The sequence below is a fragment of the Pistacia vera genome, unplaced genomic scaffold (genome assembly GCF_008641045.1).
Source record: "Pistacia vera cultivar Batoury unplaced genomic scaffold, PisVer_v2 Contig147, whole genome shotgun sequence".
NCBI classification, from domain to species: Eukaryota; Viridiplantae; Streptophyta; class Magnoliopsida; order Sapindales; family Anacardiaceae; genus Pistacia; species Pistacia vera.
The window spans coordinates 233,140-293,454 of NW_022195543.1; the positions used below are offsets into that span (position 1 = coordinate 233,140).

General features: G+C 33.1%; 4 protein-coding genes and 1 pseudogene across 4 annotated transcripts; 1 reads left to right on the top strand and 4 right to left on the bottom strand.

Annotated features, from left to right (window-relative positions):
* Positions 1 to 12,070: 12,070 nt before the first annotated feature.
* LOC116124036 lies at positions 12,071 to 18,395 on the bottom strand. Its single transcript, XM_031409750.1, has 7 exons — positions 17,387 to 18,395; positions 15,225 to 15,279; positions 15,029 to 15,175; positions 14,464 to 14,587; positions 13,618 to 14,316; positions 13,042 to 13,275; positions 12,071 to 12,124 (listed from the first exon to the last, which is right to left on the bottom strand). The coding sequence occupies exons 1-7, from the start codon at positions 18,393 to 18,395 to the stop codon at positions 12,071 to 12,073; spliced, it is 2,322 nt and encodes a 773-aa protein (XP_031265610.1).
* Positions 18,396 to 21,825: 3,430 nt separating this feature from the next.
* On the top strand, positions 21,826 to 29,361 carry LOC116124037 (ABC transporter G family member 33-like). Its single transcript, XM_031409751.1, has 17 exons — positions 21,826 to 21,975; positions 22,992 to 23,077; positions 23,215 to 23,299; positions 23,572 to 23,645; positions 23,835 to 23,925; positions 24,040 to 24,093; positions 24,201 to 24,291; positions 24,472 to 24,773; positions 24,891 to 25,172; positions 25,251 to 25,355; positions 25,503 to 25,563; positions 26,601 to 26,741; positions 27,117 to 27,307; positions 27,772 to 28,065; positions 28,527 to 28,701; positions 28,818 to 28,950; positions 29,130 to 29,361. Exons 1-17 carry the CDS (start codon positions 21,826 to 21,828, stop codon positions 29,359 to 29,361), a joined length of 2,547 nt encoding a protein of 848 aa, XP_031265611.1.
* A 5,027-nt stretch (positions 29,362 to 34,388) lies between these two features.
* LOC116123998 lies at positions 34,389 to 40,493 on the bottom strand (annotated as a pseudogene).
* A 6,432-nt stretch (positions 40,494 to 46,925) lies between these two features.
* On the bottom strand, positions 46,926 to 47,634 carry LOC116123995 (ethylene-responsive transcription factor ERF039-like). The gene has a single exon (XM_031409713.1). It carries the CDS (start codon positions 47,612 to 47,614, stop codon positions 46,928 to 46,930), a length of 687 nt encoding a protein of 228 aa, XP_031265573.1. The 5' UTR covers positions 47,615 to 47,634; the 3' UTR covers positions 46,926 to 46,927.
* A 3,095-nt stretch (positions 47,635 to 50,729) lies between these two features.
* Positions 50,730 to 51,287, bottom strand: LOC116124038 (secreted RxLR effector protein 161-like). Its single transcript, XM_031409753.1, has one exon. The coding sequence runs from the start codon at positions 51,285 to 51,287 to the stop codon at positions 50,730 to 50,732; it is 558 nt and encodes a 185-aa protein (XP_031265613.1).
* Positions 51,288 to 60,315: the final 9,028 nt, after the last annotated feature.

The following is a 60,315-nucleotide window of genomic DNA, read 5'->3' on the forward strand; positions in this document are numbered from 1 at the left end:
CTTTCTCATGAGGAGAAGTGTCCACTTACACATTTGAGGTCAATGTAATGAGTGTTTTTATAAGTTGTCTTGACACATTGGGACCATTCTTTAATTCATATCTTAAAATGTGATATGATTGATATAAATGCTCTTAGGTCGATTTGGTCTTGAAAGCTAAGGTTATTTTGTCCTTTAGCTAATCTATTATTATTAGAACTCGGGTCTAAGTTAGTATTATCATACTTAAAATTAAAGGTTTTGACACCTTGGCTATTCCATGAAACTATAGGGAGATAATCTTGTTGTTATTGCCCTGAGTATAACAAATGAACATTTGGAATTACACCACAGTAACCAACAAATGATTATGAGCAGTCAATTCGTCTCTTTATTTTTTTCATCGTTACAATAAATAAAAATGAGTATTATGCTAAGTGTATTGTCGATAAAGGTTACCAAATTTTAACACCTAAAACTTAATTATAGGAGGATTTCTATCATTTTAGAAACCTCAAAAGGATTTTGTTATTATACCATACCTCAGGAGGATTATTGTCATTAACTCTAATATAAACCAAAAGTTATTCATAAATTGTAATAGTATACGTAGTTGTATTCCAATCTTTTAATTGTGCTTGCTATTGAAAACCTCAAACAAAAATGCTTCTTGTTTGTTTAGTACAACATAGCTCAAGACTAACTAAGAAAATTGAGAGGAGAAGAGTGTTCAAAGAGAATGGTACTATTGATTTCTCAATTTTGGCTTGTACAAAAAGGCAAGGGGTCATTCCCTTTTATAATGCTCACGGGAGGTTTTCATCTATCACCTGCCACAACAAATATTTATCTAACATCGCCATGATAAATGAGCCATTTTTATAAGTTTGATTTAGATACAGGGCCTAATATTTGGGCTAAATACGTGGGCTAATATATATGGGCTAGAAATAAGATGTTAGGCTAGTAATATATGTGGGTCTAAGTGATTTAACCCAAAAGACTTGAGCCCAAATAAGTTTATCATTCAATCAGTTGCCTTGGACCAAAGGGAATAGCCATATTGCCAAATTATTATCCTCTCAAAATATTGGGAATAGCCATATTGCCAAACTATCTGCCTTTGTAGTAGAACTACACCCTATTTTCAGATGCAATACAAAAGGTTTTCCCTTAGCTTCTTTTTTCATAAACTGAGTTCTTTCAAAAAAGTATATACCATAAAAACGTTGTGTTCAACTTGATAATTACTGTGGCTATTAGTATAAAGTGGGGTTCTTATATATATCTTCAACGATGTTTATTATTTGCAAAATAAAGCTGAAATATTATCTTAGTTAAGCTAGCATTTTAATACTTTGTGGTGCCTTCAAGATCATAGCAATGTGGTTTAAGGCTTGCAATAATTTTTGTAGGATTTGCTCACGTTTTAGCTTTAATTCCTATTACTGATACAAAGAGAAAATAGGTGGAAAAAGAAATGAAATACTATGTCTCAGTAATGTGTTCCGCTAGTTATATTTCGGTTATATCACCTGACATTAATAGCTGTTATGTTCTGTTTGTAGGGTTTGTTACTTCTTCTTTGTGCATTGTGTGAACTAGATGTTTTGAAGGTTCGTGTTGGAAAGCTGTCGCCATATGAAATAGAAACACTCAGAAGCATCAGAGATTTTCTTGGTGTTACATCTGACATTAGGTCATATCCATCAACAAGAACAGTTATACTTAGATGTGTGGGATGTGGGTATAAGAACCTAGCTAGAAAGGTTTCATGATTATTTTGCATTAGCAGAAGATGTTATTGATTTTATAGAGCAGATGGTATGCTTCTTGCCGTGGAAAATTATTTCCAACAGCCCTAGATGCTTCAACTGATGAGATTACGATGCTTCTTATGCCCCGTTGACTTAAAATTTTGATGTGATCATGTCGGCAGAGTAATGAAGTAAAGAGTGGTGCTTTACAATTACATAGTAATATTTTCATCTGAAAATTGATTTTTATGGGACAGGTACGCAATTTGATACCCAACCAATTAGCAAAGAGGCAAATGCAGTTCCAATATAAGCTCCCACCGGCCCCAGTTTAGCCTCTCTCCATCTCCAAGCCTCTTCAGATATTCTAGAATCACTATTTGAAGAACAATGGTAATCCCAAAGATCCCCAAAACAACTTGTTCTTGTGAACTCCCTCAAAGACGTTTTTCTTTTTCCTGCTTCCTTGCATTGAATAGATTAAAGACTTGGCAAAGCACAAATATATTGACGACCAAATTGTCATTCTCGTTCATATGTATATGAAATATGGATTTACCATATATTTGTAAGATTAAGAGGACTATCTGGTAAGACCATCCCACCTGTTAATTAAGATAAGACAGTACAGAAAATACTGTCAAACATTAAAGTGAAACAAATACAACTGGAACAAAAATGTCCAACAATCTGAACTGAAAGTAAGAAGTTAAATTCACCTTTCGTTGGATAATTCTTAGACTTTTCTTCAAGTTTACCATTATTGGAATCTTGACTTCCTTGAATCTTGGCCAATTTTTCTTGCGAAATCCTTGCACAAGATGATCCAGGAACTGCATTTGCATCCAGCTAGGTGAACAAACCAGAGTAGCATTTATTCTTCTTATGTTAATATATGACAACCAGATGAACTTATGCTTTAAGAAACTTAAGGCCAAGATAAAGCAAATGATGAAACGTAAAGCGATGCCAAACAAGGCACCCAATGCTATCCAGAAATAATATTCATCAAAGTTTAATCCACGGCTTTCAAGTATTTGTGTCCCTATGTTAGTGTTTGTGGGCAGCTTCCACAATAACATTAGGAAGCACACAAAGGATATGAGTTACTTTCTCTAGATTTTAACATAGATAAAAGTACCATTTAGCTGTCAACATAAGAAATAGTTAAAAGAACTAATAGTTTCATTAGCTCACAAGATTGTTGCACAATTTTCTTGATTAGAGGAACCAAAAAGTGTTCCTATGAGAGCTCACCTTTTGCCACCAAGAAGCAAGAAATTTATTTACAGAAAGGCCTATCTCTCCAAATGAAAGAGGGGAAGCCCAAAAACACCACTTCAACCACCCAGGCAGGGTGGCTAGAACCAATAACAAAAGCATAACGTTACCTTTTAGATGATGATTCTGAAATCAAATTGGAGTAGGTCCAAGTAGCCTCACGATATGTGATAACAAAACCACCAAAAATTAGGATCACTACTACTGCAAAACCACCAGCTGTCATAACAGCACCCACCACTTGGCATTAATAATTGACCTGCGTCCAGGAGATAAAAGTTATTTCATCTAGTAGAAATTGATTATTCTGTGCATTTAGGTGATGGCATTAAATGTTCATGGTTTTTTCTCAAGGAAAAGGAGAGGTAGACTGTAGAGTTAATTAATTATACTTTATTATTCAATAAAAAATCTGACCACTTGGGCATCAATAATTGACCTGCATCCAGTAAATAAAAAGTTATTTTATCCAGTAGGAATTGATTATTCTCTATATTTAGGTAGTTGCATTAAATGTTCATGATTTTTTCTCAAAGAAAAAGGACGGGTAGACTGTACAGTTGATTAATTATACTTTACTATTAAAAAAAAAAAAAATGTGAGAATAGATTGATTGTACACTTGGAGGAAACATTAAAGGAGGAAGAGAAGGAAAGATGATGAAGCCATTTAAGTTATAATAATATTATATTCAAAACCTTCTCTTATAGCTTTGATATAGAATTCATAATTAGTTAATTTATAATTAATTAATAAGATTTATATAAAATTTATATAATATTCATTATAAATTAAGAAATTGGAACCGATCGGTTTCGATTCTCAATTTTGGGAATCGACCAATTGCGGTTCCTCCAAAAATTCTAAGATACCCGGACCAATCATCCTAGTTGCTATTATACCAAAACTCTTAATTTCTTTTATTTTTCCCTTAAATTGTTATGTAAGAGTGAGATTCTTTAAATAATATTTTTAATATAAAATTAAAAAATATAACTGATTTTTACGAGGATCGGGGACAAGACGGCGATGGGATAGCAAACCCCATCAAGTCCAAAAGTAATTCGGGGATGATTTTCCATGCCCCTCAAATCTAATTGTAAATATAGAAAAATAAAAAATGATGGATACAAGTATGAAGAATTTGTTTTTGTTTTTTAATTTTTTATTGGGAATTAATAAATGAGATTAATTATTTAAGAAACTGATTACTTTATATATATATATATATATATATATATATTAAAGGTTTTGACACCCTTGACTATTCCAATAAATTACAGGGAGACAATTTTGTTGTTTATTATCTTGAGTATAACAAAATAAACATTTGAAATTACACCACATTAACTAGCAGATGATGATGAGCAACCAATTTGTCTCTTTATTTTTTCATTGTTACAATAACGAGTAGTGTGCTAAGTATATCATTGGTAAATATTACCAAATTATTATTTTACTGTGTATTTTAACATTTAAAACTTAACTATAGGGAAATTTCTGTTATTTTGAAAACCTTATGAGGATTTTGTTATTATATCATACCTCATGGGGGTTATTGTCATTAACTCTAATATAAACCAAAAAGTGATTTATAAATTGTATTCTAATCTTTCAATTGTGCTTGCTGCTTGCTATTGGAAACCTCAAACAAAGATGCTTCTTCTTTGTTTAGTACAACATAGCTCAAGACTAAGTAAGAAAATTGAGAGGAGAAGAGTGTTCAAAGAGAATGGTACTATTGATTTCTCAATTTTGGTTTGTACAAAAAGGCAAGGGGCCGTTCCCTTTTATAATGCTCATGGGTGTTTTTTTTTACACTCCAATTCCCAACATCCAAATACCAATTACCTCATTTAATTTCATCTATCACCTTCCACAACAAATATTTATCTAACATTCCCCAATAAATGAGATATTTTTATAATTTTAATCTAGATTCAAGACCTAATATTTGGGCCAAATAAGTGGGCTAGAAATAAGATGTTAGGCCTGTGGGTCTGAGTGATTAACCCAGAATGACTAGAGCACAAATAAGTTTATCATTCAATCATTGCCTTGTAAATAGGCAGCAACGCAAGACTCCATTCAGTTGGACAAGCAATAATAAATATGTACAAATTTTAAATAATAATTAAAGAAATAAATATACACACAAGGCTGGTGCTACACACTTTTATTATTAATGACTTACAACTAACTTTGTTATTTAAACTCTTTAAGATATAATAGTAGGTGAAAAACTTTGTTGTTTCTACAGAGTCAATATGAGGTCTCCTTGCCTTCCACTCATGAGCTGCTTGAAGAAGAGTCAGTGACAGCACAAATATACCATCTGCAGGTTTTTGCAACCTAAATGAAGTTAGAATTACATTGAGGTATTTGAAAATGCAATCATAAATTCCTCGTCTCAACGATCCCTTCTAACATAATGTTATAATTACAGTATAATTAAATCAAAAGATATATAGTTAGGCACCACTCTAGATGGATATAACACTTGCAAGCAAAAAAGCCTGAACTCAGCAGTGCAATCATAGGGAGAGTATCCCCGCCGACAACCACATTGTACACCTTGCTTAAATTTATGACATAAATTACAGAGTCATAAACATAGGAGATTTTAAAGCAAAATTAATTATTGCTTTAAGATTTAGTCATTTTAGGTCATGTGAAACTAAATAAATGAATCTCTCTTTCTTCTAAAAATCAAAGCAAATTATCAAAAACAGAGAACACTTACAAACTATTAGTCTCAGTTAAAGAAAATCACCTCCTCCGCATAAGTGGTTTGATTAATAGTGAGCTGAACGGATGTCAAGTTATTTAATCTGTCGATTTCGCCATCATCAAATGCTTAAAGATCATGCATAGTTTCCTCTTGATTCTTTCTAAGTCTCTCCGTGCTTCCATAAACAAATCATCATATCTAACACATTATCATGCATACTCGATCAATTCCATGAATCATTAATTCACATTTGTTACTATATGAAGCTGCAAAGCGAACAAAGCCCAGGGGTCCAGTAACAGTAATTGTGCCTAGGCAATTTCAGTGATACTTTGGACTGTGGGAAGGGAGATGGGAATAGAGAGATAACGCAACATACTTCCTTCTGATTTGCAATATGCATGAAGGACATGAACATATATAAACCTATTGGAAGCCAACATCTTTTTAAGGAAGTTTTTCTAAAATTTTGGAATTGATTAAAGACATATACCAAAAGATAATAAGGTTCATATTTTTTCTCCTCTTACATTATTTAATGGTCAGTGCATTGTAGTAATTGGTTTATCTAGAATTTGTCCGATTGATCTGCAATAGAATTGTTAAAAAAATTTACTAAATCTGTTTACCTGCTGATACGGCCGATCATTAGTAAAGACAACTCCATGAGATGAATTATCATAATCCAAAAATGTCTCCACCTAGACCGGCCAAATGCAAATGTAACTCAGTTACAAAACTAAGCACGTTCATTACAGAAGCTATTTTAAATGACAGATGTAGTACAAATAAAATAATCGATGAACCTCACAACTATGATTGAGCATATCTGCCGAGGGAACCAAGGCAACCCTTCCATCCATTGAGGATAATCGAACCTGTATATAAAAGAAATAAGAAGTCAAAATCATCCACTTTCTGTGATAACTTTTGATTTCTGTACTCATATGAAATTGTTGAAAGATCTCGTAAATAATTATGATTATGTACCATATTTGTTATACTCTATATTTAGTTAGTTTAGAAGTTTATGAGCTGTATTAGTAATCTTAGGAATCAATATTTATTTTCTTCTATATTAGGGTAGTAAGTTGACTAGTAAATTTCTACTTAATTAGGGAGATTAGCTAACTTTTTTTGTTCCTAGTTAAGCTCTTTAAATAGCTATACATCAATATAGAAAAATAATTCAGCCTTCTTATATTTTTTGTTCACTGTTTTTAGAAACCTTTTAGTTTAGTTCAAAAAAATGAAATTTAATGAACAAAAGATGTGAGTCATGACGGTGACCACATGACCTCTTTGTTTTATGCATTGTACCTTGAGCAGTTTATCATCAGGAGAGGATCTTGCCATCGGACAAATCCTGTCAATGAGGATTTTTGTGTATGGCTTGCAATCAACTTACAGGACAAGATCAGGAAACAATGAGGAGATTCAAGAAGTTGCATAGAATTTTGTTTTACCTCATCAAATGCTTAAAATATATATGTCAATGCTTGGTTGGTGAATAGTGCAAACAATTATCCTTCCTGTCTTAACCACATTCTTCACAACTCGCATGACAATTGCTGTCGCTTGTGAATCTATACCACTTGTAGGTTCATCCATAAAGGTTATAGAGGGATTGGCAAAACATTCAATAGCTATGGTGAGCAGCTTACGTTGCTCAGTCAGTAGATAGATCACTAACAGCTGGTATGCCAACTAAGGCATCCTTAATTTCATCAAACTCAATGATCTCAAGGACTTGATTAAAAAATTACTGTTAAAACATGTCAGGAACTTAATTATATGTTACCTCAGACCAATTAACGAAAACAACATTAATAAAGTCTTACTGTCTTTGCTTTTGCGTTAATCTCAAGAGAAAAACATAGCCAAGCGGAAAAAATTAGAGATTCTTCTACAATAATTTAAGGAGAATGTACAATCAGTTTGCTCACAGCAATGTAAAACTCTTGTAAATGTTTCTTGAACCTTTGGGTAGCCACCAGTTTTTATTTTCCCCTTGATATAGCCAGTAGTTTTTCTTCCTGCCAGAACATCTAGAAGAGTGGATTTTCCAGCTCCACTAACACCCATTAATGCTGTGAGAAAACCAGGCCTTAATGCACCGGTAACATCAGAAAGTAGGTGGAGTTTCTTCTTCTCCTAAAACCAAAGGGAAGTAAAGGAAAGTTGAATAGGAAAAAAAAAAAAATGGGAGAAATAAGTGTGACATCTTGTGCCTTTAAATATCATGCAATGCAAATAATTGTGAATGCGGATTAGTTAATGATGAGTACCCCAGACTCCAGAGATGTCAACATAGTACTTCACATCTTGAAATGTCCTGCCTATTAATTAAGATAAGACAGTACAGAAAATATTGTCAACCATTAAGGTCAAACAAATACAACTGGAACAAAAATGGACAACAGTCTGAACTGTAAGTAAGAAATTAAGTTCACCTTTCGTTGGAGAATTCTTAGACTTTTCTTTCACAAGTTTACCACCATTGGAATCTTGACTTCCTTGAATCTTGGCCAAGTTTTCTTGCGAAATCATCACACAACAGGAGCTTCATTTGTATTCAACTGGGTGAACAAACCAGAGTAGCATTTATTCTTCTTAAGTTAATATATGATGACCAGATTAACCTACGCTTTAAGAAACTTAAGGCCAAGATAAAGGCAATGTTGAAAAGTAAAGCGAAGCCAAACAAGGCACCCAATGCTATCCAAAAATAATATTCATCAAAGTTTAATCCACGGCTTTCAAGTATTTGTGTCCCTATGGTAGTGTTTGTGGGCAGCTTCCACAATTACATTAAGAAGCACTGAGAGAAAATGAGTTACTTTCTCTAGATTTTAACATAAGATAAAGTACCATCTAGCTATCAACATAAGCAATAGTTAAAAAAACTAATAGTTTCATTAGCTTACAAGATTGTTGCACAGTTTTCTTGATTAGAGGAACCAAAAAGTGTTCCTATGAGAGCTCACCTTTTGCCACCGAGGAGCAAGAAATTCATTTACAGAAAGGCCTATCTCTCCATATGAAAGAGAGGAAACGCAAAAACCCCACTTCAACCACCCAAGCAGGGAGGCTGCAACCAATAACAAAAGCATAAGTTTACCTTTTAGATGATGATTCTGAAATCAAATTGGAGAAGGTCCAACTAGCCTTACGATGTGTGATAAGAAAACCACCAAAAATTAGGACTACGAATACTGCAAAACCACCAGCTGTCATAGCAGCACCCAGAGTCTAGCAGACTGATGCCAAAAACCGAAACATGAATATAGAGGCAAGGTGCACGGTAAAAAGTAGAACAAGCTGACGAAAGCCTAAAATCACAACAATCAATTAAATATCAGAACCTCAGCCACCAGAAAATGAGAAGCTTTCTCAGCCACCACTTTTAAATAATTTGAAGAGTGAATTTAAGGATATTTTTGAGGAATTTATAAAGTATGCAATCATTTTCTTTTACTTTGCTTTAGATATTAGGGAGCCGATTGATGATCGAAAAATAGGTGATGCAAACGTAATAAATCGATAAAATAAGATAAACTAACCAAAAAAAAGGATACTTCTGTAGGAAATGATAGAATGCACTAATAAACAAGGCCTTTGGAATTGAAACTTACCTCTCGGCCAATGAAATAGTAAGGCATGTCCATGTCACAGATTCAATTACTAAAAGAGGAATTTTCAAAATAGTGGCTGGAATTGCATAAGCCCAAGCTGGGTAAAAGCACAATTCTTTTTTTTTAAAGACCACTGGAACTCTTGCTGTAGTCAGAGACAACTATGGAATACCATCAACGAGAAGTATCATTAGTCCAAAGAACAGGGCACCCATGTAGTAAGTTGCATGAAGAAGATCAATATCCATCTGAGTCCACAAAAATACCATCAAGGTAATAGTTACAATGATAACAATCTGTAACAAGAAGTTCCTTTACACGTTTCAAATTTTTCAAGCCTTTGCACAAGTAATTTAAGAATACAAAATATTGACCAAAAAAAAAAAAAAAAGGTGCCAATATTGTGCTTGATCTTTTCTAGATATTACTTGCCAAAAGAAAAATTAAGATAAAAGCTGAACCACTAACATTTGAGCACGGAATTGTAAGCTATAATGTATTACCTCCAGAAGAAAGTCAGCTACACCTTTTCTTCGAGGATACTTGAATCCATTGAAAAGTTCTACAACTTGATTGCGTGGTCCTTGATACAAGACCTTCCCTCTGCCATCAAAATGATGTCATCAAAGAGTTCAAAGGTTTCTGTAGCTGGCTGAAGAAGTGAAATCAATACGGTAGCATCTATGATATGCACCAGCTGCTGCAGACAAGCGACAATCTGATACGCTGTTGAATTGTCAAACCATTTGCTATTTCATCCACATATAGGGCTTTTGTGTACCAACAACCATCTCCCCTGCATAATTTAATGAAAAATTGATCTTTTAAGGTTATCATCAAATGCATCTAATCCTCTAAATCAGTTATTTCATAAACATTACTACAAAGAGATGACATGGAGTAGATGCATTGTACAAAATGCTAAAACTTTCAACCTTTCTACAAAAAATTAACTGTAGTCAGTCTCTTTTTTGGAACTCCATAGATGCCTCTTCTCATATCATCTCCCACAACTGTGTTAGCACAAATATCGAGTCCAAGGACCTGGGAAGCCACAAAGACAGTTAACATATAAACTTAAAGCATTTGTACAGATACAAGTCAATGAAATAAAGTATGGTTACAGCTTCAATAAAGGGAAACACCTTTAGAATATGATCTGTTGGAAGGGTTGTTTTTTGTCCTTTCACAGAAATTGGCAGTTAAAACAACCATTGTCATGAGCATTTCATACATCTGCCAGTAATATTTAGAACAAAACATCAGATTGAAACTAGACAAATATGCTGAAGATACCTTAATGTAAGAATCTACATCTGGATTCGGAAAAATTCTTGCCTCCTCTCTTTTACTGACCTCCATCATCATATTTGCACAGGCAGAAAAAAAAAAAAAAACTTCTGTACCCATTAATTACTTGTGGGAATTGATAAGGCAGCTACGACTAAACTTTGAATTAAATTTAAGGAAGCCTGCCTCCTTGGGTTCCATCACCAAGACATTTGCTATATGCAGATCTCCTTGGCTTATATAAGCTGACATTTTCTGGCGAACAAACTCATCCAACTGGTGACTGAGCAAAACTTCCCCTGTCACCTTTGAAGAAAACACAAGCAAAACTGAGTACATTAGGACATCTAACTAAGATAGCACACAATGGAGAAATAAATTAGCTGAAAATATTATTTGCTTGTTTTCATCTTGCATCAAGCTAAATGAATATAAACATATGGCTAGGAATAGACTTGACCCTTCTTGAAAAACTGACTAGGTAATCTTAAAAAAGTAGGCTAGATTCTATCTGTGATATAAAGGTGAGGAACCTTTGGTTTGTACTTGCATAAGTTGAAATACAATTTAAACCATACCAGATTTATTTTCGGATAAATATATTCAAGAGCCATTCAATGTATTTGCACTTCATGATCCTTGCTGAACCTCTTCCAAATCGAATACTACCTTTCACACGATCCTGCAAGTGAATAGCAACGAAACACAAAATTCACATTTTCAAACAACATGTCAAGCAAATCACGTTTTAAAACTACAGCTTCATATATTATCACATTGTGTTGACCTGTCGCCTAGAGCCCAGACAAACACAACGCCGATTTTTAACTTGTAATCTGCTTGAAGCGTAACCGACATCATTTCGCTGCTCGTTGTGAATAGACTCGTGAACAACTTAGCAATCTCATCTGGCAGGACCATCGACGATTTTGAAAGGGCTAAATAGAACGAAAGGGAGAGGACGCGCGTGGTCGATACGACTCGTTTGAAATTGACTTTAAATTGTAGCCACGCAACTGAATACTCGAGAGGACTTGACTTTAGCCGAATATCGTCATTAGCCACCAAGGAAAGAAACACCCAACTTTGCTACCCTGTGATATCACCATTGTTAATTTTCTTCATATAACTTTATATGATTGGATAAAATCAATCGTTAATTTTGTCCTTACAGAATATTAATATAGTCCCTTAAATGTTTAATTAATATCATATTTAAACTTATAATTTCTTCATATTTATACCCCGAAATTTATATAATCAATTGAATTTCCAAAGGCAACTTATATATATATTCTTATGAATTATGTTTAAAAAGAACTGCCAACTCATCTAATACTGCACACTTACCACATGATTGTGTTGTATATTGAAGAACATTACACTTTCTTGTCTAACTAAAACTCTTGAATCTCCTTCTCATGGGAATCTTTCCCATAACTCTGAACAATCTGTAATTAAAGAACAACACATTAATAGTAAGAGCAAAAATTGTAGAGAATGCTATTTTCAAACTCTAAATTGATCATAATTCATCAATTAATCAAGAAAATGAGGAATTTCCTCAACAACTACTTCAATATATACTTTAAAAACACGTATAAATTAACTTTAAGGAAATATAAATTGTAATATTGTAGCTTTTTTATATATACTTGATAGTGTATAATTGATTCACTTAGAGGATTTTAACTAAAGACAAAATCAATAATAAAGATCATTGAGAATTGACTAGTATTAATTCAATGAAAGAGAATGAAAAAGTCTATGGAAAAAATATATTGTTAAGTAAATGATACTTACCATTTTGTAACTGTTGTATGATTGTATCAATGTCACTCTCTGAACAATCTTCATAGTTCAACTTTTGTAACTTTGGCATGCTTAAGCCTCCTCCAAAGAAAGTCTTCATCTTGGAGCATTCACGCACATGTAATTTTTTCAAGAATGGGAATTTTAAAGTGTAATTCCCGCAGCAGAAGCATTCGAGACTTTCTAAATTATACAAGTACAGCTTCTCCAATTTCTCAAAAACAATTTCACCTTTTTCTATATCTCCTTCATTTGCTAATACTTCAATCATCATTTCACAATATGCTATAGACAACTCTTTTAGTCGCACCAGACTTTGGATTGTTGAGAATGACATTAAGTTTTGCATTCCATTGCAATAAAATAAATGTAAAATCCTCAGATTTTCGAAAGACTCTAAAGATGGCAATAAAGTAGTCAAATTGTGACAATGTATCACCTTTAGACAATCAAGATTTTGAAGAATTGAGTTCAATTGGGAGTCTTGTTTTGAAATGCACTTTAGATTAAAAAGTCCCCACAGTTCTAAAACTTTTAATTTTGTAAGTGCTCCAACTTGTTCCTCATCCTCTCTAGATGAAAATATCTCTTCATATGAACTCATTTTCAATATGAGTTTTTCAAGACTGTTAAATTTGTAAAGAATTTGAATTGGAATGTTTGCATATTCATCCTTAACCAATTCAAGAGTTTTTACTTCACCAAAGCTCTCTTGAAACTCTCCTTCCCAAATCAACATGATGTCTCTTCCACTTAATTTTAATGTCAATTCCTTCAAATCAGATTCAACCTATAAAAAAAATCATGTCAATCAAATTAAAATTAAAATTTCCTTTAAAAACATATAATAAAACCACCAAGGAGAAAAATAAAATATGATGAATTAATGATTGTTAGAAATAATTTTATAAAACAATGTAGTTTTAGAAATTTCTTTGAAAAATGTAGACGAAGTTCGTTGTACTGTAGTACAAAAGTGAGGTTGTCTAAGATGTGTGCTAGCCACTAGTTCAACAAATATGCTCAGCCTATATGCAAACTAACTTTGTAAAATAATTTATTTATAATTAACGCTAAAAACATAATTTTATAAAAAAATTAATATTTAAACTAATTAATTGAATAAATATACCTTTTTTTTGTGTGCTTGTTGTATGGTTGTATTAAGCTCACTTTCCCCATTCTCCAAATCTTTCTTCTCCTGGTCATAATCAATTTTGTGTAACTTTGGTGTGCTTAAGATTCCTTGAGAGAAAGTCTTCATATTGGGGCACTTCCATATAGCTAACTCTTCCAAAGATGGAAAATTGAAAGAGTAATTCCCAGAGCAAAAGCATTCTAGATTTTCTAATTCTTCAAGTAACAACTTCTTCAAATTCTTAAAAACAATTTCAGAACTCGTTGTTGCATTTCCCTCATTTTCTACTATTTCTATTATCATTACACAATCTTTTATTCTCATTTCTCTCAGTTGCACCAAACTTCTAGCCATTGAAGGTGTCATTAGCTTCATCATCAACCCATTCCAACTAATTACTTCTAGAATTTTAAGATTCTGGAAAGAAGTTGAGGATGGCTCCAGAGTCATCAATTTCTTACACTCATTTACTTCTAGAACTTCAAGATTTGGAAGATCAAGTAGGTACTTAATTTCTTTGTACTGATTATTTTCATATAGTTCAAGCTCTTTCAGATTTTCAAATCTTTGGAGGAGTCCAAGTGGAATATTTGCCGACTTATCATGAGCGATCTGAAGATGTTTAGATAGACTCTTCCATGTAATCTTTCTCAACTTATTATGTAATTCCAATTCCTCCAAATCAGAGTTGATCTACAGATCCATTGAAACAAAATCTAATTAGCCTTTTATTTTGTTAAAACAAAAGTTTAATTGTTGGCTTACAATTCACAAGGCAAACACAAATTACAATATATTTTAAAATAAAATCTAATAAATTGTTTTTTATAACTCAACTACAATATTTTCTNAATCATGCTCCTTAACATCCATATTGTACTCAGCAATATAAAGTTGATAATTTCTTTTTTCTCTAGAAAACCCTGGCGTGAGGAAGAAAAAGATTGCCATAAAGTATAAAAGCCTGTTACAATTTTGCAATCTCAAAACCTAAATGGATACCAATATGCACATGTCCCTCCATATCTTCTTAATAGTAAACTGTGTAACACTATAACCCAGACCTCCAAATTCAAACTAAGTCAACTAAACTTGTCCTCATCCATAATCGGAGCTCTTATGCATGCCTAAGTCTAGCTAAGTGTTTGTCAAATTTCATAATGGACTCTACCTAACTAATCATCATCGTATAAACATTGAAAAGTACTATGGTCTCTAATCCAAATAAGTTTTTTATTTTTGTCAAAAAGAGCACTTTCATCAAGTTACTTGTATATGCTCAGAGCAACCCCACATGTAAAAGACATACAGCAATTAAATAGATTTCCAAAAAAGAGTGCCAGTTTTCCAGACAAAGAATAAGAGTTTCAATTGTTCACAACATAAAGGTCAAAACAATACATACTTGAGCTTTGCCATTGTGTTCTCCACCAAAGCATGATTGAATAGAAGGCCAATAAAAGAGCAGTGCCAGCCATTATTATAGCCAGACCAACTATATCCCGACCAAGTATTACAATCAACCAGCATCCCCACATGATAAGCACAGCAACTGGAGATATAACAACTATCCATGCCAGTAGAGACAGAACTCGACATACTATACCCAGCTGAGGTCCTTGTAATATATTTGGCCATTTTCTCGCAAATATCCAACTGAAAAAGAGAAATATGAAACAACCAAATGAAAACAAGAAACCTACAATTCACTATAACAAAAATCAGGGCACAAATGCAGTCACATAACAGAAATATCTATTTCACAATGGAAATAAAATACCAAAACAAACAATAACTAGGAAAACGATTGTACTCCAAGCTATCTCATGTCGTCGGAATGGATGGGAAAAGGTCCAGTTAGCGCAAAAACAAATGATTTTTCAACCAATAGGTCTTTAGAACATGACTACTGCAAATCGCTCATCTTAAGAAACAAAGAGAGAGAGAGAGAGAGAGAGAGAGAGAGAGAGAGAGAGAGAGAGAGAGAGAGAGAGAGAGAGAGAGAGAGAGAGAGAGAGAGAGAGGAGTGGAGGTTACGAAAGGAAAAATAAAAGGTTATTGGGACTATGTTCCAAAAGAATCAGATTAAAAAAATGAATGAAAAGAGAGAAAAAATAGTCTACGAATTTAAAAGAAAAAATTACAGTTATTAAATTATTTTTATGATCATATTAAAAATAAGAGAAAAAAATTCGGTTATTACATGTTAAAAAAATTAAAAATTAAAAATAAACAGATTAAAATATAAATGAGTTACACTTAAAAGATAAAACAATATTTAACATCTGAAATTACCTTTATAGCCCTTTATATTTAATATAAAAGGGGCAATTAAGTCTTTCCCTTTTATGCCACATTTCCCATTGCTATATCATTATTAGGTGTCAAAAGTTATAATGGCTAACTAAGGTCAGGGTTGTTTTGTTATTTATAACATCACAGGGGGATTTTGTAATTAGCTTTAATCTTAGAAATATTAGAAAAAATTAAAAAGATTGCACACCCCACTTCCCCCAGCCGAACCCCACCAGCAGCCCCAACACCAAAGGTGATTTGTATGAAAACCTTTTTATTTTTCTTTCAATTTTTTTCCTCAAATTTCTTTTTTTTTTTTAAAAAATATTATTTTCCTAAGGAAAAAGTATGGTGTTTGTTAAGAGTTTGGTTAGAAATAACAATTTAAATAAAATTAGACTAGCTTGTAATTAGACAATAACCCTAAGTTAGAATTGTTTCTGCAAATCGGAATTAAACATAAAACTCTGATTTTCAAGATATTTAATTAGAAAATAAATAAACTTTGTAATTGACGACTAAATGTGGCCAGATCTGGCCATCAATGGCCAGATCTAGCCGTAGATTTGGTATTTTCTGACCATATCCATTGTGGATCTGGTTAGAAAATATAATATCGATGCATGACCGGTCAGATCCATCCGATCGTACGTCGATACTACGATTCCGACCACCCTCTAGCGATGGTGGCTTGCTGTTGGTATTTAATGGGTGGGTGGGAGTATTTTTGTTAATTTTCAATATTTTATTATAGGGGTGTTTAATAAATAAACAAACCTAAAATTAGACTAGCTTGTAATTAGACAATAACCCTAAGTTAGAATTGTTTCTGCATATCGGAATTAAACATAAAACTCTGATTTTGAAGATATTTAATTAGAGAATAAATAAACTTTGTAATTGACGACTAAATGTGGCCAGATCTAGCCTTATAGTTGGCATTTTCCGATCATATCCACTGTGGATTTGGTCAAAAAATGTCATATCAACGCACGATCGGTCAGATCCATCTGGTCGTACGTCGATACGATGACTCCGACCACCCTCTGTCAATGGTGGCTTGTTGTTGGTATTTAATGGGTGGGTAGGAGTGTTTTTGTTAATTTTTAATATTTTATTATAGGGGTGTTTAGTAAATAAACAAACCTAAAAGGGTATTTTATTAGTTTTCAAATCCTACAAACCAAGTGCACCCTATAGTATTTAGTATTTGAAATTATTGTTCTTAAATGTTAATAGACTGGAACCACAAGGAAGAAAGGAATTATCTCGACTACTGTTTGAGTTTAAAATGTTATTGTTTGAAGCTATAAATCTGAATGTTACTTACTTAAGTGTTCTATTTATTCACATCAAACCATAACTCAGATCTTGTAGAAGGGCCATGACTATAGTACGAGTAAAAAGAAATTATTAAAATCAATAAAATATAATTGATGAAAAGTGAAAATTTTATAACTTAAATTACCTGCCATCTTCTGGAATAGGTTCCAAGCTTCTTCATCATTTAAAGTACCCATCTTAAAATTATTGGTAGAACCCATCCTATCCAACACATCACGGACTCTGGTTGTGAGCAGTAATTTACATCCACCACGATCATCTCCCGAAGGAATTCCCACAGTCGTTAAATCAAGATCTTTCCAGATATTATCTAGAATCAAAAGAATCTTCACAGGCCTCATACCCTTCTCATCCTTCTTACTCATCTTCAATCTGGCATATAACTTATTTGCCTTATCTGCTACTTCACTCTCCTTATCCAATTCGAGACCTAATTTTTTAGCAATTTTCAGTTGAATGGTCTCTATATTTGGAGTTTCTGTTACTTCTATGAAAACCATGTCATCAAAGAGTCGTTCTTCCATGGCTTTCCTACCAACTTCCTGCACAAGCGTGGTCTTGCCGAGACCTCCCATCCCGTAAACACCGATCATGTAGATATTTTCATCATTCAATGCATCCCGAACATTCTTCAAAGTGGAAGTTCTGGATTCCAAAGCCACGTAATCTTTGTTAGATCTAAGCCATATCTCTGGTGGATTAGTAGGATAAGAAACTTCATTGAATTCCTTATCTAGGAGTTGACTGATATCATTCTCCTTTAACTTGAATGCTTTCTTGCTATGTTTGTATTGGGTGATCCAGTTGGGGCACAATCCCTTGAAACAATGCGGGTTGTTTGCTTTCTCCTGAATCAACTGCTCTGCTTCACCAATGATGGAATCGACATCCTTCTGCCACTTCTCCACAGTCTCTTCAATCTCTTCCACGTTGTTTATAGCAGCATCAACCTTACGCTTCACTTTGACTCTTGCATCCTTCAGCTTATCAACTTCTTTTTCGAGATTTATGAAGTTGGTGTTGTAATTCCACAAGTACTTAAATGGACGCCCAATCGGAGCAGCCAAGCACCTGACAAGATCCAGAACAAAACTCCCGGCACCCGCGGTACTCCCAATAATTTCTACAGCCATTTTAAGTTTGAAAAATCTAAAAAATAAGTAAAAAATAAAACAGAGATAATAACAGGTCCAAAATCAAATAACAGAACAAGAATAGGTGAAAAGTATTTTAAGTGGTATCTGAAGGGGTGAGAGAGGTTTGAGTGAAAGTGTTTTTGAGTGATTTCTGAAAATTGATTTTTAGACATCAATCTTTTGATTTTTAAATTTAATGTGAATAATTCATTACAGTGGAGACCCACCACGTGAACAGGAATAAAAGTAAAAGTAAAAGACGAAGAAAGCACTTGAGTACTTGCTAATTCCAGGTGGATCCAAAGTCGTTTCTATAAAGTTTCCGACTACCAAAACGGCAAAACGTGTTTGTAAAAGCATTTTCTCCTATTCCCATTTTATTTTCCATAAAAGTGGAAACCCACTCATCAATAATTGATCTGCATATGATATAATTCTTTGAACTTTTTTACTTATTCTAATATAAAATAAAATTAAAATTAAAGTTTAAACTAAAGACCACGTGTCTAAAAAGAAAATAATTACAGAAAACATCATTCCATTGATTTTAAGATGGAGACCCACCACTTGAGCCATCAACAAAAGTCCAAATATTAAAGAGGCAAGGAAAACAAAAGATGGAAAAATCGAGACTATGATAAGATGCTGTTCAGACAGGGACCTGTTTTTCTTTAAAATTTGCCAATTTTTGTCTTGATTATTCAAGAGAAAGGCACATGAAAAGAGACTATTCAAAATTGGATGCACGTGAAGAGAATTCTCTCCAAATTAATTATTTTCTACCACCGACAATTGGGGTTGGCCCAGGATTATTATCCATGGAATTTTTTTTTTTTTTTTTTTTTTTTTTTAACAAAGGGTATCTAAACCAGTTTACGTACATCTCAATTAATTTTTTAGGATCCTAAAATTGATGGTCGGATAAATTCTCTTAGTGGCAACCCTTATTAACAAACCAAGTGGATCGAATTCAAGACATCTTGAATAATATACTAAGAGTCCAATTAATCTCATAGGATTTTGAAGTTGATGGTCGGATAAATCCTCTTAGTGACAACCCTTATTAACAAACCAAATGGATCAAATTCAAGACATCTTGAATAATATACTAAGAGTCCAATTAATCTCTTAGGATCATGAAGTTGACGGTCGGATAAATCCCTTTAATGGCAACCCTTATTAACAAACCAAGTGGATCGAATTCAAGACATCTTGAACAATATACTAAGAGCCTTAGTTGATCGCTGAGTTTGATAGAATTTGAGATGAGTCTGACTCCTCACCCAATAAGGTATTGTTAAATGGGAGGATTACCCCCTCTTATAAACCATTAGGTTTAAGCATGTTTAGTCGGTGTGGGACTCCAATAGAGTCACCCAATAGTGATTATTATCCATGAAATTTTGTGGTGGAAATTCAATGAGGTTGGAAAAAAAAAAAAAAAAAAGTTGAGAGATAATTCAAAATATTAGAACGTTTGACGATAATTAATTGAATTTATGAGATTCTCTTTTTATTAATATATATTTATAAAATAATTATTAATCTCGACTGCTTGCACAATATAAAATATATTTACATGACATGAAGTGGATGTAATGTAAGTGAAATTTTAATATTTATACCTCTACTAACTCGACGTATAAAAATAATCGTTATGGTTGAGATTGATTTAACATAACAGGAACTGGATACCCCAAATTTGTTGCTTTTTCTGCCAACAAATTTAATTAAGTTTTGTATAATTCACAGTTTTATGATCACAGTGTATTTTATCTATTGAAATAATTTTACTCAAAATCAATTCGGTTAATTACAACGAATTTGCCCGTGTTGGAAAATATCCCTTTAAAATCAACTACATAGACTCTTTTATGCAAGCCTTGGAAGTTGCCAAATGTAGTATATTACGTGTGTAATATAATGTAGAATTTAATCACTTACCTCAGGTTATATTATTCAAGTGTTGTAGAAAGTCTATGCCTCCAAAACCTTTTGTGTTTTTGTGATATCTTTTTGACGAAGAAGATAATATTCTTGTAAATGACTTGGCGAACTCTCATCAACTGCCTTTAACCTCCCATCAAAGATCAAGAGAGGTAATTGAATAACTTATTTAAATCACCATAAACTGCATAATTGTGGCATGTGGTCACATCAAGTCTTACAGGAAACACAAATATTTATTAAAATAAGAAAAATAAGTTTGATATAGTAGAATATTTTACCATTCACCTGATTACTAAAACCCTTTCATTTCCTTCTTATACATAAACAAATTAATATTTTATATTTTTGATCTTACTGTTTTTATGTTTTGTAGATTAACAATCTTTTATTTTGGTTTGGTTTGGTATATATTCAATTTTATTTGAAATTTCATGGTTTTGAGGAAGTTAATTCATTGAGAATAATTTTAAAATATTAGAAGAAGATAATATTAATTCTTGAAGATGATGTGCATATAACTTTATTTAATGAATTTTATTTATTATCGTTTTTTTTTTTTTTTTTAATGGGTTCAAACAATAAACAACAAATGAAAATCAGTTAGTTAAAATCAGGCCCATCAGGTGGATAAGTTTATGACCGTCGGTTTGGTTAACGGAACAGTTTCCGTCAAAGACAGAGGAGTTACTTCCGTTACTTGATATTTTGGCGAATAAAGTGAAGGCTGTGCGACGGTTGAGAGAACTGCTGACAACTAAGTTCCCGTCGGGGACTTTCCCGGTTAAGCTAGGGGCATTTTTGGAAATTAAGTAAATTTAGTTTAAAATTGTGGGGTCCAGTGTTTTGCTTTGCTTTAATTATGTTCTTTTGATGCTTTTACTTGATACAAATTACAAATCTTCTCTGATTAGAGGAGAAGCTTTGGGGTGGGGTCTATGTTTGTTTTATGATGTGACGTGGAAGTTCTTGGACGGTGTGATAGGTGTGTGGGACCCAGATGATCTTCCAAGGTTTCTTTTCTTTTGGGGTATGACGAGTGGGTCCTAAATGTTACCCCTGTCGTGGGCCAAGGGATAAAGAATCACCTGATTCCGCCACGTCATCAGAACCTTTTGTCAAACGAAGTGGGACCAGGGGGTGGATAGTCAAATTTTGACAAAATAAAGTAGCGGTTAGCTTTTACTGTTTTTTGACATAGCTTTGAATCTGAACGGATTGATGTAGGAATTGATTTGCCGGCAAAAGTTTGATCAAAGGGTGATTTGATTTGATTTGATTGTTTGTTTGTTTGTGTGGGTCGGGTGGCGATTCCGGTGGTCCCGACGGTGAGGGTGGTGGTGACATTTACAAAATTTGTTGAGCTACAATCAACAGAACAATTCTTCACTCCACTCTCAAGTCCTAGACATTTCCATAGAGGCTCATCCGAGGATGATAAAAAATCAGACACACATTATTCATCATTCCCATCATCATCATGGTCGTCGTTGTCTTCTTCATCGTCGTGGCTAAGGAGAAGCAGCAGCCAATCAGCGAGCAAGCAGCAGCAGCAGCGGTGTTCGTCGTCATCAACGACAGGAGGGGTGCAACAACATTGGGAGACAGACCCTTTTGCAATACCAAGTGGGTATACATGGACAAGCATTGAAGATAAGTCTAGCAACAAAATGAAAAGGTTAAAGTCTACAAGGAAGTCCAAGTAAAAATTTTAGACTAAATTTGTTGTTCAATTGTGCATTGTTTTTCTTGGCTTGGAAAAGTTATAGTGTAGATATTTCATCAAATCTTGTAATTGGCAACAATTAGGAAAAGAGAATTGCGCTCACCATCTGTTTGACTGCTGAAATGTTGCTTACAATTTTATTTTAATGTAATGGTTACTCACCTGTCTGGATCGAGCTAAAACAATCACAAACTAAGTCTTTGTTTCTTTTCACCCTTAATTTGAATACCTAAAATCGTGTTTTGGGAAGAAGAATGATATTGAGGCAAATAGTATTTAAAAAAGATTTAAAGGGTGTCTTAAGGATATAGGTTCTTTTTAACTTTATTGTGAAAGCCAATAAAACCAATTCAAAAATTAATTAAAACTTCTACATCCATATCAAGCAGAATGCCAAGTAGTTCATGGAAAGCCCCTTCCCACTCTTTGGAATTCCTGCAAAAATGTATTCTCAGTAAGTCTTGCATTCCTTACTTTCCTTCTCAGCATTTCAACTCATCTTAATTTTGAAAAATCTTAGTGACACTCCACTATGATAAATAATATTCCTTTACTGTTAACTATACGATTTAGAATTTGTCAGAAACTTCTCCGAGGGATTTTTTTTATGAAGGTTCTTTTCAAATTTAAGAGATCGAGTACAGATTTCGGTAGTAAAAATTTCTCTCTTTTGTTCACAATTTGAGAAAGCTCGTCATTTGAAGTGAATGCAGTTCTATTGCATATCTAATTCAGATATTCAAGAAAGAGGAATTATTCTACTGATGGCTGAATAACTTTAACTTCACTATATTCATTCTTTTGCTGTTTATTTGTCTATGAAGAGCATTTCCATGGCTAGCTTCTTGCAATTTTCTTATCGAATATCTTTTAGCTTTATGCCTGAAAATGATGAACTAAAAGTGTAATGTGTTGAACAGGCTATGAGAACTATTAATGGGTCCAAGTCTCAAGCAAACAAGATAAAAATACTTAAAGATGTCAGTGGCATCATTAGGCCTTCCAGGTTTGCATTAAAGCTATTCAGATTTTGCATTATTTAACTTTGAGAGTTGTTTAGTTGTTTATATAGGAGAAAGATTTTGTATGTGACAGATATATAGATATTCACTCGTACCTTACATATACTCATTTTTCATACAGGCTAACTCTATTGCTTGGCCCTCCAGGCTGTGGGAAAACCACTTTGTTACAGGCACTTTCCGGAAAGCTTGATCCATCTCTCAAGGTATCATGAGCATCAAATTCTGTCTCGTCAAATTAAGAAGCAAAATGATGACCTTGAATTATATTCACAAAACATTTTAAATCAGTGTTAAAATATTAGTTAGTTAAACAAGGAACACTAATCTGTCTGTTTTTGAGTTTCTAACTTTTAGGTTAATGGGGAAATCTGATGTAACGGTTACAAGTTCAACGAATTTATTCCTCAAAAGACATCAGCTTACATAAGTCAGTACGACTTGCACATTTCTGAAATGACTGTCTGTTATGCAACAGCAAAGTGATGAGATACAAGATATGCCTGGAAAGAGAAGGTCAACGCGTGAGAAGAAGCCTCCAGCTTGGATCAAGTATTATAATTAGCATTTGCATATGTTTAGGCTTATGATTAGCTTTATTTATGTTATGAGTATTAATTGTGTTTCTAATAAGTTTTGAATATGGTGTAAATGACATGCTATAAATATTGAGCCGGAAATAGTTTGAAAGGCAAGAAAATAATCAATCAAATTCTCTTCTTAATTCTCTAATTCTTTAAGGAGGTGTTGTTCCCTCATTATGAAAGAAATCAGTAGAAGAGAGAAGGAAGCTGGTATTATCCCAAAACCAGATATAGATACCTTTATGAAGGTAAACAATTCGCAAGAATTACTTTTCTCTATTATTTTCCAACTTATAATAGTGCGCAGCTTGGCTCATTTTCCCTTTCATGGGTCTTCCTGATGACAACTTCTGTACAAACAGGCTATATCAGTTGAAGGATTAAAAAAAACTCTACAGACAGAATATATATTGAAGGTAATTCTAATTGACAGAAAAAGGTTCAACTTTCTACAGGCTCCTCCTACTCCTAGATTTCCTCACTCTAATTCGCCAAAATCCTGTTACTGATTGATACATTTCAGATCCTCGGGCTGGAAGTTTGTGCTGACACAATTGTGGGGAATGCAATGAAAAGAGGAATTTCAGGTGGTCAAAAGAAAAGATTGACAACAGGTTGTGTAGATTGCATAAGTACTCTTAAAATTTGCCATTTAGTATATATTCTACCGGAATTCACCATAGATTGAGTTAAGTTAATGGCAATGTATGGAGTTAGATTTGAGGAGACCAATTGCAATATAAGTTATTTTTCCTGTTATCTTATAAACTCTGCTTGATATGTTTCTCTACCAGGGGAAATGATAATTGGTCCATCAAGAGCTCTCTTTTTGGATGAAATATTAAATGGCTTAGGTAGATCCACCACTTTTCAGATTGTTGCCTGCCTGAAGCACTTGGCATACATAACTGCTTCAACCGTTTTGATATCACTTCTGCAACCAGCACCTGAGACTTTTGATCTCTTTGATGACATTATCTTAATGGCAGAAGGAAAGATTGTGTACCATGGACCTCGTAGTAATGTTCTAGAGTTTTTTGAGCATTGTGGTTTGAGGTGCCCACCTCGAAAAGGCGTTGCTGACTTCCTCCAAGAAGTATGTGTCCTTGTTTAATTTTTGTGCCATGTTAATAATAACTGCCTTAAACTGATGTTCTGCTTTGGTTTTGGTTTTTTTTTTTTTTTTTTTCTTCTTTTCTCTTTTGCTGCTTAGGTGGTTTTTGAAAAGGATCAAGCACAATACTGGTGTCACAAGCATGTTCCTCATTCTTATGTTTCTCTAGAAAAATTTAAGAATATATTCAATGAATTTCATGTGGGACAGAAACTAAATGATGAATTGTCAAGGCCTCTCGATAAGCATAAGTGCTACAAAAACATTTTGTCACTTAATAACTACTGGCTGAGAAAATGGGAATTATTCAAAGCATGCCTAGCTAGAGAATGGCTTCTGATGAAGCGTAACTCCTTCATTTATTTGTTTAAAACTGGACAGGTATTGACTAATTATGAGAACTATTTCTGTGTTTGTAGAAATTAAACAAGTTCACACCTGGCTGTTTTCACCATGCAGCTTGTGTTCATTGCACTGATAACAGTGACAGTGTTCTTACGAACTCAGATGAAAATTGACTTTTCCCACGCGGATTACTACATGACTTCCTTATTTTATGCTCTGGTTAGACATTTGTGCAATGGGGTTGAAGAATTGTCACTGACTTCTTCTGACTCCCAGTCTTCTACAAACAAAGAGATTTCTGCTTCTATCCTGCATGGACTTATTCCATTCCAGCTATCATTTTAAAGGTTCCATTTTCATTAACAGATGCTTTTGTATGGACAGCTATTACCTATTATGCCATTGGTTACTGTCCTAAACCAGAGAGGTCAGTTTTATAAGTCTTGAATTAGCTATTGCTCCATGCAAACAAACAATATATTCTATCCCTTCATAAGTCCAAGCGTTATCAATTATTGTCAGGTTCTTCCGTCAATTCCTCCTTTTCTTCATGGTTCATCAACTGTCAATATCACTTTTCCGTTTGATTGCTTCCATAGTCCGAAATCCATCCGTCGCGGCAATCTGTGCCCTTTCATCCTTCCTAGTGATGCTTCTGTTTGGTGGCTTCTTACTTCCACAATGTAAGAATGACTTACAGTAAGAATTCTCAAGATAGGGCACTGATGATTGTATTCAAAATTATTTCTGTAGACTCAAATGAGTTTTACAGATTTTATTAATCCTTTTTGTTTCTTTAAAAATAAAGAATTGTGCTTAAATTTTGAAATAAATAGACTCTCGGCAAGTCAGGTCGACCTAATAGGCGTTTCCTTACTGCAGCTTCTCTACCTGCTTGGTTAGGATGTGGTTTTTGGTTTTCCCCTTTCGCTTATGCAGAAATAGCTGTTTCAGTCAATGAATTCCTTTCCCCAAGATGGCAAAAGGTGAAACTACTACTATTAATTAATAGAGCAGTACTACTCATGTAAAGTTTGTTTTTATTAGGATTTTTCACATCATTCATCATATCATTCTATCAGCCATATAGATTTCAAAAACCTGTGTCATATCAGTTGTACTGACAGATGATTAGAGAAACGACAGATTGAAATAGCTGTAGTATCACAAAAAAAAATTTGATTGGAAATTGTCTATTACAGATTTCATCTTCAAATACTAAAATTGGACATCAAATTCTGAACAAACAAGGACTGAACTTCAGTGACTATTTCTATTGGATATCAACAGAAGCATTGCTTGGATTCTGGCTCCTTTTTAATTTCGGATTCATTTGTGCACTGACTTATTTGAAATGTAAGTTAATCCTCTTCATCAGACATTAGAAGAAGGAGAAAAGTTAACAGAGTAAAGAATCAATTCTTCTTGCACTGATCTTTGTCAGTTGAAAATGAATTTGTGCAGCACCAGGGAGATCCCGGGCTATCATTTCTCATGATAAGCTATGTTGCTTAAAGGGAACGGATAATTTGAGCAATACAACTAAGGGAAACGAATTTCCTTCTGTCATTACTATTGAAGGTGCTGTAAAAACAAGTACTACAGGTGAGAAGCTGCATTTCTTAAATAGATTTATGAAAAAATATGTTCGACATTTAGTAATTATTCAGCTCACAAATAAGATAGATTAGTTTCTAGTGTTTTGATGATTGCAGTAATAACAATGAAGTTAATATTACAGGAATGGTTTTGCCTTTTGAGCCCTTAACATTAACATTGAGAATGTGCAATACTTTGTTGATACTCCCAAGGTAATTGCAATATTTATGATATCTGATTTCCCTAGAATGTTGTTGGTACAATTTAAACTGATCAAAACTCTATGCATTTCCCAGAAATGGAGAGATCGAGGTTTTCCACTAAAGAAACTACAGCTTCTTAGTGATATTACTGGAGCATTTAGACCTGGAATTCTTACAGCTTTGATGGGTGTTATCGGAGCCGGGAAAACGGCACTGATGGATGTCCTTTCTGGAAAAAAGACTGGTGGTATTATAGAAGGGGAGATAAGAGTTTGTGGGTATCCTAAGGTCCAAGATACACATGCCAGAATATCAGGTTACTGTGAGCGGACTGATATACATTCTCCCCAGATTACTATTGAAGAATCAGTTAAATACTCTGCTTGGCTCCGGTTGCCAGCTCAAATTGATAGACATACAAAATCTGAAAGACGTCTTGAAACTTTATATAAATACTGCATGTAGTTTAATCATCAAATTCGATTATTTTTTGTCTTGGGAAAAATTATATACTGAGATATCCTGTATATATATCTGAGGTTTGAAGAAGGCAGTCCTCTTAGACTGTAAGATCAAACTGGACTATTTATTGGACACTTCACTAATCTTAGAATCAAAAAGTTAGCAGGAACGGAATATTCTAGATCTCTAACACCAAATATATGATCACTTAATGTGCTTATTTTTACTACAAAAAAGCTTTTCTCATCTTACGTTACAATTTAAGTACAATAACTAAAAATCAAAATAAGACCTCCATGCATTAAAAACTATGCCTGTACATTGAAAATAAACTGCTGCTGAAATTTTCAGTTAACTCTGTTATTTAACAGGAATTTGTAGCAGAAGTTCTTCAACTGATTGAACTTGATGAAATCAAAGATTCTTTAGTTGGAATCCCTGGTACTAGTGGTATATCAAATGAGCAGCGGAAACGGCTTACTATAGCAGTAGAGCTTGTTTCTAATCCATCCATAATATTCATGGATGAGCCCACCTCAGGTCTAGATGCCAGAGCAGCTGCAGTCGTCGTCATGCGAGTTGTAAAAAATATTGTCCATACAAAGAGGACGGTTGTATGTACCATTCACCAGCCAAGCATAGACATATTTAAGGCATTTGATGAGGTAATTAACTTGGATAGAAGGATGTTAGTTCTTTTTTCAAAAATTAAATCTTCACGATGTTCCTTCATTTTTTTAAGATGATAATATGCAAATTATATGTTTATGGATAAGAATTAATCTCCAGGTTGTAAAAAACAGAAAGCCAAAATGTAATGGGTTTCCAATCACAATCTCAGAACTTTGCCTTAATTTGCTCATTTCCACTGATATCTAAGATGTTCATTTTGTTAAGAGGCAATTATTACATGGAGAGAACCATAAATTGTAAAACAAGTTCTGCTGAATGGCCAACTATAACATTTTCTTCAGAAATTTCCCATTGCATATTCTGCTGGATATTCCAAATTTTTTGTTTTTGTTTCATTGTGTAAGTCTATAATGACCGGAAGTCGAGGTTTACAACAGTTGAAGTATGAAGAATATCATAGAGTTCGTTACCTTTTTTGTTTTAAATGTGGCAGTTGATTTTGATGAAAAGAGGAGGAGAAATAATATACTCCGGAGAGCTGTGTCTGCATTCAAGCAAGCTTAGTGAATATTTTGAAGTAAGCTTAAAAGCGAGAGCAATATTTGAATTTCCATCAGATTCTCTTTCTCTGTTTAACCAGTTTGCTATGCTAGCAATTTCTTTATTTAGTAGTTAGACATTTGAATAAAGAACTCCACAGGCAAACGGCAGAAACAAAAGCTGTCGACATCATCCATAGGCAATGAATAAATGCTAACATCTAATACTATGTACATTATGACAGGGCATTTCTGGGTGCCAAAAATCAAACATAACTACAACCCAGCAACATGGATGTTAGAGGTCACTAGTCCTGCTGCAGAAGCTCAACTGGGTTTGGATTTTGCCCTTCTCTATAAAGAGTCTCACTTATTCCGGTAAGCTTTTCAGTGATAAATATTCAGTGGCTTGTCAATATGTCAAGATTTTGCTCTTATTGATACTTAATAATCAGTTCTGACACAAGTTGAACAAGAAAAAAGCTTTCAGCAGGCAGTGTTTCTGCTCTCTAAATTTTCTATATGAAACAAAGTGACATGCATTCCAATTTTTCTAGGAAAAACATGGAACTAGTCAGAAAATTGATCCAGCCAGCACAAGGTTCAAAGGAACTACATTTTTCTACACGCTTTCCACAAAATGAATGGGAGCAATTTAAGGCATGCCTCTGGAAACATCACCTCACATACTGGAGAAGTCCCAATTATACCTTGGCACGACTGGCGCTTGTTACCATATCATCTTTTTTGCTTGGAGCAGTTCTATGGCAGAAAGGGCAGAAGATGTAAGCCATCTTACAATATTCTGGTTTTACATATTTTATAGCCAGTACTCAAATGCCATGAATCACACAGCTTCCTAGAAAAGCTAAGTCTTCATCCACGTCAGTATGATTATGTTCTAGAGGTCATACTAGATGACTCAGAACAGGTTTACATTAACTGCTTTCAAAAGCCAGCTTCTTTTTATCAGGGCTGATAACAGCAAACACAAAGAAATAAATGAATTTTCTAGCCAAGGCCCCAAAAAATTTGCATAGTCTAATAAACTTAAGCTAAGCACAATTGTTGGTTTTATGGCATAAAAAATTTAGAAAAGTTTAATTCAAGGTGGATATATTTAGTGGTGCAAAATATCCAACTAGCACATTTATGTCCTATTGATGACCATTCACAAGAGTTTACTGCAATCACATCTCATTTCCTTTTTCTGCAACTGATAAGTTCTACTTTGAAAAGAAAATCCACATTTGTATCATGAACACAAACTAGATTGAGGAGCTTTGTGCAGAAGTAAAAACTTTGCGGGGGAAACAGAAAAGGGAAGTGGGGATGGAGTATATCAGGTTATCTCTGCATGCCATACTAGTTTATTACATTTCAACCTAAGTAATGAAATTCAGGTTAAATCTATTGCATCATGTGAATAATATGTTTTAATATCTGAAGAATGCATTGGCCATGAAACATGTAATTTACTTGTGTACAGTGTATACTGAGTGCCAACCACTAAAAAAAACTTCTTATTGTCCCTACAATGTACTAAAAGCATGTCAATCCAAAAACAAGATCTAGAACTTTTACAGCACAATGCTGGGGGGTCTTTATGAATAATCTAATTAGTGATTCTTGTTCTGTAGAGATGGGGCAGGATCTTCTTACCATATTGGCATCTGCATTTTTTGATGCTAGTCATAGGAGGATCCAACTGTTCATCTGTTATTCCATTCATAGCTACTGAAGAACTGTTATCTACAAAGATATGTTTGCTGGAATGTACTACTCATGGGTGTATTAATGCACAGGTCAAAAAGTTCATAGATCACCTGTTACTCCCGAAGGTCAATATAATTTTTAATCATATTGACTTGATTATGACCACATTATTTGTATTGGGAGGTGATAATTGAAATCCATATGTTTCCTTACCTGTTTGTTTCAGCAATCAAATATCCAGCAATAAATTTCTACTGGTCATTTTACAAGTATTTTGGTACTTCATACTATTTTGCACACTGCTCTTCTTCAGTTACTTTGGCATGCTGCTTGCCTCAGTGACCCCGATTACCAAGTGGCTACGGTATCTGCAACTTTCTCTACACACCCTGTTCAATTTATTCTCAGGTACCTCAACCTGGACCAGTAAGGACACTATCTTCTCTAGCTCAAAATTGTGCTAACAAGTTATTAGTCTAGCTCTTCTAAAAACCTATCAATTAAGTTTCTGAGTTGTATATGATAGTCAACAACTAACAATGGGTTCGAGTGGTAAAAGCTTGGGGCCAAGGGGTTTACTCTCCCTGTAGTCTCAGGTTTGAATCACAATAACAATTGCTATATTATTGGTTACGGACCGCAGGGTTTGTCCTGTTTCGAAACCTTGTCGAGGTCGGGGACTAGTCAGATATGCGAGTGAAGCGCCAAACACCTAGTAACAATAAATATACTATAAAATAAGTCAATGCATATCATTCATCTCGAAAACCTCATTAAGTTTCATGACGCTTCATCAGTTTTCTGACAAATATTACATCAACATATGACAACCCATGAGTTCCTCAGATCAGTTGTTTTCATACAGATGCCAAATTATTTGGAACTATGATGCAGATTAAAAATTCACAAATGTTGGTTGTACACTCCTGATTGCAGAAAATACCTAAATGGTGGATATGGGGTCATTGGATTTGCCCAACAGCATGGTCTCTAAAAGGTATTCTTACTTCACAATGCGGAGATATAACACAGGAAATTGCAGTGTATGGAGAGCACAAAGCGATCAATGACTTTATAGAGAGCTATTATGGTTATCAATACGATGGTTTACTTATTGTAGGCATTGTTTTAAAAACCGGACCAGAGGGCAACCCACTCTGATGGTCGGGTCACGGTTCAATCGGTCCAACCGATTGGACCGCCGGTTGAACCAATGGTTTGACAGGTTTAAAATCTAATAAAAACACCCCTGATAAATACCATCAAACCCTATAGGTTTGAAATCTAGCAAACACAACCCTGGCCAAATACAAATTGGCGATCGATTGGGAAAGCAGTGGCGACACACCAGGGAGGGTAGATCAGATGATGGGGAGGGCGAATCGGCAGCTAGCAAGTAGAGGCATTACCAAAAAATGGCAGATCGATGGTGGAAGTCAATGGTCGCGGTGGCTTTTTTTGGTGAGATGACTGGATCTTTGTGAACGACGACAAGGGAGCTTGGGAGAAGGTAGATCAGTGGCTGAGGAAGCCTTTTGATGCTGGAGAAGGCCGATCGACGTCGGGAAATGGAAGAAAAATCATGCGACGAAGGTGGACGACGAAACATCACGCGACGGTTGGAGATGAAGCGTGACAGCACCGGAGAAAGTCAAAAGGAGGTTTCCGACACTAAGGGAAGGTGGAAGGTCACCAGAAAAGGGGAGGTCATTGTCAATTTGCATTTGGCTAGAGGATGTGTTTGCTAGATTTGAAACCTTCAGGGACTGATGCATATTAATCAAGGGTGTGTTTGTTATATTTTAAACTTAAAACAGTTAAAAAGAGTGACCCGACCTAGAGAAGGCCCTAGGTCCCGGTTAAATCGGTCGGGCCGGTCCGGGTTTTAAAACAGAGATTGTAGGTATTGTACTCATAGTATTTCCACTAATTACTACAATTGCTTTTACATACGCAATGGCAAAACTGAACTTCCAAAAAAGATAGAAGACATGCTTCTCTCAGTNGGTCAATATTTAATTTTTAATCATATTGACTTGATTATGACCACATTATTTGTATTGTGCAGGTGATAATTGAAATCCCATATGTTTTCCTTCAACCTGTTTTGTTTCCAGCAATCAAATATCCAGCAATAAATTTCTACTGGTCATTTTACAAAGTATTTTGGTACTTCTATACTCTGTTTTGCACACTGCTCTTCTTCAGTTACTTTGGCATGCTGCTTGCCTCAGTGACCCCGACTTACCAAGTGGCTACGGTATCTGCAACTTTCTCCTACACCATGTTCAATTTATTCTCAGGGTACCTCATACCTGGACCAGTAAGGACACTTATCTTCTCTAGCTCAACATTGTGCTAACAAGTTATTAGTCTAGCTCTTCTAAAAAACCTATCAATTAAGTTTCTGAGTTGTAATATGATAAGTCAACAACTAACAATGGGTTGGTCGAGTGGTAAAAGCTTGGGGCCAAGGGGTTTACTCTCCCTGTAGTCTCAGGTTTGAATCACAATAACAATTGCTAATATTATTGGTTACGGACCGCAGGGTTTGTCCTGTTTCAGAAACCTTGTTCGAGGTCGGGGGACTAGTCGAGATACGCGTAAGCTGACCCAAACACCCCTAGTAACAATAAATATATATAAAATAAGTCAATGCATATCATTCATCTCGAAAACCTCATTAAGTTTCATGACGCTTCATCAGTTTTCTGACAAATATTACATCAACATATGACAACCCATGAGTTCCTCAGATCAGTTGTTTTCATACAGATGCCAAATTATTTGGAACTATGATGCAGATTAAAAATTCACAAATGTTGGTTGTACACTCCTGATTGCAGAAAATACCTAAATGGTGGATATGGGGTCATTGGATTTGCCCAACAGCATGGTCTCTAAAAGGTATTCTTACTTCACAATGCGGAGATATAACACAGGAAATTGCAGTGTATGGAGAGCACAAAGCGATCAATGACTTTATAGAGAGCTATTATGGTTATCAATACGATGGTTTACTTATTGTAGGCATTGTTTTAAAAACCGGACCAGAGGGCAACCCACTCTGATGGTCGGGTCACGGTTCAATCGGTCCAACCGATTGGACCGCCGGTTGAACCAATGGTTTGACAGGTTTAAAATCTAATAAAAACACCCCTGATAAATACCATCAAACCCTATAGGTTTGAAATCTAGCAAACACAACCCTGGCCAAATACAAATTGGCGATCGATTGGGAAAGCAGTGGCGACACACCAGGGAGGGTAGATCAGATGATGGGGAGGGCGAATCGGCAGCTAGCAAGTAGAGGCATTACCAAAAAATGGCAGATCGATGGTGGAAGTCAATGGTCGCGGTGGCTTTTTTTGGTGAGATGACTGGATCTTTGTGAACGACGACAAGGGAGCTTGGGAGAAGGTAGATCAGTGGCTGAGGAAGCCTTTTGATGCTGGAGAAGGCCGATCGACGTCGGGAAATGGAAGAAAAATCATGCGACGAAGGTGGACGACGAAACATCACGCGACGGTTGGAGATGAAGCGTGACAGCACCGGAGAAAGTCAAAAGGAGGTTTCCGACACTAAGGGAAGGTGGAAGGTCACCAGAAAAGGGGAGGTCATTGTCAATTTGCATTTGGCTAGAGGATGTGTTTGCTAGATTTGAAACCTTCAGGGACTGATGCATATTAATCAAGGGTGTGTTTGTTATATTTTAAACTTAAAACAGTTAAAAAGAGTGACCCGACCTAGAGAAGGCCCTAGGTCCCGGTTAAATCGGTCGGGCCGGTCCGGGTTTTAAAACAGAGATTGTAGGTATTGTACTCATAGTATTTCCACTAATTACTACAATTGCTTTTACATACGCAATGGCAAAACTGAACTTCCAAAAAAGATAGAAGACATGCTTCTCTCTCAGTCCCTAAACCTTCTAGTTTTGAACAATCTCGTTTCCTGTTTATTGCATGTATTCTTAAGAATTTCCACATCAAATTTTGATATTAGTTATATTTTTATATTCAACTTAATTCATCATATGTAGTCAACTTTTTTTTTTTTTTTTTTTTTTGCAAACATGCATAACTTATACTGTTCTATCTAAATAACAATCAACAACAATAGTTGAGTTTTGTATTAATAATATTATATCCAGCACCTGCAAATTTACAGAATAAAGCAACTCTATGACAACAGTTATATACCAAATCAACAACTTTAATAGGTTTTCATGATTTTCAGTAATAAGTTTGTTCACGTATTATATACAGGATGAGAGGATTGCTGTGCTGTTGACCATATCAGAACACACCAAAACATTGTTTCATCCCCATGGTGTTTGTCCAGTTCTATATGGCACAGCCCAAAACCAGGGAAAAAAAAAAAAATTAGTATACAAATCAAACAAACAAAAGGAAATTGGAGTTGAAAAAAAAAAAAAAAAATTATATGTGCTTATCTAGTATAAACATGCTACATCTTTATTAATTTTCTTTTTCATTGATAATAGCACTAATTTTCATATAAATATCGTATCTCCATTCTCCAAGTCTCCTACTGAGATAAATGACACTTAAGAACTTTCAGTGTATATATATGTAAAACATCCCTTATATCAACTATAAATCTAATTGACCAGAGCCACATTCCAAAGTTCACGACCACAAGGAATTTATTACCATCTGAGAACCAAAAACATGCATTTATTCTAAAAGGAGGATACCCCAATTTCATAAGGTGCAATTCTAAGACTACGCTTTGCAGCCTAAATCCCAGTGCTTGCACAACACCAAATCAGGAAAATTACGGCAAGGAATGAAAGGAGCAATTTAGTTGTGTCTTTTGGTTGTACAATTTGATAGTTCAAGATTACAGTGAATCAGGTAAGATAGGAAATTCCACAGATGGTGATATGGTGGTTAGCCAAGCTTCATACAACATGGTATGAGAGTGAGAATTCAAGAAGAGTAGAAATTCAGTTCAGAAAACCCTATACACCAAGACAGCTTTATGACATGACTATCACGAAAGAAGGTGCTTACTATTCATACCCAAACAACTTTAGACAGTGATGCCAAATTAAATAGCAAACTGCTTTTTGATCAATGTGCATGTGCTTACAAAAGCCATACTAAAAAAATAAATTTAATAAATCAAATAATATCAATCATACAGGTTTTTGAGCCATGTTTGGAACATCAATTACAGAATAGAGTATGAAACTAATTACCTCTTATCAATTGCTTGAGCTACCAAGATCAAAGTCCATGGTGTAATCATATTCAATAGTTGGAATTACAGAGGCAACAAATTTCAAGAATAGGAAAAGGTACCTACAAAGTACATAATTAGAAGATAGAACATATACAAATAGTAACCAAAAAAAGCTAAAGGATCAGAAGAAAAAATATATTTAATAAAAAAAATATACATACATATGTATACATATAAGCTGAAAACCTGAAACTAACAGCCACTAACTTGTGAAAATTTTAATTCAAAATAATGTTTGAAATTACTACTTTTCTATGCTTTCTTGATCCTCAGAACCTTCCTACAAGCTTTTCTGCAGGATGAGTCATTGTAAATAGTGAACACTTCTATATGGCTGGCAATTTCACACCATCCCCATCAGCCTGAGTGCGTAGCTACTCTTTCTCATGTTTTGAAACAGGGATGGAATATACGAAATAGTGGGAGGTAGCATGAAATGAAATCAATCTGCCAGTGGACCAAGGTAGTTTAAGTCACTTAATTGTGGACTTGACTATTTGTACGCAATCAGTAAAATAGTTCATTTATAGTGGAAGCATGATACAGATGTTTATATAGGTGAGTCGTGAATGAAATCTGAATTTTCTTTCAATTTATGAGCTAAGATTAGTCCTCAATGATATTAGTTCAGGCTCCACTCCATGTAACATTAGAATTTATTTTCTTTTAATCACCCTCGTTAGCATGAATGAGTGGATGCATACTAATTACAAAAAAGTTTATCAGTAAAGTGAGCTAATGCAATTGAATTTTGGATTTGGATAGTAGTCAGTAGAACAGTTTACATTGGAGTATAATGTATGAATACAAAGGAAAATTCAAATCTCAAGTTTTTAATGTAAATGATGAGCCAAAAAAAAAAAAAAAAAAAAAAATTTACTTGTCAACTTCAGGCTCCACTCCACGTGACACTAAAACATCAATAATTTTCTTCATCACAGCACCATGTCGACATGGATGTATGGATGCATGCTTCCCAGGCAAGTGAGGATGGTCTTCGATGGTTACCTGTATATAAGAAAATTTACAGGGAGAAAAACACATTTCAACAAAAATCTTAGATATATACATATGAAGCAATCCATTCAATGAAATAAATGAATGAACAACAAATGTCTTCACCAACAAACAGTAGAGGCAGAGAAATTTAAAATATGGTCCATATTTTGGGAAAGATTTTGAAAAGCCTATATCCTCGCGCCCCTCAACACACACAATAATAACTCCACTATATTTCAAATACAGAAACAAGGAGATTCAAATATCTCCATTTGTTGATTAATACTCAATATTTTACTAGTAAATAACGTTATGTATTAAACATTTTATATGAAAATTCTAGTGGTTTCACAAAAAAATGACACGTTTGAGGTGCAAGCAATATTTAAAAAAAGCAATGCCCCAAGACCTAGTACTTTGTGTCACAGCTTAAGAAATTATATTTAAAACAATATGTTTGAGGTGCGACTAACATATGCCTTATCTGCATGATCAAATAAAGTATTGACATATTATGCTCTTAAGAACAGAACCCAAGATTTATTTTTCCAACTAAGAAAATAATATTTACTACAGTGAAATTAATATTTTATCAATAAATCTTTCATGGTTTTCTATCAAAAAAAAAAAAAAAAAAACTGAAATTAGTAAACAATAATTTCCTAAATTTAATCTTCTCTATGATTACTCAAATTTGGGTGGCTTCAAATAATTTTAATCCCTCATAAAAACAATCGATCATTACCATTGTCATAAAAATTTCCTAGGACACAATCCAAATCAGCCTCCAGTATTAAGGATAGAAAAGACTATGCTATAGCTTATTAATGGCTGATTTTTTAGTCATTGAATGAAATAAATGAAAAGCCACAATAAGAATACTCCAGTAGAAATTTTCACCGGCCACAGAACTCTTAAATAAAAAAGCAAAATTGTTAAACACACACAAAAGCCTCCAATCTCACCGTTTTGCGTGCATGGTCTTGACTAACGTCTTCAAGTACAAGCTCAGGTTGCAAAAGCATCCTTGACTGTGAAAACACCAAAAAAAAAGCTAGCTCAACAACTGAATTTAGTCAACATAAAAATGCAGATCAATTGTTTTCTTATACAACTTGATATTGTGTTAGGTTCAATTTTGTAGATTTGAAAAACCAAAATAAAGACGGGAAAAAAAGGAGCATCAGGACTGTGTTTTGGAGCAAAACAAGAAGAATTCATATCCCCAAGGTTAATACATATATTGTGAAGCATTCGTGGTAATACAAAATGTGTCACTGACTATAAGACGTAGTAGGAATCTTTTTTATTGCAAGTTTCAAGTCAAGAAGTAATTTATGCTACAATTGATTAGCCTTTACCGATTTGCAAAAGGAAGAGATGAAAACAGAGACAGTTTGAGAATAAAGGCAACTTGTCTCAGTTGAATGAGAAGAGAATCCATATATATTGACAAATACGATACAAATTAACTGACAAACCTCATCATATCCAGTAAGCCAGACACGAGGAGTTTGATAATATTTGTCATACCTGAAATAGATCATTAGCAAGCACATCAACAGTTAAATGACATTGTGGATTACACAATAATTTTACATCTTATCAATACATTTGGTCCTTCCAACATTCACAGGATGTTTATAAGCGAGAGATGAAGATAAATAATTTCAAAGGAATCATCAACCCATTCACCAGAAATCTCTCACATTGGAGATTTACAATTATTTTATGATTCTCATATTCGGTAGAAGCGGAATTAGACATGCATATCATCCAACATATAAAAATAAGGAAACTTTACTATCAATTCATCTTACGTGATGCTGACATCATAAGTACGAGTCCGGAGAATGTTATCATCATCAGGTTCATGAGCAACAAGATATGTAGGCTGAAGTGTAGCCTGCATTAATAGAAACAAAAAAAAAAAAAAGTTTCAGTTTTTTCTTCATATTAACTCACAGGTCAATAAATTTGGCCCCCTCTGCGGCATTCAAAAGTAAAATCAGATTACAACTACAGGTTCTTGAGGAAGCTATAAAATGATACTCCATTGGATCCAAAGGTCCATAGAAATTGCTATTCAACATGAAGAGGGAAGCAATGAGGGTCTCTTCTCAATAATCGTAGAGGAAGACCACTAAGAGGTTCCTCGAAGATAGAGTAAGAATAACCAGACCAATAATACAATAATCAGATACAGAGCAAGCACTCAACATGTGATGAATTGCCAAAGAGATTTTATTACATCTAACACAGCAAATGATGATTCATCATGGCAATCATCCATCTTTTAATAACCACTAGAAATTTACTAGAAAACAAGAAATCTGATATAATTAGTGTTATTACACGTATGAAACCTATGACATAAACATAACCAGTAATGACTTACAGGATCTGCTTCGATTAGGCTGTTAGATTCTTCATACTCAGCCATGTCAGGAATATCTTCCTCTTCTTCTCCCCCAAAGTGGTTAGAAATAGATTGATGAACGTTACTATTCATGCTGATTTCTAGGGCCTCCATGGAAGGCAAGTTGTCATCATCATCCAGTTTATCTAGAAAAAATGAGAACAAATCAAATGGATAACCATAAATCACAACACACTCTGCATGCAACAGGACTAGGTAGAAATTTATGTAGATTGAAGAGTTGTCAGCAATTGTTGATACATATACAGAAGACATATGATAAACATTTTCCAACACTATGATTGATATAAATATTAGGGACCCATTATCTGACTTCTATATTAAGAAGATATTTTGGGAAAATATGTCATGCAAGAGCTCCTCATCCAAATGTACAGCTACTTTCACTTTAAAGATGTTAAATCTGAAGCCAATCCAAGTCATAAACATTGAAAACAATAGCAAGCATTGACAAAGATTTTAACCTCTCTTAAGAAAATAGAACGGAAACACACAAATTCATATATCAGTGTATGACATACAGTGGAGATGCCAAATCACACCCAATCAACGTCCACATTTCAAATTCCTTTAATTCCCTCACTTTCTAGGCAGCCATTTTAATAGAAAATTTTGGGGGTTGTAATTCAACACGAGAGACAGGCAATGCCACCTCCAGAACTATTTAAAAATTTGGAACCACTAAATTCTCCAAACACATACACTGGTTGCCAATAGCTTCTTCCTACACTGTGGAGCAGCATTCAAATTTAAATTTGACACTAGACAACTACTCTAATCAGAAATAGTACCTTTCGGTTTCCCATGAGTCGCCAGCCACCCATCATTATCTTCATTATCAACCAAAACTTCACCTCCAGCACCTTCGTATTCTTCTTCTATAGATGCAGCTCTTCTTAGACATGGCACTGAAAAGCAATATCTTGATCAATTATTAACAACATAAACACAAACACAAGCTCATTCAGAGTACATTTCATCCTATATTAACCTCAACAAAATTTCTTTATTCAATCATAACTTATATTGAAAAATATAAATTCCTAAACATTTTTGCACTGAGTAAATACCAAATAAGTTACTCCTTTGCATATTATTGCTTGTATCCAAAATTTACAACGATACATCGACTTGATATCGTTGCAAATTAAAGTTGATTCAAGAAAATAATGTAGAAATTTACCGTTTCTAGTAACAAAAACTGTTTTTCGCTGGTAAATACGACTTCCTCTTGCTCGGCTCGCCAGATTCCCTAACAGATTAAAAAAAAAATTTGACGGACAAAATCGATTATAATAATTAATGAAGTCCAGTTAAATTATTAATAAATTAAGAATACCAGGACCACGTAGGCACTTAGAGACGAGATTATCGCCGGCAGAATGAACTCGCTAACGCTAAGAACGCCTTTTTCTTTGAAGGCAGAGACGGTCCGAGGAGCGGTGATTCTCTCAACGGTTCCTTTGAATGCTTCGTGAATTCCCTGTGAGAGTACCATTTTTCTTAAACTAAATTGATTAGCAGAATAATTTAATAAGGAGAATCCCTAATCCGAATTGCCGAGGAAAGGAGAAAGGTAAAGTTTGTATTTTGTTGGAAGAGGCTTCAAGTTTCGTATTTTATTTATATATCTCACCCATCTACTTTTTATGCAGAAGGAGGGAATATCCCCAAGAAAAAAAAAAGGACTGTTTAGATGAAAATTATTAATTCAAATAAATAATAGTTTTGACTATATTATCAAAAATTAATTTTTTTTCATTAAATGATAATTAAGTGAATAATACTAAAGTAGAAACTAATTCATATAATCTAATTTTTATAATATAATTGAAAGACTTAAAATTAAAGATAAATAAGACAAATTAAAATCCTTTGCAACATCAATCTTTTATATATTTGTACAATAATTTATTTTTTTGATGATTGGAAATGTTTGAGCCAATTTACGCATATTTCAACTAATTCTTTAATATCTTAAAACTATCGATCAAGTAAGAGTTCCAGTTACTTTTGTATAATCTTTTATACATAATATACTCTTAATTATGTAGAATTAAATAATTTGTTCAATTAACTATACAAATTGATATTTTATAATATAATTGAAAGACTTAAAATAAAGATAAATGATACAATTAAAGTGGATTGCTATGTCAATTTATATAGAATAATTTGGATAATAATTTGTATGTGAAAAAATAACTCTTTAAATATATAGAGTTATAAAAGAGAAACTCTCAAATTCAAATAATTGCCAGCACATTGATCCTAAAACTTCAAATTCAATAATTGCCAGCACTTGATCTAATGTTAAAACCATAACTATTTTTGTAATACATTAAACAGTTGCAGGCTAGATACTGAATATTACAAATACAGTAAAACTCCTCTATAGTCATAATAATGGAACTAACAAATTTTATTACTATAAAGATGTTATTACTTAATAGAGATGTAGTTATAAAAAAAAAAAAAAAAAAAATTTATAATTCATGTTTTAATAGTACAGTATTAGAATTTAAATTCATGTTTTAATAGTATTAGGATTTCAAATTTAGCGTTTCAATTGCCTACTTTTAAAACAGATAGAAGAACATGTCTTAGAACCAGCAAATATAAGTGTCATTAATAGAATTGTAATTAAAGTTACTGCATGGTCAATTGATGTAAAGCCACAACAATTACCAATTGTTTTAAACATTGCAAGATTAGGACTCCTGATATCGATGAATTATAAGTTACAAATTGAGTGGAGGAAGAGAATCAAAGAGTCCTAGTAGAATTGGTGATTATATTCGACAGCTTCACTACACTAATCGAATGAATATTAGTGTCTTTCTCAATCATGCAAATGAACAAAATCATATATGCTTTATTTGAAGAAAAAATCATTGTTACAATTAGACAAAAATAGAAAGGAAATAATCATGGGTGCGTTTGGTTTATTATTTTGGATAGGATTTTGGGTATAGTATTGGATAATTGAATATGGGAGTATTACGAGGTAAAATTTAAAAATTTATAAAAAAACCTCGTAAGTTTGCTAATTTAATAAATACCCCAACATGTAAAATGACAAAAATATCCCCACTAGCTGCAGTGCCAGATTCCGGCCACCATCGCCGGAATCTGACTGGAAAATCGCATTACGACACATACCGGTCGGATTTGTGTTGTAACGCTCGTTATGGCCATTTCCGGCCAGATCCACCACGGATTTGGCCGGAAAAGGCCAAATCTACGGCCTGCCATGGCTGTCGACTGTCGAAAAAGGCCAAAACAACGGCCATCTTTGGCCGTCAGCGACAACCAAAGTTATGGCCGTCATTTTCGGTCAACGACGTCCATTTCTTTGGCCGTCACTGACGGCCAGATCGGTGAATTACCGTCTAGTTTCGGTCGGTAATTCACCGTTGTGGCAAATTTCGGCTACCACCGACGGTGGTTGTCGGAATCTGGCAAGTATGGGTACGGGGGTATTTTTGTTAATTTTTAAACTTTTTAGGGTGTATTTAATGAAATTAATAACCTTTTGGGGTCTAAAAGTAATTAAAAATAGGGTAATATTTCTGGAATAATGTGCCAAACATTATTTAGAGAATAAGATTGAGAATATGGATAATAACGGCCATGTTTGGCTTATTGTTTTTATCCTTATTCCCAATCCTATTCTCTAAATAATGTTTGGCACATTATTCCAGAAATATTACCCTATTTTTTTAATTACTTTTAGACTCCATAAGGTTATTAATTTCATCAAACACCCTGAAAAAAAGTTTAAAAATTATCAAAAACACCCCTGTGACCCATACTTACCAGATTCCGGCAACCACCATCGGTAAAAGCCGGAATCTGTACAACAGCCTACCTAACGACCATAAATTGCCGAAAGTTTACCGATCTGGCCGTGAACAATGGCCAAAGAAATGGCCGTCGTTGAGGTCAACGACGGCCAAATCTTGGCCATCGTTGATTGAAAACGATGGCCATATCTTTGGCCGTCGCTGACGGACAAAGATGACTGTCGTTTTGGCCTTTTTCGGCCATCGACGGCCAAGTCAGGCCTTAGATCTGGCTTTTTCCAGTCATATCCGTGGTGGATCTGGCCGGAAAAGGTCATAACAACGCATTACGACATAGATCCGACCGATCTATGTTGTAACGCGATTTTTCGTCCAGATGGCCGGAATCTGGCACTGTAGGTGGTGGGGGTATTTTTGTCATTTTACATGTTGAGGTATTCATTAAATTAGCAAACTTAGGGGGTTATTTTATAAATTTTTAAATTTTACCTCGTAATACTCCCATATTCAATTATCCAATACTATCCCCAAAATCCTATCCAAAATAATAAACCAAACGCACCCAACATGTTTGGCTTATTATTTTTATCCCTATTCCCAATCCTATTCTCCAAATAATGTTTGGCACATTATTCCAGAAATATTACCCTATTTTTTTAATTATTTTTAGACCCCATAGGTTATTAATTTCATCAAATACACCCTAAAAAAAGGTATAAAAATTATCAAAAACACCCTCGCGACCCATACTTGCTAGATTCCGGCAACCACCGTCGGTGGTAGCCGGAATCTGTACAACGGCCTACCTGACGACCATAAATGGCCAGAAGTTCACCAATCTGGCCTTTTTCGACCAGATCCACCACGGATCTGGCCGGAAAAGGCCAGATCTGGCCGTCGTTGAGGTCAACAACGGCCAAATCTTGGCCATCGTTGATCGAAAACGACGGCCATATCTTTGGCCGTCGTTTGGCCTTTTTCGGCCGTCGATGGCCACGGCAGGCCTTAGATCTGACTTTTCCGGTCAGATCTGTGGTGGATAAAGCCGAAAAAGGCCATAACGACGCGTTACGACACAGATCCGACCGGTTTGTGTCGTAACGCGATTTTCCGGCCAAATTCCGGCGGTGTGGCCGGAATCTGGAACTACAGATGGTGGGGGTATTTTTGTCATTTTACATGTTGGGGTATTTATTAAATTAGCAAACTTATGGGGTTTTTTTATAAATTTTTAAATTTTACCTCGTAATACTCCCATATTCAATTATTCAATACTATCCCCAAAATCCTATCCAAAATAATAAACCAAACGCACCCAATAATAAGCCAAACATACCCCATAAGTATGATAGTATAGAGATACAAAAAATTCCGTGCCAAAAAACTCTAAACATACTTGAGATGTTAGAAATATTTTGGCTTCAACAAGAAGATGTTTATGCTAGTGAGTAATGTACCCGTAAGTTAAAAGATGTGATATCAACTCTAAAGCATAAATCATTGCTCCAAACAGCTTTAGATAAATTAATATTTTATTTCATCTTAAACCTTTAATGTAACATAATATGTATTTTTTTACAATATATAGATAATTATTACTATGTGGAGGCAACTTTCCTTAAAACAAGAATTAGAAAAATTATGACTTATTACAATGAGGAGTTTATTTTTATTTATAACTATCCCAAAATAAAAATATAATTTTTTATAACTATGTAAAGTTTATTCCTATATAGAATATCACTGTAAAAATGTTATACTGTATTTAATATATAATTAAAATGTTCAGTAAACATTTTAATAGTGAAAAAAATGTGTCCGAGTACATAGAATGACATACAGACAAACTTATCTCTTGGCTTATTCTATGATTTTAGATCATGTTTACTTGTCGGAATTGTATTGAAAATGAAAGAGAAATGGAAAATGATATAAATTTTCGAATAGTGAATCAAGGATGGAGTAAATAATGATTCAATTATTTACTTATAAAATTGAATGATGAGGGAATGGAACTATATATGTGATAAATGACAAAAATACCCTCAACATTAAAATATTATTTTTTTAGTGAAAAAAGCTATTATTATTTTTTTACTTAAAAGAAGATATTCTAACTAAAAGTCAAAATGTAACAGCCGAGTAGCTGACAACTATAGTCAATTACCATTGATCAACGTCGGTCAACCACCGGTCCACTTCAGTCAACTATTCAACAAATATCAACATTTACAAATACCCATTTTAATAATCACTAAATTATAAAATAATAGCAGTTGAAATAAAAAATCTTTAAAAGAAAAAATAGAAAATTTTAATTCAAAATAGTGTCAGAAAAATAATTTCATTGGATCCCCTACCCCAAGAATTAATCCTTTACCCACTTTTTATGGAATTAATCCTTTAAAACTGATTAAGTTTGAAATTGATTATAAAATAATCAGATTTATAAAAGAATCATAAAAAGTACCTAGTAGCTTTTCATAATCATATATTATTTCTTAAACTAATTATGTACATATACAATATCAAAAATACCCTTGATTCCTTGAACAATAAATGCAAATGTTATTTGAATTTATATTGATAATTTATTAAATTACTATTGATTAAACAATTATTTTATAAAATTAAAAATTAAGAACGAAGAGTATGAAATAGTTGCTAGAACACCACCGATAGTGCCCGCCAGCGCCTGTCGTTGATGGCACATTTGGCAACATTACTGGCATCAAAATGTGGCCTATCACAATGCCGAAAGTTGATGGAATCACCTGTATCACATAGATCAGCTTTTACCGATTATTTTGATGTTGGTGGTGTCACTGGACATGCCACTGACCAAAGTTTCTAGCGACCACCATTGGTGGTGGTTTGGCAACTCTTTCGATATAGTTCTTAATTTTTTTTATATTTGAGCTGTCCTTATTTAGAGTTAAAGATGTTTTGAAGATAATTGCACAAATTACCGAATAACTTATTAATAAAATTTTATATTTATAATTTTTGTCTGAGCTTCTACATGAATAAGAAAATACTAGTTGCATTTGTATTTTATATATAGAGTAACCGACATAATCCCACCCAAGGTTTGGCTTAATGACCCTTTCCCACCCAAAAAGTTTCAAAATATCACTTTTCCACCCAAAGTTAATATTCTGTTACTACCCAAAGCCGATTCCAGTGGCAAAAATTCTCTCCGTCATCACCGTTTGAACCTTCGGTTTCCTCTCTACAAAACTTCTCTCATTCTGATACCTGATTTCTCGCTGATTACAGTTTACCGCAAAGCTAGAGTTTCTTTTTCTTAGTTAATTTTTGACAAATTCTGACGACGAATATTCAATTGGTCACCACCATTTGATCCACTAGCCTACACTAATGTTACTTTTATAATTAATTTTTGTATTTTTATGACCAAGTGGTCCGGACTAATTTGTACATATCTCAACTAATCCTTGCCTCCTTAGGGCTCATTGAACACTCTATAAACCTAATGTTCCAAGATAAATCACAAATGCGGTAGGTGACCCCAAAATAGTTTAAACCTAGGAAGTCAATAAAGGGAGCAAACTTTCTTGACTGCCAAACCAATCTCTTGAGGTTAAACTAAAAACTTTTTTTGAACCACAATTAACCAGAATGATCTAAATGTTACTTTTAGATTGTATGGTTGAATTAAGTTTACTTATAACAAACCTTAAAAAAAAAAAAAAAAAAAAAAAAATGGGCATTCGACCATGATAGAAAGAAACAAGAAGAACAAAAAATAGCAGAAAGGAGTGACTGAAAATGTCGGATTGTGTTCCCAATTCTTTACCAAAATTGATCAGAGTTTCCAAAACTACTATACTTATAATCTTATATATCTCTTTGGCTTATTTAGTTAATTTTACTTTGTTTGGAAAAAGGATAAAAAATTATATGGCTCAAATCAAAGTAACCTCTATTGTAATTGGAAGTAACCAGTTAGGTTTACCACGAAACGTAGAAATCGATCAAATCCAATTTGTCAAAATTGCATCTTCATTTAGTGTGCGATCAGATTGTATGTAAAATTGATGAATAATATAGCAAAAATAAAACCATGTATATTTATTAAACTGAAAGTTTAAAACCCTCTACATTAATATTTACCCAACAGATAATCCCAGCTGCATAATCCTTCTTCAAACTCAAATAATCCCATATCAAATTCACCCTCTACTTCCTCCCATGAATCGCGACAAAACTCATAGCTACTGTTACCACTTGCTTCAACACAGAGATCCGGAAGATCAAACAATGCATTATCACTCTCGTCTTCTGATAAACACTGGAACGACGACGACTCTTCATTTTTACGAGGCGCCATCTCATTCTGGCTAGACTCAAACGTGGCAGCGGCAGCTTCAGCAGCTGCAGCCTGAATATCTTTAGGCGCAACACTAGCCGGCCGGGGAAGCCGGTGAGCTAGTTCGGGAAAATTCAGGTGAGCCAAGTGACCCTTTATAGCCAGAGAGGCAACATCATGGGCTCGAGCTGCCATTTCTGCAGTAGGGAAACTTCCAAGCCAAATTCTTGATTTCTTCCCGGGCTCACGTATTTCAGACACCCATTTGCCCCAGCTTCGCATTCTCACGCCCCGATATGTCGGATATTTGAGGCTCAGGCTACTGCTGCACCTTGTTTCATTAACACAGTTAATGATCTCATCATTTTCAATTACTGTACTTGTTTGTTTGGCGCTATTTGATTTTTTCTTTGTCGAATTAGCCTTAGAGTGAGTAATTGTTGATGAGTTGCTGGAGATGGAACTTGATGAAGTGGACATTTGGATTCAGAATCCGTGGATGATATTTGATCAAATGGTGAGTTTATGCTCAAATTAAGAAGCTTTGTAGCCTTTTTATATACTCTAGATTCGGCGTATTCCAACCTCGTACGGTAAAAAGAATAGATGCATGGTTTTCATACAGATTTGTATCTTGTGTTCATTGAAGTCAATTTTGTATTTATCTTTATATTTTTATTATTATTTTTTTAATAAGATATTTAATCAAAATACATATATATGTAAACCAAAAAAAAAAAAAAATGATATATGAAGTTGAGTAATATTATACATACAACATTTCTCATATAATATTACAGTAATGCTAGGCTTACCGACCCAGCGACCGATTTGACATACTGACTCTGAGTTAAATTTTGAGATTTGGGTTGTTGGATAGTGAGTCGGTATATAAAAATCGGTATTTGGGTCGGTAAATATAGTATTACTGATAATATTATGTGGCAAAATATGATTGATTGATTTTAAAATAAAATTAAACTTTCATTGAATCATCTTTTATCACATAATGTTATATGAGAATGTTGTATGTGTAGCATTATTCTATGAAGTTAATTTGGTAGGATCGCGTTATTAAGGTGATCAAAATACTTTTCTAGTGGGTGATATTGCCTATTTGCCTGCCCACCCTTGTAAATCCAAGTCACAAACCATGTCTACCTGATGTAGAATAATCATTCAATTTATCTCATTAGATTGAAACGATGTTTTAATTTGCACATGAATCTAATAGTATATAAGTATGATCATGATGATCCTTACATTTATTTTGTAGGACATCTTGACTAAAGAATTATCGTGTATATATACATATATATCGTTAATTCTCTGATTAGGACGTCCTAATTTTAATTTTGTCTCTTAGAGTTCAATGATTATGAATCTCGTAGCATTTAAGTACTGAAAACGATACTACATTATTGTTGGGTTTTTTGTTGTTGTTTTATTCAAGAGTAACGAATAAATAATAAATTATCTTTAAAATTGAAATGACATTTGAAACAATCAAGATCGCATATATTTGTGTGGTTACCTCACCTGTTATATATTATCTGGCAATTAAAGCATAATTGAATGTAGCCAAAATATCTATAACCACATTTTTCACATGCAACTAAACTCTCGGTCCTCGTTAATGCCGTATCAATCAACAGTTTGCTGATTGAATGCGAAAGATGAAATATATGGAAGGTGATACATGTGATACTATAACACGTATATTTATATTTTATAAAAAAATTAATTAAATTAAAAACAAATAAGCTATAACTTGTTATCTCAAGTCTTTAGTAACTTTAGAGACTTTTAATTTTAAGAGAAATTAAACAAAAGAGTATCCATACTAAGGCAAAAAAAGAATTAGGCCAAGAGAGACATTTAGGGTTCTTAGAAATTTTGATCTCTACCCTAAAATTGATATATCATTTTCTTTATATATGTAGCCTTGTAAACAATTCAATAATTGTTTTGGACTTCCTTAAACAATTCCATAATTGTTTTTGGAGTTGTAAATAATTCCATAATTATTATTAAGTTATTAAACTTCTTTAAATAATAATATTGGATTAATATTTAATCACAGTTAACAATTTAACTTTTAAATTGTTTACATAACAATTTAACCATTAAATTGTTCATATGTTTACAATTATAACCCATTATTAAATCTAATTTAATATAAAGAAAACGATTAATTATGAATTGGAATTCCATTGAATTCCAATTAACAATTTAACTCTTAAATTATTTATAATAACTAATAAAACCTTCCATTGAATCTAATTCAATGATAATAATGTAAATAACTTTATTACCCTTGGTAGGTGCTAGCCAACCTTGGATAATCAACTATTTTTAGCTATTTCTCAATTCTCCTTAGTTTTTATGTGTGACTTCTTAGGTTCACTGTAGCCTAGCCATGGGCCCAATATCATAGTCTACTTCGATATGTTTTGTCATAAATCTTTATGAACAAAACTCCCACCGATTATAGTAGACATCTAGCAATGCTTCATAACCCCTAAGTCACAATGAAGATATACTCCAACAAACCCTTTTATAATCATACACTCTGTATAATCAAATCCTTCCATTGTCTAATCTCAATTAAGAATGGATTCATGGTATGTCAAAATCCTTATCTTAATTTTATATCAAATTGACAATCAATACATATGGAACGTGTCACAATGAAACAACATTTCAAGTAACATTTTATATACCCCGGCCAGAGATTTCTCTTTTCCAATATATCTTAACATTTGTCTAGGAACTTGATATCAATCTATACCAAGTCAATGGATCACATCTTGACTATCACTTGTCCTCACACATAAACAACACATGGCCAAATTGGCTTATTAACACATGACATAATTAGTCTCGTGTTTATTCACCACATGAACCATATGCGTTTATGCAGAATCCAACCATTATATCTCAGGTTTAAGGATTAATAATACACTAGTATGATTTTATGATAAATCATTGACTATATTTTAAATGTCCATATGATTCATCATAAATGACTATATTCGATAAACAGTTCACTAACCGCGCAGCCATGTTAATGCCCTAGTGATATAACTTTTATAATCACCCACACTAATATCATCACATGATATTCTGCGGAGGCATTCAACATGCCTACTATATAATATTATTGCCTAATTAATATTACCTATGTAAGGAATACTTTGATGATTTTGATCTTCTAAAGATTTGTATCATCCGGACATTTCACATGTAATACATATATATAAATGAAGCAATAAACCACATGTGAAATAAGAACACTTTCTTCTATTGATAAGATAAAATGTATATACAAACTATATACATTCACATATATATACAAAACATAATGCCTCGGAACCGATGACACGATTGGTTCCTAGGGCATACACTAACAAAACTCCTACTTGCACTAGAGCCAATCGTTGTGGTATCTAATACCCATCTTCTCAAGATGATGATCTAATTGCTTCTGTGTCATTGCTTTAGTAAGTGGGTCAGCTACGTTATCTGCTGAAGGTGTTTTCTGCACTAAAATTTCTCCTGCTTCAACAAGCTCTCTTAAAATATGATATTTACACTAAATATGTTTTGATTTTTGGTGTGCTCTTGGTTCTTTTGCCTGTGCAATAACACCATTATTGTCACAGAACAAGGTTATCAGATAACTCATGTTTGGAACCATGTCAAGTTCAACTACAAATTTGCGTATCCATACACCTTCTTTTGCTGCTTCTGAAGTGACAATATATTCAGCTTCTGTAGTGGAGTCGGTAGTGGTCGATTGTTTGGAACTTTTCCAACTAATTGCTCCTCCATTGCATGTAAAGATGAATCCGGATGTAGACTTTCTATCATCCACATCTGATTGAAAATCAGATTCTGAGTATCCCTGGATTTTCAATTCAGAACCTCTATAACTCAGTATTAAATCTTTAGTCATTCTCAAGTACTTAAAGATTGTTTTAACTGCAGACCAATGTTTCTCTCCTGGCTTTGATTGATATTTGCTCGTAATACTTACAGCATAAGTTATATCAGGCCTTGTACATAGCATTGCGTACATAAGACTACCCACGGTTGAAGCGTAGGGTATATTACGCATCCGTTGTTGCTCCTGATCAATCTTAGGACTCATATCCTTAGAAAGATGTAGTCCATGACCGCAAGGCAAAAAACCTCTTTTGGAGTCTTACATGTTGAACTTTTTCAACATTTTCTCTATATACATGCTTTGAGATAACCCTATCAATCATTTCGCTCTATTTCTATAGATGCGAATTCCTAGGATGTAATTTGCTTCTCCCAAATCTTTCATTGATAAAGTTTTTGACAACCACATCTTAACTTCAATCATCATGCCAATATCATTTCCCACTAATAATATGTCATCTACATATAATATGAGGAAAATCGTGACATGATCTTTTACCCACTTGTATACACACGGTTCATCCGGATTCTTTATGAAACCAAAAGTTTTGATCGTTTTATCAAATCGGATATTCTAGCTTCTAGAAGCTTGCTTCAATCCATAAATGGATCTATGTAATTTGCACACTTTATGTCTCTCAGTATTGGATACAAAACCTTCAGGTTGTTGCATATATATGTTTTCCGCAATAAATCTATTGAGGAGCGCGGTCTTGACATCCATCTGTCAAATTTCATAATCATAGTGTGCTGTTATGGCTAGCATGATTTTGATGGATTTAAGCATTGCAACTGGTGAAAAAGTTTCCTCATAATCCAACCCTTGTTTTTGAGTATAACCTTTCGCTACAAGTCTAGCCTTATAGGTCTTTACTTTTCCATCTGCGCCAACCTTTCTTTTGAAGACCCATTTACAACCAATAGAAACTATTTCTTTTGGAGGATCAACAAGTGTCCAAACTTGATTAGCGTGCATGGATTCTATTTCAAAATTCATCACTTCTAGCCATCTTTCAGAATCGATATCTAATATTGCTTCTTCATAAGTTTTAGGATCATCTCCATGATCAACTTCTCCCACTGAAAAAGATTCAAAAACTTTTTCATGTAGAAAGCCATAATATCTCTTTAGAGGTAGAGATATTCTAGAAGATTTATGAGCTGGAATCGTTGTGTCATGCATTAAAGGTTCTTGATCTGGTTCAACTATGTCAGTATTATCGATTTGAGACTCTTCGGAATATTCTTTGAGTTCAATTTTTCTTCCTGCACCTCTTTCTTCTAAGAATTCTTTCTCAAAGAAATGTGTGTTTCTACTGATCAAAACTCTTTGATCAGTAAGGAAGTAAAAATAATATCCTAAACTTTCTTTAGGATACCCTATAAATCAATTTTTTTAAGATCTTACGTCTAACTTGTCTGTTTTAATAGTCTTGATATAAGCTGGACAACCCCAGACCTTTAAATAGTTAAGACTAGGTGGTTTGCCATACCACACTTCATATGGTATCTTTTGGACCGATTTAGATGGTGCTCTATTTAAAATATGCACTGCTATTTGTAGGGCATACCTCCACAAGTAAATCGACAAGTCCGTAAAAGTCATCATCGATCGTTCCATATCCAATAAAGTACAATATCTCCTTCTAGATACACCATTGTGTTGTGGTGTAAATGGAGGAGTTAATTGTGATATAATCCCATTTTCTTTTAGAAAATCTTGAAATTCTGTACTTAAGTATTCACTTCCACGATTTGATCGTAGAATTTTAATACTCTTTTCAGTTTGTTTCTCCACTTCATTCTTGAATTCTTTGAACTTTTCAAAAGATTCTGATTTGTATTTCATTAAATACAAATACCCATACCTTGAATAATCATCAGTAAAGGTAATGAAGTAGTGGAAACCTCCATTTCATTAAACGGTCCACATACATCTGTATATATTAATTCCAACAATTCTTTGGCCCTTTCCCCTTTACTTTTAAAGGGTGACTTGGTCATTTTTCCTTGAAGACAAGATTCACATGTCGGATAGGGTTCTGAACCAAATGAACTTAAAAGTCCACTTTCTCATAACTGGATTATTCTTATGTCTCCTGTATGACCTAATCTATGATGCCAAACTAATTTAAGATTAATTTCATTTCAAGTTCATTTATTAGTTATGGAATTCATTATACTATGACCATTTAATTCTAGCACATACAAACCATTTGTATTGATAGCTTTGCCAACAAGTTTATTTCCAAAATAAACTAGAAAGTCATTTCTATTAAACTATACACTGTAACCATATTTACATAATACAGAAACAAAAATTATATTTCTAGTGGCTTTACCAAAATATAGGACATTGTACAAATACAAAAGGTTTCCTGATGAAAGCATCAAAATGCATGTTCCCATGGCTTCGGTAGCAACATTTGTTCCATTCGCCATTCTTAACATGACTTGATCTTTTGCTAGAGCAGAACTATTCTGCAGATCCTGCAAACAAACACAAATATGTGAAGTAGTAGCTGAATCCAATATCCAGGTTGAATTATTTGAACTAACATTTAATTAAAATTCAATGACATAGCATTGGGACATACCTGATCCGGTCTTCTCAATGAGAAGAGCTTTAGCCTTCTTAAGACTTTCTAGATAGAGAGGACAATTCCTCTTCCAGTGCCCGCTTTCTTTACACCAAAAGCATTGGCCATTTTCTTTAGATTTATTGGCTTGAGGTGCAACCTTTTTCTTAAACCCTTTTCCCTTGGGTTTTGTTCCCAATTTCTTTTGGGATTTCATTGGCCTTTTCTTCTTAGTCTTACTGGAAGAAGCCATACTTACAACCTCCTGCCTTTTACCTTTTCTTTCTTGATCATAAAATTGTTGAATCTCATTCAACAAATCAGGAAGTTTTCTCTCAATTCTATTGAGATGATAATTATTGATGAAAAGTGTGAAACTTGAACGTAGAGATTGGAGAACTAAATCCACCTTGAGGCTGTCCGACATTTCAATTTTCATGGCATGTAATTGCCCTAGAATGTTAATCATTTTCATGACATGTTCTTCTGGTGACACACCCTTTTTCAACTTCATTCCGAATAAAGTTGAACTTAATTCATATTGCCTCATCCTCAAATTTTCACGGTACAACTCTTGTAACGTGAGGTAAATTTTATTAGCACTTTTCATCTTTTCACACTTTCTCTGGAGCGAGCTTTAAGTTCATCCTCCTTCCATTTTTTATATTCGTTATGCTCATCAGAAGGAGCATCAGAAGGAAGAGATTCAGGTAGGAGTGTGTCCAAAACATAGGCTGCGTTTTTTGAATTCAATATTATTGTCAGTTTCCTCAACCAATTATTGAAATTACTACGGCCAACTAACTTCTTATTATCATCTAGGATTTTTAACAGTAGATCATTAATCTTTCACGGTTTTATATTTTATGAGAGATACTGGAAGAAAATTTACAAAAAAAAAGAAAAAAAAAAAAAAAAATTATGAGTGTTTTGTTACATATATCTTTTATTAAGCTAATCTAATTAGCTCCCACTATTTTATTCAAATCCTATACTTCCTTGGATAAAGATTCAGAAATTTTGCTGGATTAAAATTTCTAGTAAGGAATCAAATTCTTATCAAATTTAATAAACCTCATATAATAGAAATCTCGGTCCATTAAATTCAATAAGTAGGAAACTGTTTCCTTTTATATCACCATATAAGCTATGATTCATTTCCTTGCCTCTAGTTTCAGATACCTCACATAATAAAAATCTTGGTACCCTAGACTAGTTAAATCCGACCTATTATGCTTTCTTAAAATAGAATTCTCATTATACCCTCATATAATAGAAATCTTGGGTACAATGTGAATTTCTATCCAAGAACTAAGACAATCAATTCTATGTTATAAATTAGCATCCCTCACATAATAGAATCTCTAATTCTATGGAAAAGAATTAATTGACTCATAATGGAAGGCTTAGACTTAATATTTTAATTAGGGAAGATTTAAAGATTAGGTTTTGTTCTGAGTTAATGTTTTAATATCTATCCTATACATATCCACCATATGTATCAACTAAATATAAAACATAAACCTCAAACTACATACCTAAAACTAAATGTCATGCCATAAAATTAAGTTTCAACACTTCATATAAATATTAAAACTTAACTATAAACAATGGCATAATTAATATGCATAAAACATACAAGCATATTACATGCTTCAATATGGCATCACATGTTATCAAACATAATAAATATGCATTATGTTAATATATATATATATATATATATATCAATTATATCAATTATATTCAATAAATTGTCCATCAATAAACATTAATTAAACTTTAGGGTATAATGTAACATTTACATTAAATAAACAATTATTCAACCAACATTTGCGTTATAACCCTAAACGAATTCAATAAAAAAAAATAGCAAAGACACACTACTAGAAAGAGACTGAATTGCAGTTCGTGACCTCTTGTAATCTTGTCTAACGACTAGGAACAAATTTATATAAAAGAACACAGTGGATGTATGATTTGCTTTAAGCATTTGAACTACTATAAAAATTCCCTTGTCAACTCTATTTTTACATCTTTGCATGCCATTGCACAAACAATACCTCACCCACAAAGTTTAATTAGCTCAAGTGTAACTTCGTAGCGCTTTACACGTCATTGATGTCAAAATCAAGCATCAACAACTTCATTGTAAGAAAATTATACATGAATTCTATCAATATTTTAATCAATCAATAAGAATAGGATCCAATTATAATCAATAATTTATCAAAAGATCAACGCATAGATTATTGAATATAGAATTAATAATTAAAGGTTATAGACAAACCTGTTTGTGCCATGATTTCTTATTCTTGAATTCCTTATAAAAGAAGTGGAGGCTTTCCAGAATCGACAGAATGCATAGGTCTTCCTGTCCAATAATACACACTGAATGATGACTTACAATTAGTTAAGTTGTTTTGAAACATTTGAAATGGGATAGCCAATTTTAATATTGGTTAATTGGGTTCTCTCATTAAAGACCTAATAAACCTTGAAGCCCATTAAAGGTCAAAACCTACACGGTCGTTTACCTAGATTATTATAATGAAATGTATTAGACAATCTTGGAACGATCACATAAAATTCTCATTTGGATTACGCATTTACCTAGTTTTAAATAAAACAAAAATTATAATTAATATTGGCCCACAATTAGGAAAATTTCTAACATTCATCCCTTCAAATTCAGGTTCTACTTATTAATTCATTATGCTATCCTTGTTTATTATATTCCTGAAAAACACTTTTTAACTCAAAACATAACAAAAATAGAGTTTAATACGATTGTCCTAAAGAGTTGGATCGAGAATTGATATTAGTTAGACTAAACATGAAAATTCAATGTTAGAAAAGGATCATGATTTTTTTTTTTTCTCATTTTGCAAGTGTTTTCATGCAATTCTTAAACTTATTTACATATTTTTTTGAATATATAGAAATGAAAATGATAAATCTTGTATGATTTATATTAAGTTATTATAATGTAACTAGACATGGGGCCCATGTGTTGCGCGAATATGTTTATTCAATGTTTTTTAAATAAATTGTAAACAAAATTATTCTAACAAAATAAACCAATTAGATTAAGACATAATAATTGTTAAATTATACAAATTTTAAAGTAAATATAAATTATATATATATACAAAGTTGTTTTAAGATAAATTAATAATTATACCTTTATAATTATTAATATCAATTATAGGTAGATGTCATTAAATCATTCATCCAACGTGAGAAGATCACCTGAATATTATATGGTCTGATTATATTTTCAGGATCATCACCTTGTACAATTGATATTATTTTTACAGACATGTCTTTAATATTCGATGCCAGTGTTTTATAGTGAATTGTGTATAATTTTTAAAGTCACCTGAATATTATTAAGATCAACTATTTAAACTTAAAATTTATACTGACCTTCCGTAATTTTTATAATCATTTTCAAGTTGCATTGCACGGGTATGTTTATTTTATATATACATATATCATATTATATCTATATATAGAATATATATTATATATATATATATATATATATGTATAGATTATCTATTTATATATATATTTCTTTATTGGTTTTTTGTGTTTTAAATATATATTTTCTACATTGAAGTTAATTTTATATTGAATTGATAATTAAAAAATTAATAAATAAAATATCCACAAATTGAACTCAAAGTCTATATCATCATGGTTCTTCTCAAATATGTCACTATTTGAAATCCACAACCAAAGTTTAAAACTTTGTTAAGAAAAGCAAAAAAATTTGTAGGATAACCCACTGGGTATTATTGATAAGTCTATAAATCAATTAGAGAAAGAGAAACATTGTTGAAAAATGTGAACTTTTAAGCAACAGACTTGCAGAGCCAAAGGAAAAAAAACTGATTTTGATTGCTGAGAAGACAAAATGAATTATTTTTATTATTATTATTTTAGAAATTAAAAAAAAATTAAGAATGTTGAGAAGAGAACTCCCATAGAAAGCAACAACAAATCCAACAGTGTAATCTGAAGGCAACTTAATTGAAGCATTGAAGAACCATGAAGATAAAGGTCTTGTGATACAAATCTATTTGCTGCAATTAGAATTGACCATCACCTATAGCAAAAAAAACATTTGATGATAACATCCTAAAGAAAGACGATACCAACAAATCAAACAAAAAAATCAATCCAAAAATCAAGAAAAAGAAATAGAACACATACAATTAAAACTACATATCAATATTTGTTTTCCTTTGTCATCACTAAAATTGAATTTGTTTTATGTATGTGATAATAAAATGAATGGTTTGACACCAGGTCTATAGTTATCATAATTCATCATATAATATATCAAATTAAAGCCCTATCTTTCTAGTTTCCAAAGATTCAAACCGCTTATCAATTGGATTTTTATTGAGCAAGATATGACTAATTTACTACTGACTGTTTAGTGGAAATTGAGAAACAGGGGAAACCGAAATGTGTATGATAATAAAATGAATGATTCGATAGTGGGGCTACAGTTATCCAAATTAAGCGTATAATATACCAAATTAAATCCATGTCTATCTAGTTTCTAAAGATTGAAACCTCTCATCAATTGGAGTTTTATTAAGCAAGTTATGATCAATTTACTACTGATTGTTTAGTGGAAACTGAAATGTGTGTGATGATAAAAGGAATGGTTTGGCAGTGGAGCTACAGTTATCCAAATTAAGCGTATAATATATCAAATTAAATCCTTATCTGTCTAGTTTCTAAAGATTCAAACCTCTCATCAATTAGAGTTTTATTAAGCAAGTTGTGGTCAATTTATTATTAGTTGTTTAGTGGAAACTGACATAAGTGTGATGATAAAATGAATGGTTTACTTGACCCAAATTTAAGGGATTATCATATTAGGACTGATAATAAATATTTCAAATAACACATATTAATTGGAAAACATAATCAACCAAAATTAATTCATTTAACATATATAATCGCACATCAGCAGGACATAAACAATTAATCATTCATATAACAAATTAAAATACACGAATGTTTTTACAGAAAACATATTCAACACAAATGAACTATTTCTACTAATATAGATATGATATATACTCACAATTCGACTTACAATATGATCATCCTTGATTTGATCTTAGTAAAATACATGAACATTTCCTTGAAAACAAATATAACAAAATTTAATCAATCTTTATGTTAAGATTGTTAAGGAATACACTTATTGTTCACCAAGACTAACACAATTAGTCATTCAAATAGATTAACCGAATAAAAACAATCATTCAACCAAATAATAACCATTAAAATAATTAAGAGATATACTTACAATTTCGTATTAAAATAGTTAAAGTATATACTTACAGTTTAGAAGAACGAATTAAAATAACAACTCATTTGACAATGTCAATCGGGCATTCTTTCTTTATTCTATATCAATTCATGAATCTTTGACCTGTAAACAACAACAAAAACATAAATAAAAAAAAAATCATCGATTAACAAAATCATGAATATTAAATGCATTATTTACATAAACTAACATGACCTATAAACAATTAACAAAAGACCAGACGTATTATTGACACCAACTAACATATTACGATAATACACAACTGAACATACGCCTCTTTTAAACCTCTTATTTAGACCTTTTGAATGTTAACACAATTAAATACGAATTGAATATGAAGAAATGTTTGTAATGTCAATACAATGCATCTATATAATTATTAATAAACAGATATGCTTTTATTACCAATGTAATGCACTTATGTAATCCAATATTTATGTCTATTTATTTAGACTTTGGAATACCATGCAGAAATTAATATTGTCTACATCATCACCAATAAAATTCAACTACATGACAATCACAAATCTAATGTGTCATTATGGTCAGACCTTTAGAATGCTAATACAATGTACCTGTATTATTATTATTATTATTATTATTATTAATTATTAATGCAAATTCTATTTTTTTAATTAATTAATAATTATAGATAGAGCAATAAATACTAACTCAACGTGTCAAGATAGAATAATTTGATTGACTTGTCAATCCAATGTGTCAAAATGAAGTAATTTTAAAGCTTTCAATATATGCCACGTGTCGATCAAACCATATGGGCATTCAACTTTATATNTAGTTTCTAAAGATTCAAACCTCTCATCAATTGGAGTTTTATTGAGCAAGTTGTGGTCAATTTATTACTAGTTGTTCAGTGGAAACTGAAATGCATGTGATGATAAAATGAATGGTTCACTTGACCCAAATTTAAGGGATTATCATATTAGAATTGATAAGAAATATTTAAAATAACACATATTAATTGGAAAACATAATCAGCCAAAATTAATTCATTTAACATATATAATCGCACATCAGTAAGACATAAACAATTAATCATTTATATAACAAATTAAAATACACGAATATTTTTACAGAAAACATATTCAACACAAATGAACTATTTCTATTAATATAGATATGACACATACTCACAGTTCAGCTGACAATAAGATCATCCTCGATTTGATGTTAGTAAAGTACATGAACATTTCCTTGAAAACAAACATAACAAAATTTAATTAATCTTTATGTTAAGATTATTAAGGAATACACTTACTGTTCGGCAGGAC

What these genes read in the sequence shown, in the direction of transcription:
- LOC116123995 (XM_031409713.1), bottom strand. Translation starts at nt 47,614, where the DNA reads ATGTCCACTTCATCAAGTTCCATCTCCAGCAACTCATCAACAATTACT.
- LOC116124037 (XM_031409751.1), top strand. Translation starts at nt 21,826, where the DNA reads ATGGTCGTCGTTGTCTTCTTCATCGTCGTGGCTAAGGAGAAGCAGCAG. An exon ending in AGCTTGATCCATCTCTCAAG is followed by an intron (nt 23,300 to 23,571) that starts GTATCATGAGCA and finishes GTTATGCAACAG; the next exon opens with CAAAGTGATGAGATACAAGA. An exon ending in ATATAGATACCTTTATGAAG is followed by an intron (nt 23,926 to 24,039) that starts GTAAACAATTCG and finishes CTGTACAAACAG; the next exon opens with GCTATATCAGTTGAAGGATT.
- LOC116124038 (XM_031409753.1), bottom strand. Translation starts at nt 51,287, where the DNA reads ATGAGTCCTAAGATTGATCAGGAGCAACAACGGATGCGTAATATACCC.